Raw genomic sequence first — 71,173 nt, forward strand, 5'->3', positions numbered from 1 at the left:
GGTAGATACCTTGGATTCATGTTTTGATGATGACATAAATAATGATGTGAATTCACTCTATGTAGAAATAATCGACAAGAATCGAACAAGAATGCACGATTTGTGGCCGAAAGTTTTCGAGGAAAGAAAGACTCGAAACCCACTTGAGTTATGTTCACGGCGAAGGTGAGAAACAACACAAGCCAATAACATTAGTAAGTATAAGAGATACCTAGATGATCACAGTGTACCAGTACCCAAATCAACAAGGCTTGACCACAACAAGCGTTCAGCAACACGTTTCAACACAGTTAGCCATCTCGATTCCTCAGTCGGTCTTTCCAGTGAACTAGCAGTGGTGCCAACAGAGTCAAGTGCGTCTCATAACGGAGAAAACATTTGCACGAGAGACAGAAGCAACTACATGCGATTACAGAGGTGCATTGGAATTCTCGTCTGCAAATGGTTATGCACAGTCCGAAGCGTTACTGAGCTTGGAAAGGGGTGGAGAGAACGAAGATACAAGGTTGTCATTTTATACTACAAGTACAATTTTATACCAGACCTACAAGGTATAGAAAAATTTTGTTGATCTCTGACACAGAGAAGAACAACAAGTAAACTTTAGAGCTGTTATTATTGAACTGTGACTTGTACTTTTCATTTGTATGTAAAGAAGGAATTGTATTTTGCACCAAAAATATAAAGAAGTAATATTTTTTAGGAGGTCCAGTGATTGGGACATTTAAGAAATTAAGTTATGAAAAGAAACTCGGTTTGTACTTCTCACTACTAACAAGTCTTGTTTTAAAAATATTTTCAGATCAGAGTTTCAAATAAAGCAAATTGAAGAAGTCATTTAAAAGGTGTATTTTCTCAAAGGGAACAGTGACCACCTCTGTCTTGTCTGCATGCCAAATATTTGCGGAGTGTGTGGATGATCCATAAGTATTGGAACTCTCACAAAAACGTTTTGTAAGAATAAAAACAGCAAAACAATATTTTCGTAGCTGGGATAAAGAATCCCAGGTGGGATATGTAAATCCCGACCAGGATCCCGGGTAGAATGCATAAGTCCCACCTAGGATCCCGGGTGGGATGCAGGAATCCCGCATTAAATGCGGGATCCCAGGTGGGATCAAATTTTCATCCCAGGTGGGAAAGGTGGGATCCCACCACCTAAGGCGGGATCCTGCCATTCCCACCTGGGATCCTGGGTGGGATTGCTGGGATCCCGCCTATATCCCGCCTGACATTTTACCTGGGCAGCTAAGATTCAGCCATCTTGACCTCATGCTTGGTCAATAATGCATATGTATATAACCTGATTTAATACATATGCCTGATATAACCTCTAGAAATCTATGAACAGCATAAGGGTCCCACTCAAATGGTGTGACCATTTCTATGTTTTAGTATGATAATTTCATAATGCTTCTTCTCATCATTTTCTTTATCCAAGAACTGTATGCATAATGAATTATGGGGGTGTGTGGAAATTTTTTACCTTGATTATCATCAATATACACTTATTGTAGTTTACTTAGGATATTTAATATTGTTGTTTCTGTGTCTACAGAAAACGCTATTCGGCAATGGCACGTATCTGTCACGCGCATTTGTCACAGCATTTGCTCCTCTCTGATTATGTAATTTTTCTTTCATTCTCTAGTGAAAGGATCGAAAAAGAAGCCAGCAGTTTGACCATTTGAGCCGACATACAAAAGTCCAATCACTCTTCGGGATTCGATTTCTGGATTTCAATTGAGCTCTAGCTCTAGCTCTAAATTTATGGACAGATTTCAAATAAAATAACTTGTGACGAAAGCGGCCTTCAAGTTACCTGACGCATGGTCCGCAACCCCGCGAAAGTGATTTGTAGGGAAATGGAGCGCTCATGCTAAAAACAAGCTTTCGCCCCTTTTCCACGTTTTTCAAAGCTTTGTGGTGATCATCCTTTTCCTAACTCTTCAAATTTCCTTGGCAACAGCGACAACAGCTTTCGCTATTCTAGGTAAAGTTAGGTTTCTTTATGATAATCGCACACCGTTCCACGAGTTTGCGACGTTTCTTAATAGGAGCAACTTCAGAATACCCCGCAACTCATTTACATGTCAATGAATAAGAATAGCGTCTATTGTGTTATGCCTCGATCTTCAGAGCCTCCCGACACATGTAAGTGAGGCGGACCAAAGTTGCGGGGTATTCTGAAGTTTAGCCTTCTTAATATAACAAGATTCATCAACAACAGAAGTCAAGCTCGTGGTGTGGCACATACCTTACAAAGTGCTATTCGACAAGATCACCACTTAGATCACGTTCAGTAGATCATGTAGAGGGTCGTGAAAACCGTTGATAGCTTTTATCGTAAAAATCTTCATTGGGAGTTTACTTCAGGATATAAATGATTCCCTCGATATCAACGACCTTTTTATCTCAAATCTATGTTTAAAATGCTAAAGTAGGAGAAATAGTAACGTTTCCGTCGAATGAGATGGAATTCTAAAACCGCACGAGATACCAACACCAATAACAATCAAATGAGAGAAACTCCTAGAAGTCCCCAAGGTCCTAACGAAAAAGGAAGAGAATCTTAAACGCGCACGAGATATACACAAACCAATAACAATCAAATGCAGGAGAATCCTAAAAAGGCGTTGATATTGACACAACTATTCATTGAAGGAGAATCCTAAAAAGTGCACGAGATACCAGCGTAACGATCCAATGAAAGAGAATCCTAAAAGTGCGCGAAAGACTAACATAACAGTCCAATTTATGAGGATCCTAAAAGTGCACGAGCTACTAACGTAACAATCTAAAGAAAAAAAACATAAAAGTGGACGAGATACAAACCTAACAATCTACTGAAAGAGAATACTAAATGTGTGCGAGATACAAACGTAACCAGTCCGGGCCATAACCATTTCTGGATACTTGATGACGTCACCAACATGGATGTCGTAGTGGGACATCGAGGAAACTCACTCATTACTTTATTCGAGCCCTAGTGACTTGGTTCCCTACCCATATCCCATGAAACCTTGCAAAATTACAGAAGACAAGCAGTTACACACAACAAGCAAAGAACTGATGGTGATCGCGATGACGTGAAGGAAAAATTCAGATGAAAAGTCGGGTGGAGGTCCATGTTGCGAAGGGCTCGATCGAGGAATAACCTCTATTTAGTTGAGGTTTTCAGGTATGCAACATTTTTTTTGATTCCTAAAAAATATCTTTTAAAAAACTAGAATAAATTTGCTTCCAATTTGTCAAAATTCCAATCGAGTGCACGAGGTTTTTGCTCGAGTGCACAAATGTTGAAAGTCTGTTAGTGTGCAAACTACCAGACGGATTCCTTTGTCAGTTCAGACCATCGGAGTATCGTGTAAACCATAAATTTTAACCATACGTTGTGGCCGGCCAATTTAAAGTAAAAGGACAATTATTTATCGGACCTTTATAAGCCTACATTGTGAATTTCAGATCAAGCCAACAGCATGGATGAACACATTCAGTATCTCGAGACACTTTGTCGTCTTTGTGGCACAAATCTGCCACGGACCTGGGTCAGTGCTACAAACAAAGAATCTTTTCAATCGGAGCTCTGGATGAAATTTCGAATCAATGTCGATCTTGACATCAGAGAGATTCATTCAGCTAAGGCGAATGCACACTAAAAAATAATTTCAGGAAACCACGGATCTAACACATAAATGTGATTATCCAGCGAGTAAGTTCTCCTTCGGGCAAACATAAAACAAAGAGGTATTCGTTCACTGAGCTCTCACATCTTCAGGTATCGTATCCGGGAAATGTGCGATAAGAGCGGCATGAAGATGAAAGTAAAGAAATCACATTGGTGGAAAGCCTTGCCGAAGTGTCTCTATTACAGCATTCCGGAAACAAAGGTTGGAGTTTAACTACACGAACTGATGAGAGTGAAATTTTCGTCTAAAACCACAAGGGACTTGTCTGTAATTGTGAAACTCGTTTAGAAACACCGCTCGTGCTTTCACATTTTGCAGTGATTACCTAAACAAACTTTCTATACAGGGTGATCAAATCAAAGGGTAATTGTAAAGGACATATTATTGCTGACTAAAAGCTGTAGGACCGAATTTGTAGTGTTCTGAGACCTAGATTCTCCCGCGAATCGATCAATAGCGCGCAAAATACCTTGTATGATTCTCTTGCATTGAATTCGATCATGTGTATTCGTCTTAATATAGATTGTGACTACTTGATTTTATTTTATCCCACTCATGTATTTATTGGCGTTTATTTTCCAGGTATCATAATTTCAAGATCAAAGCTCCACGTGGAACACCGCTTGTTATTCAAAGTGAAGACGACAACACGTATGACTCGCATGTACTGGCTTGTCTTCTTCCACGAGAAATGGAACGCATTCCAGAGGCTCTACGAGAAGTCCAGATTTTCAGCAGATCGCAGAGAAAGACATACACTTTAGGAGATGTCAAAGGGCAGCAGATCGGCACGGTTCAGCACTTTCTAAACATACAGCTGCATGCTTTGCTTCGATGTGGCAAAATAACCAGGAATTGAAGGGTAAGTTACTGTTTTCTTGCTTTACTGTTACTTTTTCGTAAAGGTTTGATGGACTGAAATTGATAATGTCTATTTAAAATCGGAGAGAAGCAAGATATTGTCTTTCCTCGACCTATACTGGAGAGAAATGAAATTGTCCCGATTCCGCGATCTCACACCTCACTCGTCCCAATTGTTATCAGTGCGGGTTATTTGGTTCAACCTTATTTAATTGGTTGTGAAAATGAAATGAAATTGTCCCGATTCCGCGATCTCACACCTCACTCGTCCCAATTGTTATCAGTGCGCGTTATTTGGTTCAACCTTATTTAATTGGTTTTCTTGTAACCCAAAATAGGGAAATCAACGGACAGTAACATCGAGGCCAAGCTCTACCCAGAAGTTCTCCAGATACAAACAGGCTGGCGGAGGAGCTTTTATTCCTGTGACGCTCTTGGTGGAAGGACCACAGCCTTACAAAGAATTTGTGCTAGAAAGAATCCGCTTTACTCTTCCAGAATGCGAGAATGTCGGGGACATGCATGTTGAATGTTTGAAATAAACGAATATTTTTAATGGTATCTTACGTCCAGTCCTTATTGCCGAAATTTTTTCGGCTTACTACCGCATTACAACATGGCCGCCACAAAAAAAAAAAAAAAATCAGCTTCTTCTTGTTTCCAGCACCTCTCGGCCAAATTTGCTTTGTTTTGGTTTTGATCTCACCCAATCACAAAGCTCGAAACCGATATCCAGAAATGGTTATGGCCCGAACTGGTAACTATCCCATCGCCAGAAATCAGGGACATTTCGAGCCCGCTAACAATTATCAGCGGTATGTCGTATTACACTCCGGAACAATAGAATATCAAGAGAATTCAATATGCCGGCGATCACGGCTCGGTCTGCAAAGAAGGGTGTTTCGTACCAAGACTTATACAATTTTAGCACCGCAGATCCTCTATTTGATGAAAAGAAAAAGAAAAGAAGACCTGCAAGTAAATCTTTGGGATTTTTTGAGGCAGAGCGATGACATGATGTCAGAATTTTGATTTGCTTTAATTTAATTTTCGCGCTAAGACTACTGAATTTGCATTCAATGCCTGGTATATTTTTATTCCGAAAAAGAACCGAGAACTAATTTATTTCCCTGCAAGAACATAAACAAATATGGCCGACGATTCGAAGATCAGCGTTGCTCGTGTTTAACTATTTCAGTCATAGCTTTCAACATGGCGTCTCGTAACTTACCCAACATGGAAAATAAGGGATATTCTGGCGCGTTGGGAACTTTTTTGATGGGAGGAAATGGCAATTTTACAGGATATTTGGACGATTCGAACTCTGTAGCAGTCAATTCGATCGAGAGCAGTAGACTTTATTGATGCACTTTCCTGTAATAGGCGAGTGTTTGGGATGGAGAACGACGGATTTTGAAGAACTGTATGGCGACCTAGGTAAATAATCAATGACAAAAGAACTGGCTCGGGAAGTAGGTGGTTTTTATTTATCGAGTCTCTGTGAGGTTTGATGAATAGCAGAATCAGTACTGAATATGTCTCGATCGAGAGCAGACGGGACCATGAGCTCCTGATTGTTATATTTTAGAAATTTTACAAATTTCCATACAGTTTCTTATATTATTTGGACGCCATTATAGACGAAAGCGCGGCCGCCATCTTGTCCAGTATTTCTGCCGATGAATGAAAGAGAATCCTAAAAGTGCGAGAGATACAAACGTAACAATCCAATGAAAGTGAATCCTAAAAGTGCGCGAGGTAGAAACGTAACAATCCAATGAGAGAAAATCCTAAAAGTGCGCGAGATACAAACGTAACAATCTGATTGAAGAAAATCCTTAAAGTGCGCGAGATTCTAACGTAACAAACAAATCCTAAGTACACGAGATACTAACGTAACAAACAAATGAAAGGAAATCCTAAGTATACGAGATACTAACTTAACAATCGAATGAAAGAGAACCGCACGTGCGCGAGATAGAAACGTAATCGAACGAAAGAGAATTCTCAGAGTAGACGACATGCTAATGTAACAGTCCAATGAAAGAGAATCCTAAAAGCATGCGCCACATACTAAATCAGCAAACGAATAAAAGAGAATCTTAAAGGATTGCAAGATACTAAAGTGACAATCGAAATAAAAAGAGAATCCTAAAAAAGGGCGAGATGTTAAGAAAATAATCCAATAAAAGAGAATTTTTAACGTGTGCTAGGCACTAACGTAACAATCGGATGAAACAGAATCACATGAAAGAAAATCCTAAAAGTGTGCGAGGTACTAAATAATGTAACACTCGAATGACAGAGAATCCTGAAAGTGCGCGAGATACTTGCGTAACAATCGAATGAAAGAGGACCCCAAGTACACGAGATAGAAACGTAACAATCGAATGAAAGAGAATCCTAAATGCACGAAATAGAAACGTAACAATCGAATGAAAGAGAATTCTCAGATTAGACGACATACTAATGTAACAATCGAACAAGAAAATCCTAAAAGTGCGCGATATACTAACATAACAATCCAATAAATGAGGATCCTAAAAGTGCACGAGCTACTAACGTATAAATCTAAAGAAAAAGAATCCTAAAGGTGCACGAGATGCTAACGTAAAAATCCAATGACAGAGAAACTTACATTTTCGCGAGATAAAACGTAACAATCCATTCAAAGAAAATCGTAAACGTGAGCAAGGTACTAACGTAACAGTCGAATGAAAGGGAATCTTAAACGTACGTAAGATACAAACGTAACATTCTTTTGAGTTTTTGAGAGTTTTTAGAGAGGTAACTGTCTGCGGCAGTCTTACTTCAAGAGCATCCTGAGAAAAGAAATCAGGTCACATGGCAAGATCTCCGAAAATACATAATTAAGCCACCGCTTTCTCCAAATACTGCAAAGATGAACGAGAGCTCCCTCGTGAAAGGTCCTAGAGTTGGATACAACAAGCGCGGGTGAATTTCTGTTTATACCAAAGGAAGGAGAAGCTGACAACATTGTTAGCAGAGAGTCATCTGACAAAAAGTTCCTCCATGTGTGCATCACGAAGTCTCGCAACAAGGGCTTCATGGGAGGTACGGACCACACCTGGTTCTACTTGACGGTAGACACCTGGTTCTCTTTATGTTTCCTAAGCATCCATACTAATATCAGTTATGAAGTCGTGTCGGAAATGATATGTGAGAGTGAAGTTTTGAGTTTACAGCTGAGCTGAAGCTTTGAGTTTTATTAGGGTGATTACTCAGAAAAAAAAAAAAGTTATCGAACAATTTTTTTAAAATTTCCTTAAAGGTTCCCTACCAAAGTCTGTGGCGAAAAATACAATTAAGAAGATAGGTCACCGTGCTTGTTTAAAAGATGTGGTGGGCCAAACTTACCCTATTTATGCCTGTACTGGCGCTAATCACGCGCGTGCTTTCATCAGTTCAACGGTACATTTTTAGGTAGGTGGAAATTGATTTTTTAAATTTCTTCCGTTTAAAGGGGATTACTGGTACACAAGAAATATGCATATAAATATGTCATTGTGCTCCTTCAAGAGCATCGTACCTCTTTGCCTGGTCCATTTATTGAAAAACAATACCGAACAAGGTATTGTGCACGGCATGTGCGCGCTTATTCAGCCGATTATCTGATTTTATACGCAATACAGGATGTGCAGTGCAATACTGAGGAATCACCTCAAGGATTAGAACGATTGGTGGAATTCGTCATTCTTTATAGTAGATTATTCAAAGACAGATACGCTATTGAGAAATAATTTATACCTTTGTATACATTTAAGATTTCCACAGAAGTCAGGCTTGGAAAAGACGGATCCGTACCGATAAAAGTGAACTTGATTCCAAACAACAAGGAGTCATAATTGCCGTTATCCAACGCAAGGCTTACGTGCACGAAGCAAATGGTCATAAAACTTTGATGGTGGTGGTGCTTTTCGAAACGCGTCCCCTTTCAAGAACCACAAACGCGTGCCAAAGTATATATAAATATTTGGATATCCTGTGTAGAACATTGGGCTGAAGCATTTCGTGACGCGTGAATTTTTCTCAAATTCGTGCGTGAAATAGGATCAGGATCCCTCCCTTCCTTGGTACCCTCGTACCAGCATAACCTGGACACCAACTTCAAGCTAAGCAGTCGAAACTGGAAATTTAACGACAACGGACCATCGTATTTTCGAAACCGCTCACCCTATTTTATCAAAAAAAAATACATGAGCAGCAAGTTCCATACTGGTGAGTTTCTCAAAAGTGATATTGATTGTGTGGACATAGCGAAGGAAGGATGTGGGGTCAGAAGCGAGGGTGATGTGAAGATTGAGTACAAGTCCATCAATCTCTAATGCGCAGTACTCTCACAGAAAGAGGTATTCCAACATGCAGAAGTCCAGCAACGAAGCGCTTGAAAGTATAAATCATGAATTACTACAAAGTATTCTATACGAAAATAACCTTCCGTCGAAAAAGAAAAAAAAAACCAAAGAGGGTAGCCTGTTGCAGGCGTTCAGTTCGTAAAACGGAACGAAATTGTAGACGGTGAGAAAGCAGCGGAGAAGTGAAAAAGTGAGGAAGGTTGGGTCGAGTCGGCTCGGGTGAAGAACATTCAACATGATAACGATAATCGTTATTTCGGTCTCGAGATCATGTTGAGAACATTACGCGACTCGACCCAAACTTCTCTCGTTTTTTCACTCCTTTGCTACTATCACGCCGTTTACTATCGCGCTTCGTTTTAATAACTAAACGCCTGGAACAGGCCGGAATCAAGGCTAATAAAAAACATATGATAGACGTTATCTCCAGCTCCTTTGCCATCAGCGGGTCAGTTAGGAATCTAAGTTGACACTGATTCACGATTATTCTGTACTCACTGCAGCTTACTCAATTCCCACTTAACTTTTACCTCTCTCTCTCTCTCTCTCCCTCTTTCCCCCCCCCCCCCCCCCCCCCCCCCCCCCCCCCGCCCCCCCCCCTCTCTCTCTTCGGATATTGCTTTCTTTATTGAAGAGTGTATTTTATCTTACGGGTTTTATAGCTTAGTGACAAAGAAGAAGGACCCAGCGAAATGATTTCACAGGCCAGTTTAGCTCAAAAAGACCAAAAACAGGACCACAACTACTGTAGACAGGCGCATTATCCATCCGTACAGGTAGAAATGTAATGAAAACCTAAAACGTTTAATTTCGCGGGTCTAATTTGTAAAAAAGTCGAAAATTTGAGATTCCTGGCGAATTTAAATCCCTATATCAAATTCAAATCACAGCAAAAAATGATCAACATGTAATAAAAACATCACATACAGGATATGATTGACAAACACACAAATTATTAACTGGTCTCACTGTTAAGTTCTATTTTGAATCTTTTGTTGTCAAATGACGTAATTTTCGCACATGGAGACGTGAATCTAGCTATCACCTTCATCTGATGCGCACCAATTCTTTAGAATAACTTTCGTACACTCGTCACAAGTTGTCACTTTGAAAACTAAAATGAAATTGAGAACGCTCCAGTCGCGAAATTTAATTTTTTTTTTTTTCATATTTTCCTATTGCGATCGCGAAAATAAAACCCTCGGGATATACCGTCTCGCCATTTTCCCGAAAGTGGGTATCAATAAGGTACGCACATTGCTTGTGTGGTGGACATGCGTCTGGTTAGTTGAGAGAGTGGCGGGAATTTCTAGACCAATAGCAGACTGATGTAATCACAAAACTATAGTGGTACAATGTTGTATTACTTTCAACACTCAGTTGATCTAAAATGTCGGCATTGATTATAAAGCTACGTTCTGAATTCTCGGTATGTGACATCATCTTGACCTATCTTGTTCCCATTTGTCATAGACTTTGCTTAATTGACCTCGAACAAGTGCCAATAACCCTGTTACTCACCTCAAAGAATCCAACCAAAGGCCAAGACCTTAACCCTTAACTTAATTTTACTCTCTACATAATACGTAGTTTCCTTTTTAGCAGTAATTTTAGGATGTCTCCAACGCTCCGTGACATCCTAAGAATGGATGTGAAGCATACTGCATCAAACGGAATTCCTTAATTCGCGTGCTTTGCTATAGCGGTCAAAAGATAACTGTAGAAAAGCTGCATACCAACTTCAGGTGCATTCCTCTCCCCTTGTTTGTAGTGTTCGCGCAAGTTCAAGTCATCGTTAAGAATGCCCCTTGTTAAAATTGTCAAACTGTGTGATCTTGGTTTGAACATCCTACCCAGACTAGAACAGAAAGCGCCGCCATGGGTCCGTCTGGGGCCGGCAGATTACGTCGGCGACCCACTCAGCCAAAGTAAATCGGCTTGATTTAATGTGTTTTTCTTTTTGTTTATTTTCTGTTCGCGTTGGCAATTTTTGTATTGTACGTACAACCGAATAAGTTCATTTTCTACAAATGTGCAAATGTCATGAACTGCATGCGTGGTGGTGGAGGGTCACCTGTTACGATCGCGAATTGACTCATAACGGTGCGCGCGGGTACAGAATGAGTCACGAACATTAAACACGACAATCATTTCCCTAATCGCCTTGAGAGACTTTTGTTTTGGTTGAAAATCGATATGACTTGTACTAGGGCCATAAAAATCCCAGGTCATTGGGTCAAGCGTCATTTGGGTGTCAATTACGTAATATATTTCCTCTGAGAGCCCACGATGATCTTTAAATAGCAAGCTTGTGACTAGCGCCACACACATCTTTGTTGTTTATTAAAACCAATTGCACTGAGCAAGATGAAAACTGAAAATGACCCTTGGGAATGTCTTTCATCTTGAACTTGCATGAGTTTAATGGTTTATTGCCTCGGAAATGGCTTGGAGCTGTTTAAGAATGCAGCCCGCCGTACTAGAGCGATAAATACACTCGTGGTCAGATAAGCGGATCCAAGCGCGCCTGTGATAACATATTCAGAAACGACGAAATCCAAGACATGAGTCGCGTATTCTTACTAACCCAATACACGCCCCACGCAACAGAAATGTCATCCGCTTGCAACGAAGAAGATTCCTCATCCACGCTGGCCGAGAACAACGACAGTGAATACTATGAAGTAGAAGTATTTAAATCGCAGGTTGTAACCGTGGCCTCGTGTGGTTTAAAAGAAGACTTGGGAACTGTAGAGAATATACGATATAAAAGCTGTGGTGATCCGACTGTTGTTGTGGAAGCTAACAATGGCGCGACAAGTTCACCCTTACCTGAGGAAACTAATGGCAAAAAAACTGTTGCTATTACCAGCAGTACAGAACATAAAACGAGGCGATTTAAACGGATTTCTCTTCCTCAGTGGCTTCTCAAGCCCAGCAGAAAATCTTCGCATAACTCATCTCGAATACGAAGAATAACAGGCCCGAGTGGAAAACACAGAATTTTACGGATTAACTCGGCACCCAAAACTCTCGGTCCAAGCGGAAACGGTTTTGCCCATTATGGCGACGATGATAAATTCCACATTTTTCACAAGGGCTCATCGAAAGACAGAGGACATCAACACAGCTTATCGGAATTAAAACCCGTCAAAGAAACGCGAAAAATTAGAAGGATTTCACTGCCTGCTCATGTGTTGGAAGTGGGATCACCAGCTGTAGAAACTTCCACGCCTCGCACCCCAGAGCCAACTAGACGGAATATATTCGATGAATTAGACAAAAAATTTATTCATTCTTTGCGAATGGACGATCCACGAGTCGCAATTAAAACAAGTTCAAAACCAGGGGCCGCTGGCGAGGAAAAGGTTGATAGTCCATCCCATGAAAACAACAAAGTGGCCTCTGTAGATCACGAAGGGAAATTGCCATCGCCTCGTGGAACGCGCGAGGGATCCGCTCAATTTAAAAATGTGCGGAAAGAGAGTTCCGGATCAGTAATTTTTAAACCATCGCGCCCGGTACTTAAATTGCACAAGTTTCACAACCCGGACATATTTTACGTTCCTTTGCCAGAGGATGATTCGCAGAACTTGGACGCTTTGCCACAAAAATTGTGCCGCGCGCGGCTGATCAAGCCGAAGAACGAAAACTACATGATACAAGAATGTGTTCGGGAGGAATTACAAGCGTTTCTACACGACAAGCAGTTTTGTAGTCGATCTTGCCAACAATGGTGTCTGGAACTGAGCCAAAACATTAAAACCTGCGTTCACAAAATGAAGGATTGCGAAAGTAAGATCGCTTGTGTGGTTTACATTGGCGCGCTTCGTGAACACGGTATCCACGCGGCCACTCAGTGTATATGGGTACCGAATGAAGACAATTTTATAACAGTGAAATTCAAAAATAGTTCAATGATGGCTATAGCATCGGTTCTAGCGATCAAATATGAATAAATTCCTCTTTCAGCGATACCCAGTCGTTGACAAGACTGTCCGGCGCTTATTACTTAGCGTTAAGCTTCAAACAAGCGAAGTGCTAAATAAAGAAATCTGTTATTCCTATCATATGGTATTCGTGGAGTCCATTCAAATCAAATGATCGTTACCACAAACTCAGAAAGCCTTAATTAGAGTGCTAACGAGCTATTTAGAGTGCAGTTAAGTTGAAATGTTGCAACATTTACAGATCACAAGATGTTATCCTGACACGGGTTTCTTTTACAAATGTTTCAAGTGGTATTAGTTACCATAATTGTTTGACACGGATCGATTTCAAGACCTTTACCATTTCAGCAGACGACATTCTCAAAATACTTTCTAACCTGTGTCGAGATAAAATCAGTTTTCCGGAGCTGAAAAAGGTATGTTTCTCGGGCGTGATTAGAGAAGTATTTTCCACTGATAAGAGACCAATGACCTTAACATTTTTTAGCATAGATTCTCAATGAAAGTATCATATAAACTTTTGTTCCAAGGCCCTTGCAAATTGAAAATACGCAACCAGATTCGTTAACGCTGAATAATCCCACTCCGTGTTCCCCCTATCGCTTAACTGACTGGGCTGGCTATGAGCACGTAATCATCCAATAAAATTACGAGAAACTGAATTTCGGCTTGGTTAAATGCTTCAGAAAAAATGAATACATCAATAAATAAATGAATGAATAAACAAAACATGGATAATCACCGCCTTTGTTTTTGTTATCTTTCAAATGAGGTATAACCCTTGTGCATCTCAATTACTCTTCCAATAATTTGGGCCGGTTATTTAAACAAAGTTTAGTCGTCGTGTAACAAAACCGCGTTCTAAGCCATCTTCAATTTAGCCGAACCTTTTATCTAAGAATCAAATTTTTTTGAACAGTGTCAACAGGCCGAAACCTTAAAGTAGACGGACATCTGTTTAAATGAAATCAACCCTCTTATGGAGAATCACCAAGGCCCACTTCTTGCGTATAACCGCGGTTTGGGTTCGATCTCGTTTAAATAAGCGGCCCTTTAAGTTTCGGAACGTTATCATTTTCTGATAAGGTTACTCTACAGCGCGTGGGAAGCTGGGTTGAAGAGAACTTCCCTGTTGCTGATGTTAAGGAGTGGGGCTGAACAGGAGTAGTTTTCCACTATGGTATGTTTTCTTCGACACGACTCAATTAGAGCAGTTAGCGAAATAAAGGCAAATGGTAACTACTTAGAGAGAATAATTTTAGGGACGTTAGGCAGTCAGGAAGGCAACACTAGGGAAGAGGTGGAAAAATTGAATGTTCATTTTAGGGAGAATTTTACGCATGGCTGGATGTGTTCACGGTCTCTTAAGGCTCCTCTCCTAGACTTCGGCATGCGCATAACGTGTGGGAGCAGGTATGAGTTCTTAATGGGAATTTAACATCATTTTTTGGCTATTGTTCTGCCTATTAGATCTTAAGGCAAAGAAAGATATTAAGAATAAAAACCCTCATTCGAATTCCAAAGTACCTCCATATTGTTGGGTTATACCCTATACAACTATGTTAAAGAATCTCCTAAATTAATTATTCACAATAAAGATGAATAAACATCAGAATCATTCTAGATCGCTTATCATAACGAAAGATATGAACATAACCGTACAGTACCATTCTGAATTTGCTCGGTGTCCCTGCTGTAATTATAAGACCTGATATCAAACAATTATAGTCATATCACGATTTATGATTTTCTCAATGATATCTTTCGGCGGTATCAAAATGGCAGGCCTTTTGCATATTTTCAAACTTCGATTAAACATATTGCAAAAATTATGAATCGCTATCTACGCGTTTTCAAGAGGCTTGGATGTCACGTTTTTGCACTAGAGTTGCTTTTTGTCTATAAAATACGTGTGTCTATATAGCTCAATATATAAAACAAATTCTACTTTGAATCCCCTTTAATAAGAAAATATTAAACACTTGGAAAAATTTGCGTTTCCCCAGTGTACAACTAATGACCCGCCTTGTGCACTCGGTGTATGATTTGTATCATGAGGCGCTTTTCGATTGAGAGTCGTAAAAACAAAACCAACGTAGTCACAACAGCCAATCAGAATTAAGGAAATGAACCAAAGAGGATCATGACTGCCAAACTGCCTAAAGCGCAGGAAAACGTGAGCGACCGAGTCTTGACTTGTTTTAGGGTTGTATTTGATTGGTCGAGAGGGTGGTGCGAGGTTTTTTTGACAAATCACAGGGCGAAATAATGCAAACAAAAACAATCCGAGATTACTTTCTACACTCAGTTGAAAATTTGTTCTATCATCAAATGAGTGTTCATGGTAATCCGGGATTGCATTGGCATAAATTCACTTCACTCTGTGATTGGTCAATAAAACTCCTTCAAACCAAACCGTCCTTCAAACAAATTAATGCAACCAGACTTTCCCCCTCTTTCCATGGTTTTAATTTTAGTTCTTAGTGGCCACTCGAAATATTTTTCATTGTAAAAATTGACAACAAATTTTACAACTCTCAATCAAAATGTGCTCTTTTTATTTGTCTCAAACTTAAGTTCCTTTGACCATTGCTTTCATTCCACGTGCACAACGCATAATATTATAACAGTCTTTACCCCACATATATTTTGCAGACGGAGCTAAAGATTTGAATTTGAAGAAAATCTTTTCAATATGGAGCGTTTCTTGAGCGTAGTCGGGGCTACAGGTGCATCTGGAGTGTCTGAGTATGACATCATTACTTGAAGACGACCAACGGGCACCCCGTCTATGAGAAATAGAACTTCGAGTTAACAACACTTTCAGCGTACCGTGAGATGTCTGCACAATACATAACAAGAAACATCTGTTTGTAGTCATTTCCGTAGTGAAGGGTTCTCAGTTTGAGTTTTTCGGAAATTGCTGATTTTTAAGGAAGAATTTCAAAACACCGTTCCCAAGCTAAAAAAAACCTAACATGTTATTGGGTTATACGTAATTTAGTTTTTTTCAAATCCTACACAGGACGAAAGGTTGTTAAACTGAGAAATGTCCGTCCATCAACATGGTGGTTAAATAACGATTCTCAGCATGCTACGGCGATTGACAATAATCTTTCTCCACTTCTTGTGACAATAAAGCATCCGTCGATAATGGCATTCAGAATCACTCTTCACATTCTTTCCTTTACTTTCCGAGGAAAAGAGAGCACAAGAATGAAAAAGAGATCGAATTCAACTGATATTTGAGCCGCTACGAGATACCATGTCTGCAAATTTATCATTTTCGAGACAGCTTAACGCTAATAAATCCCTTAGTATTGAAGTGAGAACTTAGATATAGAATTACTGAAAGCTGCACGGAAACTTTAGACCAGTATTTAGACACATAAAGCTTATCAGTGTTATTTGTGTATCAGTTAAAAAAAAACTGCTATGACTATCTGTACATCATAAATCCTAAGAGTCTTGTAGAGGGTCAAAACAGATGACTATCTTCACTCTTGTAATAATTACGATCGAAATTTTTCACAACAGGTTGGAGACTGAAGGTATGCCATCGATGCCCCAAACAAAGTTGAATCACATCCGCTCAAGCGCTTAAAAAACAACCAGGCCAAACAAGTTAAGCCAATTACTCCAGTTATCTGCTTATTAGTAATACGCTTATCTTAATTTCCTTTCAATGATGACTTTACGCGACGCGCGTGGCAATAACATACACACGCGCGAACATCCAGGCCAGTAATTCCAAACAGACATTTGAGGTGAAGACATGTCGCCGGGTATTTATGGACGATATTGTCTTTAACGAAAAGAACGCAATAACCATGGAGCTCGAGAGACGAGAGGGGTGGGAAAGGGGGGGGGGGGGTGGAAATGAAAACTGTTATGGTATTTGCTAAAAGCCGCTTTAGTACCCTATACCAATGTTCGACCCAAAACATTCGCAGATAGATTATTACTTCGGTGCATCTGCGGGAAATTTTCAAATAGCGGAAAGCCTTTCATGCAGGTTGTATGCAGTTTCGCCTTCCCTCCCCCCTCCTTTCTTTGGTTAATGTACGTTTGCAGTTTCGCTTGATTAACTTTACATTTTTAGTGGTGACCCACAAGAAGTTATGTATTTAAGTAGGTAATGAAAACATGGTTCTGTTTTATCGACGACCGGTTAATTAGGGTTCCGAACTACAAAAATTCAACGTACCGTTTTCAAGATTGAGCCATTTGGTTTCTGAATATTTTCCTGGAAAGTAATTAGAAGCTATAAGTCAGGACTCTGCACAGTTATATGACAAGTCATTAAAATGATAAAAAAATTTCATGATTGCGTTTTCCGACCACTATAGAATTAATCTTCGCATTCTCAGCATGAGCCAAAACGATAACATATTACAAATGGCGTTAAAAGACGAGTCAGTCTTGAGTTTTCAACGGTCATTTTGAAGGAATGATAAGGTTGCTGGAGATCTTACAGAGAGGAATGAGTCACGGTATTAGACTTGCGGCCTACATCGAGACACCAGTTTTTATTGAAAATCTTTTTAAAGTATTTTTTTCTTTTTGAGGTCAAGCATGCGAAAACAGAACTCAAGCCGGAAGAAACATTTTATGAGTTTGTCTGTTCCGGGTTCTCGATTGTCTAAGACGAATAAACACCCCGGGGAGCAAGAGATGAAAATGACGGCCTCCAGCGTTTTTTTTCGCTTAAGCCAGTGCTCCGTTGGCAGAAGCGGTATTGGAAAACGCAGATTTTATAAATTCTTTCATTTCATTTGTGGTCGCTGAAACGCTTGTTCGTAATTGAGTTTTTGGAATGTTCACTGATCAATCACCTTCCTCTAAATTAAAAGAAATTAGTTTGAAATGTTGTTTAGAAACGATAGTCTTTCCGATAATTGCAGGCTACTCCAACAATTGATAACAATTGCCAATTGTGACTAAAAATACAAATGTACTATCTAACCCATCTCATAAATGGACCTGAAACGGGCATGGAAAGAAGGTGCTGAGGCGTCGATGGGTTGAAGAAGAAAGATACTGGCGGTGGTACCGCACTTTATTAGAGTGGCGTATATATCATCACCTTCAGATCCGCTGCCAGTGTTTGATCTTTCCCTCTTGACAAATACGTCTGGTGAAAGAGAACAATCATAAATGCAGCCGCACTTAATTAAAGCTTATTTCCTTCTAGTGAGGAGAAAATTACAGATAAGTTTCTTCTGGTTAGGTGTATGAAACATTGCCATATTGCTCTTGATTTTTTGAAAGTCTTCCGGCCACCAGAAGAAGCTAACATACTCCACAGCGAGAGAAGATAATGGTCCCATTATTTTTCTCTTGTCTATACACAGGCAGACCACATATGTGTCTGTGGTTGATAATTACTGACATGATACAAACAGAATCTCTGAGGGATATGAATAAAGCTCAGGGCCCAGTTGTTCAAAGGCCGATTAGCACTAACCCGGGGTTAAATTTTTAATTCATGTTTTTTTATTTCTTTACTCAAGAGCCTTTTATGCGATCATTTTCCTTGTTCTTTTTAGACCATCTAATCATCAAATTGTGGACAAAAAGAAAGAAAATGAATCAAATTTCACACTAACCCTGGGTTAACTTAACCCAGCTTTGAACAACCAGGCCCTGAAAATTGCATATCTGAATCACATCGCGGTCTGATTATCTTAAAAAAGTAAAATGAAATCTTAATCGAGTGGTATTTTTTTGCCTTCTTAGGCCTTTTAAAGCGTCTTTTCATGAAATTACTTTCAACAGATTGCCGTTAAGAGAAGAAAGGGAAACTATTTAGACTACATAATCATAGACCAGATAATTAATTACTTTTTAAAAAAGCATCTGGTTCAGTATCCCTGGATATTCATGGTGTATGCTGTCTTAAGCTCCCTTTAATTGAAAATACTCATACACGTAGTTCTTTAATCCTTTACACCCTAACATCAGTATACATTTTCTCCATACTGCTCTCTATACATTTCCTATGGTACTGACAAAGAGAGTTTGTTTAACAATCGAGAGCATCTTTATTTGGTGATCATTTCCTTTATTCTCATGACCTCAATGTTTATTTTAGGGGTGATACTGATAGGGGAAATAGTTAGTAATCACTCTTAGGGGTTAAAGGGCTAAACCTCTGTACATCAACAGATAACCGAATAACATATTGAGCATATTTTACAAACCAACAATTCAAGAAAACAAACAAATCATAAAAAGTAGAAGCTTGCCAACACAACGCAAAGCAAAAAAAGATTATTGGATTGAACATGTGATTACCTTTGAAGAAGTCCTGCATCGAGATCCTAGCTTTCCCCTCCACTTTTTTCTTGGCGTCTCTCAGTTCAAAAACCAATCCTGCTTCATTTGATATGGCTGTTCCTCCCGCTGTCTACATTAGAAAAATGTTATTTAAGGGAACTACCTTGATATGAAGCAAATCCAGACTGATCTGTACAAATTTTCCCAAGTGGATTGTTTAATCCGACAAGAAATTTTTCCGTTCCTTCCCTGATATGAATAAAAAACGTAGGACATGACGTGTTTCATTCTGTACGAAACTTCTTCTCCCGTCCGTGCGCTCCTAGGAAAAAATTCGACTGAAACTTTGAGCAGTTTAAAGGAGTCTTAAAAGTAAGGCGCATTAGTTGGCAAGGCACAATCTAGCTAATCAATACAGAAGGGAAATATTTTCTCTCAACAATAGCACTTTTGAAACGAGTGATTGCGGATAAGCCTTCTCAATCCTTTTTATTCTTTGAGTTTTTCCCCCAAATTTTGCGAGGCACCGCTTATTCCTTGTATTTCCCTTTGAAATTTTGCGCAAGTAATTGCTACCCGCCGACCAAAAGGAGCCATTTGCCCGAGCGCAAGGTTTGGCCGATGTGCCTCGATGTGTTGAGGGTTCCTCGAATTAAGAGACAATCTTAAGTTAGTCTTACTTGGAAGATATAATTCCATTTTGCCATTCCACTCTCAGGAGCAAGTTGGGGAGTGGTGCACATTGAAATGTATTCATACTTGACACTGCTTTTACGGCCATGACGAGGACTTGGAGAAGATAAAAAAATGCAATTTGTTTTAAAATAAGTTATGGGCTAGGTTGGCGTTGAACTGAAATCTGGGATGCAGATCTTGGATGTGTTTAAGGAGAGAAAGAACTTCCTGACGAAGCTGGAATTCATCTTGACTGCGCAGTTTTAATGAAGAGCGCTCATGGCTTACCACAGCTTACCTGCCCTTTACAACCAAGAATGGTAAGACTTTCCACTCAAGCTTGAAAGAAAAATTCTTCCAAATGATTTCTATACAATTTCTTTGATGCTAGTGTTGGGAATCCCAGAATTCATGTTGTTTGATCCCTCAGCGTGTATCAACCGGGCAATGTTTCCCTTTCTGAATCACTACTCCAGCTGAGTACAGTCTATTTGTCGGTTAATGTTTCGCCATTACACATCATAACACACTGGTGTCGCATACTCACATCTCAACCCGTGCTCTAATCTGGAATGTACCCCAACCTAGCAAAGGCACGCAAAATGTAAAAAAAAGTTGCAAACGGAGTCGCTCTCCCGTGGAAATGCAACAATTCTCTCGCTTACCACTAAAACTTTCTTTAACACTTGTTATCCACTCCAAAGAGGTAGGAATTTTCGAACAAAATGTAATTTCTGTGGAATCTTTTCTTTTTTATTGTTTGAAAGGTGCTAAAATAGCCTTGAAAGTGGCCCTAGAGACAGTGTCAAAATAAACCGGGATTGCGGATTGCTTTAATTGTTTGCTTTACTAGGCTATCTGAATATTCTATAAATCTCGTGATACTTTTTCAATCAGTCAGGATTAAAACTGAAACTTATCGTATCATAATCACTTTTGGTCTCCTTCGGTCAAGGCCAGTTCATTACGCTATACTCATTACCTGTTATTTCTGAAGCTTGAATGATTTCTCCTGACACGCTATAAAACAAAGGTGGAATCCGACTTTCTACGTACTCTGCAAGAAATAACACATAATTTGAAACAATTTGTGAATTTTTTGGCTGGTTTGATATTTTATCATGTACCTGGGTAATAGAGAAGTTGCTATTGAGTCAAGTCATAGCCTGAATTCGTGTTTGTCTAACGTTGAACATACTGCTTGAAAGAGCAATGTCGAAAACATCCTATGTTTTAGGAAACAAATCTTTTTTTCCATTTATCAAATATTATCTAAAGGCAACAAAAGTCAGAATCAACCCAGTACCGTCCATCTTGTTCAGTGTAAGATCAAATACGTCTTTCGGTGCCTCAGGCTGTTCCCCAGCATCACTGATGCCCGAGTCATTTCCGCTTTCTCCCGGTTGTGACGGCATTTCCCCCGCTTTCTCAGCCTCTTCCTAATAAGATCAAACACGTTCGTTGTGAATAAAAAAAAAAGGTAAAGAAAGCGTAAACTCTTCACATTTCTAGCAACAATTTGTTTTTAAAGAAGTATAAAAATTACCTGCTCGCCCGGCCTAGAAATTTTGAATTGAAGTTGAATTTCTCCTGAGTCAGCCTCTTGAAGCTTAAACCACTGAGGTTCTCTTTTCTATCAAATGATGAGAATTATAAATTACAAATATCATGGAACAGAGAGATGCTAGAAAAGAGAACAGCTGATTGGGTGAGAAGCATGGAAAATGTATAGCGAGAATTTTGAGACCAATCAAGGAAATAAGCCAAGGAAGTCTACTTTTTCGTTTCGGTTTAAATTGAATCAATTCCTGATTTTTTTTCTCTTTTTTAAAAGTATTTAGGAAAAAGGATGAATTGAAGAAAGAGATGAACCTTAGCAGCTTCTTTTACGTCATCGACGGTCAATGGAACTGATCCCATGAAGTCATTCTGAAAAACATCTTTGTCAAAGACATCCTGAAAAAAAATTCGAGGAGAAAGCTCTTGGAATCTCTCTATATCTTCACAATGTATAGCGAAACCCTCCAATGCCCTCTTTCCCTTGCTTGTTGCAATCTAATCCTACTGTTACCTGTCTTCTTTCCTATCAGTTGCAACTTTCCAAGCACCTTAAACAGAACCCTATGTCTAAACATTCCATCTTCCTTTGATAACAGAGACCTTGCAGAGGTCATATTGAAGAAACTTTGTAACCATGGTCAATGTAAAGAGATGAACTTACGAAAGAAATCTTATCTCCTTCTTGTGGCATGGCTATGGAGACGGATTCGTTCCACACCGGGGACAGAGTTTCATACGCCACGTTGGTTTTGAACTTCTTCGCACTGTTAACGCGCACCACACAGAATGGATCACTAAGGCCATTACTGTCCATGGCAACCATTTCTTTACCTTGGAGAAGTGTTATCACTAGAACACCAAGCTCTGAGAAACAGAAAGGAGAAAAATCTGTTTTAAAACTGCCAGGATTATGTAAATTCCTTTTTTTGTGCTTTTCGTGCTTTGGGTTAGTTTAGTTGCAGCGTTCTGGTAGCTTTTTGTCAATTAGTGTAATATTGAGTGCTTATTTTGTTTCATATGTTAGATTTTATTTTGCATGTTTTAGCATTTTTTACTTCGTTAGCAGCTTCTTTCAGTGACAATCGTCTTTTACTACTTCACTTCGTTTCGCTCAGTTATGTATCGATTCGTTCGCTTCTGATGGTTAAAATAAATTAGATATGTGGCTACAGTCCCCATCAATACAGGCTAGGTTTGGGATATCATACGTGTGCAGCATGGTTATTGAGGTGTGTTCATGGTGGCGACTAAGGAATTGTCTTTCTCTAGGGAATGCTTCTCCTTTAAATTCAATAATCTTTTTAAGCTACCTTTGATCAACATCATTTCCTCAACTTGTCTTTTGATCTTCATACTGCTCTTCATGGTGTGTTTTTTGGCGTGTTCCTGTGAAAAAAAGAAGTATTGATAACATGCATATCTACATTTAAAGCAAACGAGAACTGTTAAATTCACCTCTGACACATGGTCTCTAAGATTTCTAACTATTTATCTAAAAAATATAAATATCCTTTTACAAAGATTGTCTAAGAAGAAAGTCAGGGCTGCATGTCATTATTTTATGACTATCTCGTGAACTTAAAAGCCGCCAAACTTACATTTATATCATCGATATCTTCACCCTCCACTAAGCCACCAGCTTCAGGTTCTTTCTCTGGAGAACACGAAAAATAAAGTTAATGAAATTTGATGAAGTAGTTTTGAAGATGGAGCTTCTGTGGTCAGGATTTGTCTATGCCACTGAGGTGTTTTCTGTCGTTGTTGTTGTTGTTTATCACAAAAATAAAAGGAAAGTGTAACTGTGAAGCCCACATCTGAAATTCTTGGATTCACCTCAGTCTTTTGGGACCTTACAATCTCTTGTGATATTACGGGAAAGAAAAGGTAACGCCACATGATAGAAGTCACCAGGTTTAACCGAGCAAAAGTTTATTACGAACTAACTTCACACTCTTTTAGTACAAATTGTGTAATCATCACAAATGCAAGTGTAAATTTTAAGGAATGAACTCCAAACAAATTTAGTTGAAATATCGAAAGAGCAGTCAAACCATATAACTCGTTTACCTGATTTGGTGACCGACTCGATGGGTTGAAACACCGCTGAAACTGTAAGTGAGCCTGCCTTCATGATAGAGTCATCTGATCTCTTCTTTCCAAACACTTTATACTTTAACTCTAACTTTCGTTTGATGATTGCAGGCTCATCCTGCAACGTAAAAGGAGCATTTCCAGTGTTAGTTTATATTACTTTTAGTTAGCTCACCGGTTTAATTAGCCATTCATTTAAAAGTCAATTGGTGCATAATGAAGTATTCTTTTTTCTCCCCGTGGTCTAGTTAAAGGAGTAATTTTTTTTATTTACACTTTGTTAGAAAGACTCCTTAAACCAAGCACAGGCAAAATATAACATACCAAAGTCATTTGCAGGTTACAGGATCCCATAAAGTCATCGGATTGACCCTGCCAGTTTACGTCACGGTCATACACCAGAAAGGAAACATTGGTCTGGGGAAAAATAAAACACGGTCTATGTTTATAGCTGAACTTGTTTCACTTGATTCCCACTTGATTCTCACTTGTTTCTTTTTCGTTGCTTTAGAGTAGTCGGTAGCCCATTGTTACAGAGCAGAAAGTAGGATCGAGGTGACTGGAAACGAGCCTGACCGTGTGATGTGATTTAGGACACTCCCTCTCCCAGCGTCTCTCTCTGCTCAGGAGTATTGTGGGCACCAGCAAGCTGTTAAGGTGCTGTCAACGAACAACCCGGGCTCGATGCCATTGCATCCCATAGAGGTGGAATGAAAATACCTTTTGTAACCTTAATTATTCACTGTTAGATATCTAATGGCATTCTTCTCACCTTTGTAAAGTCTTTGACGGGGAACTCCACCACAGATTCCCACACAGGATTGACAGATCCCGAGACGTGAGGAGTGGTTCTTATCTAGAAAAATACAATGATATGTACTGTCATCATAAAACGTTTTTAAAACAGATAATCAGTGCACTCTGTGCTCGTAATGTAACGCACCTTTTCTCTATCAGCTGCTATAATGCAATAGGGATCACTAAACCCGTCATCATCCATTGACAATAGCTTCTCACCACCATGAACGACCACGAGAAGAAGACCGGACACTGGAACATGCAAACAAGCAAATTAAACTGTCGGTAAAATTATGTAAAGATTAACAATCCAAGGAAGCAAACCCACTGGACGTTTCATTGGGATGTGTGATACTGCTATACTGCAAGAGGTTAGATGAAGGCTCTTTTTGCAGAAAAAATTTCAGCCCGCATTTCTCCTTTCCAGCGAAGTCTAGAATACTCAAGTAATGATCGCCAGCAGCATGGTACGACGCATAAGAGTGTAAAGCTGATAAGGACTGATGTCAGTGACTATAACTACCAACACAACAGATTCGATGCCGACACCAGGAATGGCATTTGAACACGCATTTAATCTTTATTAAGTTGCGTTAGAGTGATACCTCAGCGTAACGTGTGGTTAAAACTGAAAGAAATATACATATGAACCAACGTTACGGTAGAGAAAAACCCAAGCCGAAAGCGACACAAAACCTAAATAGACAATCGCCAAAAAATGACACTTACATTTGACATGGCCCTGGAAATGGCTACATAAACTTTACTGTATACTGCTGTTGTGTTTGCAAGTAAACTAAAACGAATTGGTCCTGCCAAAACTACGAAACTTAAACTGCTGAAGCCACGAAAGCATTTTGAATAAATTGCACGTGTATAAGCGCATTCCACAAGCCAGGAAACAAAGGCTAACTAAATGTATAGGCGTTAACGATCTTACACCAGCCCCGAAGTGTTGAGCCACGGGCGAAACACTCATAATACAATAAAAGATCTAAGGACTGTATACAATTGAAAATACTGTCTTGATGACAAAAAAAGGGAAGAAGAAATAAGACGTAACAACGCGAACCGTTTCAGCTATGTGTTCATTCAAAAGCAGCGTCTCCTTAAGATAGTTAAAGTCTGTAATCTGGTGATGGCACGTTAAACTTGAATTAGGTCGCCTTAATGTTCCGTGCTTCTAGATTTGTTGCCTTTAACAAGAAGACAAAACTTGCCAATCGGTCTCGCAAGAACGGCTGACTTGACGTTTACTATTGCGCGACGAGCGAATCATTTCTTGTCAAGAAGAATGTCAATAACTCTTTCACGGGGCCACGAGTTGCAGTGCGAATTCTCCATAGAAACCAAGACGACGTCTCCAATGGCTAAGTTTCTTCTCGGTGGAAAGCCCCTCTGCTTGCTTAGAAGCAAAAGTAGATACTCCTTGGACCACCGTTTCCAGAAGATATCTGCAGGGCACTCTCCATCGGCGACGTGACAGTAAGTCGTCTTTTCGAAATAACCCGTGGGCATTGTAGGCACAGAGCGTAACAGCAACAAATGATTAGGCGTCAAGAGCTCCGGATCTCGCGGGTCGCTTGAAACTATTGTGATTGGACGGCCGTTCATAATGCTCTCTACCTCGTACATTAAGGTAACCACGCCTTCATCATCTACTCTTTGAGAATTGCGTGAAGCACCTTTCGAGTTAGGCGAATGCAACGTTCGCAAACGCCGCCGTAATGGGAACCGAAAGGCAGATTAAAGGATCACTTGATATTTCTTTGCATCAAATCTTCATGAATTTTTGCCTGATTCCAAGCATTGGTGGATTGGCGGAGCTCTTTCTCGTCGCTTGCAAAGTTGGTACCGTTATCTGAACAGATATCCTTAACCTGGCCCCTCCTTGCTATGAATCTTCTCAACGCCAACAGGAAGAAATCGGTGTCCAAACTGAACGCGACTTTGATGTGCATCACGCGAATAACCAGGCAAGTCAAGATAACTCCATATATCTTACGAGACTTCGACCAAGCCGCACTAGAAAAGGACCAAAGTAATCGATACCAACTGCTGTGAGACTGAGACAGGACTCTTCTCACTGCGGAGCTTGCTTTGACGATCAATAATCTTTCGCGTAGATGACTTAGCTCGAACTGTCGACCAGAATGACCGGTGATCGCGTGATGATCAGCTTAGGTACATGATCCGTTTTTCGCAGGATGATCTGATCCTTAGCATTAAATGGTACTGGCGCCAAGCTCAATCTCCCGCCCACACGCAACAGGCCATCGACCAGAATTGGGTCCAGACTTCGAAGCACAGCTACCTTTCTCGACACGCACCACGCTGACCGACTTGGTTATTGAGTTGAACTCCTCAGAAAATGATGCAACTAAACACACTTCAAGATTTCTAACTCTGCGGTCTCCATTTCTTTAACGGTACTACACTGTAAGTGGATTGCTGGGACTGTCTTTGCTGATTTTTTACCTTTGCTGGCCATTCGAAAATTCTCATAATACCGTAGGAGTCAAGCAACTGATTTCTTAAGACAATATCAGGAAGACGTACGTTTAAAGTACTCTATTAGTGGCCGAGGGGGCTCAGTCACCGATGCGATACAGGCACTCGCGTCCACCTTCACCTCTGGATCTGTGTCTGGAATGCTGCCTAAGGACGTGGGTCCCTAAGGCTACAGCGTTTTCGGCTTCCAGAAAAATTCCGGCCCTTTTGTCCATCGTTCGCTAGCAAGCAGAGCTTTTGCTAATAACCCCCATGAGAGGTCGCCATTCACATGTCTCCACTGGTCTGGATCAGCACCGTCTCGTGTTATTGCAATGCGATTGGCAGCAAACGTGCGGAATGGCTTGTTCTTGTTTTTTACGTAATGTAACACTGACGTGCTATCCGTGCAGAATAGTTCTCGGTCAATGGCAGCTCAAGCGCTCTCTTCAGAACTTTATCCAACCGGACCGAGACATTTGCGTCTGAAGCTCCAAACGAGGAACAGTGACTTGTTTAAGAGGAACGAGACGTGACTTCCCTTGGAGGATGGCACAATGAATTCTGTCGTTGTTATCAACCAGATGCAGTTACGAGACCGACGTATAACCGATTTCCGAGCCGTCCGAAACCAAATCCGTTGGTCTCTACCGGTCTCTACCATCCAGTGAACACCAAGTGCGCGTTCAATTAATTGATAACTCATCCTTCTGAAGGTCTAGCTTTTTGATTCCTTAAGCACGTTTTTTCTAAGGAATACTTTGTAAAACTTCACGGCTGCAACTGATCCATTTCGTCAATCGAAAACCACCTCGCTCCTATAGACTGCGTTACTCACGGACATGCGTGATAGCTTCATTGACTGATGGCAGCGATTTAAGACAGTCGTCAACGAATAAGTTTCGTTTGACCGTGCTTGCCACGTCAGAGGAGAAATGGCGAGCGTTATCTTCGGCTGTTTTCCGGAGGGCAAAATTTGAACAGGCAGGAGACGATACAGCGCCAAACAGATGAACTGTCATCTAATATTCTCCCGATGCGCATGATAAGTTGCCACTTGGCCACCACAGAAACCGGAGAAATGAAGACTGTCAGGGTCAGGCACTCTAACGAGGTGGAACATTGACTCGATGTCCGCCATAACTGCCACATGTTCCTAGCGAAATCTTGTAAGAGGACTTCCAAATGAAAATTGGTGATGTCTGGTCCTTTGAATACCAGATCTTTGACCGACTTTCCCCTATACCTCGCTGCACAGTCAAAGACCACACATATTTTACCTGGCCTGTGTGGATGATAAACCCCACGGTGGGGAATGTACCACGTCTTGACTTCGCAGACTGATTCCCTTTGATAAGGAGGGGGTCTTCGTATGTATCTCTTTACGACGATGTCCTCGACGAAGGCTTTGTAGTCCTCAAGTAACTTGGGGTTCTTTCCAATTTTTTCTTCAGCAAAAGTGCGCACTATTCGGCCGGTATACGGTTGTTTGGCACTGGATGCTGCCTTAAACTTAAACTGCCGAAGCCACGAAAGCGTTTTAAATAAATTACACGCGTAAAGGTGCATTCCACACGCCCCACATAGGAAACGATAGGCTGTGACTAATTTGACAGATTAGAATAACAAAAAGGCTGAAAGTTATCGGTATCTGCTAAGGGGTGTGCTTTGAGTCGGATTTCAAAGAAGTAACAAGTGGCGGGGGTGAGAAAATGTCGATCAAGAATCGTCCTGGGATTTTTGCTATCAGGATTGTTTGTAAAATAACTTACGAGAAATTCCATTCAGAATAAAAAGTTTTTTTCTTTTTCTTTTTTGAAGGGGGGGAGGGGAGTAGGAGAAGGGGCGAAGTCTCTGAAGTAGCACTCTTTCAATCAATTTTAAGCAAGAAAAGACATTATAAAACTTCGTTTTTACCAGGACTTTCTTCAGTAGGTTTGTGGTATTTCTCAAGGAATTCCTGTTCATCTGTGCGACTGCTGACTTCATAAGGCTTCAACTGAGTGTACTCCAGAGTGACTTCCAACTTGGATCCTTTTATTCCTTCCTTACTCAAAGTTGTGTCACTGTAAAGGGAAAAAAAGAGAGAGAGAGAGAGAGAGAGAGAGAGAGAGAGAGCAGCAGAATTTTAAAGATGCCGATAAGATGCATTATCTATCGATCTGTTTCCGTGTTGCCCTGTTTTTTCATCGTTTTGGATTCTCACGCCAGCCAGTCCCTCATTCTATTTTAGGTAATGACCTGTTTGACAACTTTTCTTAAATACACAGGTCTTAAATTTTACACAAAGAGATCAAATTCGTGAGGGCATGTTTAAAGAGGAAGGCTTTTTTTGTTTTTAACTTTATGAATAGCAGCCATTAAAAGCTTTTTGTTTTTTGTTTAAAATAGTGAATATTCAATTAAAGCTCATTTTAATACTAATTTTTTAAGAAAAACACTTACACTTTCTTCTTCTTTTCCAGTCCGAGGCTGCCTAGGTACATCTTGTATTTTGCAATCGAATATTTAGTTCCAAAAGTCCTCTTGCCGCGTACTTCAATATTAAGCTGTTGTTAACAGAAAACGAGGAACAATAATAAAAGTCTTATATCCATAGGAAAACGATTTGACGTCTATTTAAAGGAATTTATTGTTTAAAGTAGAGTGCTTTACGAGGATCATGCATCGGCGGCTACTCACGGAAAAAGTTATTGAAACCCCTGGTGCTGACGTTTGAGCGTGAGCAAAAAACAAAAACTTGCCATCCTTCAGAGATGAAAGTCTGAGAAGGTAAGACTTTAATCGAACTTAACTTCAGAAGATCTGACAAAAACCAATACTCTTGATATTTTTCTTCCAGGTAAAGGAAAAAAATCGCGTTTTGAAGCTCAACATTCCAAAAGCCAGTTTGTAGACGGGAATGAACTGTCTGCAGTTTATCAAATACCTTATCATTCGCAAGGTCATAGATAAGTAGGGATATTGACTCCTCGAATGTGGTTCCACCCTGAATCTTCTCAGTATTTTTCTCATCAAGGTTACCAACTTGAAGTGACGTCCAAATCTGATCGTCTGGAAAAATAATCAAGTTTTAGAGCAAAAGAGAAAAGAAAGGAAGAAAATAAAAGTGCTGGGGAAACCGAAGGGTGACAAATACAATTAAGACAAAACAAAACAAAAAAAACCAGGACTTTTTATCGTTATTCATAGTTATCTTATCCCATGAAAAGAAATAGAAACTTTGTAACTAGTGACTGGCAATGTGGATCGCAACTTTTCAGCCGTAAATGCGTTAAAACTGCTGTTTGTCTTCTTCAAGCGACGAGACGGACTGTTTACGTTTAAGTTTAGAAACTTTGTTGTATTATTGTTTGCTTGAGGTTCACATGATTATTTCTGATTTTTATTTCCTTCCACTTGTTCCGTGTCTTCCGAGCGTTCCAAAAAGGAAAACTAAAACTATGACAGTGTTTTCTCTGCAAGTTTTTAAATCCATTTTTTTTGTGTAATTGCATTTAAAATTAATTTGATCGATTGAATTCATTTCCATCGTCATGTTTTAGAAAGGGTCCATATTGGTAAATAGCTCCAAACTTCATTTTGTCACACTGTAACAAAAATAAATTAAGAGCTTCCATGATATTATTTACCTGTATATTTTTGAGGCATTCCACCCTTCAATGTGACTGTTAATAGTCCATCAGCTGAAAGATTATCACAAAAACAGCACTAATTTCCAACAGAAAATGGTGCTAAAACAAAGTGGCCTAATTGGTAACCAACTAACTACTGAACCGGTTTCTTCAAGTACAACAAACCGTTATTTCATGGGGAAAAAAGTCAGTTTGAAAATTACTTTACAGTTTTGTTTTTGTAATGTTTCCATTTCCGATGTTTGCAAAATTTGAATCATATGCATATCATAAATTGAAGTATTTCAAGTCACACCATGGTGGACCGTCTGCGGCGTTGCTTTCGCAAAATCAAAACTTTCGCTGGCAGCCATCTTATTGACTGCCGCGGGACCTCACCGTAAGTTGACTTCTTGGCTGCGCTGAGGAGTTCATCGGGATCAACACCATGAAGAGGAACTTCGATTCTTCCAGGATCAACCAGTGCTACAGAACAGTAAAAATGCCCGAGGAATTAAAAAAGGCTCGTTTGCATCTAAAACTTTTCAGCCACTTTCATATGCAGTAATTAACTTAGAGATAAATCCATTCCGTGGAAAATATTTAAATTATGCTTGAATGTTATCCCTCCATGCAAAGAAAGATGCTTTTTTCACGAGCTTAGAACAAACAAAAAAAATCTGAATGCCAAGAGAGGATTCAAAGTTCAGACCTTCTCGACTTTTTTTCTCGATAGACTAGCTTATTCAAATAGTGAGACCGCGATAATTGAATATTACCGTAAGTCAAACTGTCCATAACGAGGGCATTGATGAAATCTTTCAGCATGGGGATATCCATCACTTGTACTGCGCGCATCAATCGAACATCAAAGTCAACATCTGGTCTATGAAAAAAATTGAAACGCTTTTCAATACAAGTAAGCCTTTTAGTGTAAAAACGAATAGCTTCACGTAACCAGTTCATACATTTGAACTTCAATCCATCTTTGTCGTTAAAGAATGACAATTTCCAGAAACCATGTCATTTTTCATTCAACTTTTGAAGAGCATTTATGAGATAATGGCGGACAATGATCTTATTTTGAGAGTGCAAAGAGTTAACAATAGCTACCTTTTGGAAAGCTGTCTTCAAACGTGCAAAGAATTCGACTGTGGAGGCCGCCATTTTGGATCTAGTCACGCAGCCTGGCCGTCTACTTTTGATAATTTATTAGCAATAATCAGGCATCAGGCGATTACCGAATTGTTTTCCACAATGGTGGCTTCCACTGTCGAATTGTTAGCACATCGGAGATAATTTCTTAGATGTTGGGTACACAAATCGCAAAAAGAAGTACGTTTAGCCGTTTAGTGAGGAAGACGAAAATCACATGGTTTGTCGGCTTGTGCATGTACTTCTCCAATATAACGTAATATATTGCTCCTGTCATCAGGACCAATCTAATCGTTCGGTCTGGCAGATTCTTGTGCAGAAGACAAAGGCAAACAGATGAAGATCAGGAAATTAAATGTGCGAGACCGTATAGCAACCATAACACTTGTCAAAAGTTCACATCAAGCAGTTTAGATCAATTGGATACGGCCGTGAAGAATTTTCTTCTTACTTTTCAAGGAAAGTCACCGAGACAGCTTTCATGTGTGGAAATGGTACAAGGTGATCCATCTCAAACACAATCTGAACACGACCAGACAACGACAAGTCCTCGATACTGACATCAACATCTGCACCAACCCTAGGACAAAAAAAAAACATATATAGGGAAAAAATTTTATTGGAATGGAATTCATCTGGGAAATTCTTTACCACTGTCATTTGCTGAGGTCTTAAATTGGTTAATAAGCGCATAGCAATGTTTGCAAGGTCTATTTACTGTTGTTGCCTGTAGAGCCATCATTTCAATGAATGGACTTCTATCGTTTCAAATGTAGCCTACGCCACTTGGGCGAATGTCCCAGATTATTTTCTGGTACTGCTGTAGGAGTAGGAATATTCAAGATACGGACCCTCGTCCTCTCGTTATTTCGACCATAAAACAGCGTATCTTTAACTAAATGCAATTTCCCCTGCGACTCAGTATTACTTGGCTCACACATTTCAGCTTGGGACCCACCATCCTATAGGCTGTGATATTCTGATAAGTTTTTCTTTCTGAACAAAGTCTGTGTTATCAGTTTAGGATCCCTGAAGACGATTACCGCGAAGGTTCCCCCCTCGACCCCAACAAAAAATAAAAATTCCAATCTGACTAGGGGACAGCGGATGAAGATTTTTTGTGATTAGCTAGAGTCCATTTTGATTTCATTCTGGCGGGTTATACTCACATTTTTCCACCCAATCTCACTTTTATAGCGATTTTTGTGTCAGGTGCGTGTAAGCACAGATCCATAACAAGAACTAATAGATGTCTCTGCCTTGTTGCCAGGTCTTTCGGTGGGTTGAACGCTGTTGATTCTGAGGCAGGGATATCCGGAGAGTCGTTCTCGTCAATATTCTCAAACACTTTTACATATTTCAGACACGGCGTCTTCTTTCCAAAACTGAACTCTGTTAGTTCCATAGTCTCTGAAATGAGAAGGAACATTAAAATTGAACAAGGATGAAAAAAGTCAAGACACAGTTGTTGCAGGAAAACATTTACTCGAATAAGTCCTCTCCGTTCGTGCTTGAAACCACAGGACTCTGGAAATTCTAATGGTGAAATAAGCGAATTCTCAACTGCTAAAACAAGGATCAGGGAAACCTCACCCCATACAACAACAACGCAGACTATCATCTGCAATGCCAAGAAAGGTATATTTAGATTTCAAAACTCTCCTGAATGAAACCCACCACTTTCCCCCAAATCTGTTAAATACTTTGCTTCTACGCAGATTCTACTCGATCGTTCAATCTCATATAGCGCGTAGAATCATTTCCTTTCGTTGGATCTCGCCTCTACTCAAGTCCGATCACATACTTTACCATTCTGAGATAATTAAATAGAAAAAAAATGACCCTTGTTACCTTTTTGCCCACTGAAAACTATACTTAGGATATTTGCCGAAGCCTTGTAACTACGAGATATTGGCCTATGTGTAACTTCTATCACCCTCATCGAATTGAAATTAAGTCAAAACTTGTTGATAGATACCTGATTGTACTTGTGCCTCACCTATAAACGATGGTTTGCTATACTCCAAAACAGGATTCAAACTGGAGCGTACAAGGTTGCAAAGGGAGACTTCACTGAAATTCCACCTTGAAACAACACGAGAACATTTAATCTGGATAAGTACTTCATATGCATGATCTAAGATGACCTATTTGCGAACAAAGCTTTAAATTCACTGTTTGGAACTTTTTACAAGAATCTTCAGGCAATCAGTATGTGAAAGATTACTTTCTTTAATTGAGATATTACATTCAGTTCTTTTCTAATTTGTTCTTATTGGCTAAAAACGTCTGCAACTGTTTTCTTTAAGTCCGACTCTCTTTTAACCTTCTGTTGATTTTTTACCAACTTCCGCCAGTCTCTCAAGAATAATAGTGTGTAGAGTGTGGTGGCAAACCTTTTCAACAATTGTTTACCCACGAGAAGGTCGCATCAGCTTGTTGAATCAATCTCTATTTTTTTTCCCAGTGATTCGCATTCGATGTTTAAAATTACTTAAGATTTTGTAGATAAAAACTATCAATCGGAATATTATGCTTGAGCATTGTAACTTCATTATTTTCATTATTGACTAATGAAATTCCATCGTGAGTAAGAACCTGTTTACATCAGCCTAACTTGGCAAAAAGTCATTTGGTTTATTAATAATGCAGATGTATTACCTTTCGAATATTCTGCGTTGCGTATTTGAAAGCTTTAGTGTTGAAACGCAAAAACGCTTTAACTATATCTAACCTTGTACAAAAAGATATTAACTTTTGATTTTATCATTGTGCAGTGGAATAAAAACAAAAAATAATTCTGAATTTTGGGTGGTTTAGTAGCAAATGGCCAATTCTTTGTTCTAAAAAAAGCTATGTAAGCAAAACAATCGAGTTTTACTTTTGTAAGCATTGAATTTGCTTTGCTAGGATATGCGAGTGGTTTAAAGAGTAGATAAATAATTTACTTTTGAAAGTTGCCGGTTAACGGTTTTTCCGGCAATCGAGCGATTTCTCTTTGAAAGATATCTGTTTGACCCACCCAAATAACAAAGCGGCCTCCAAAATGCTGCGACGTAAACATTGTCATACGGTAGCTGATTTAAATCCCTTCTCTATTATTTTTGTCTGCAAACCTCAGTCTTTAAACTTCGGAAATTTAATTAGCAAACGTAATATCATACCATATCATCAGCTACAAAAACCTGCTAACAATCGTTTCATAGTTACCATCGGTTCAAAACAAAGTTTAGCCATTCGGCTGTCTCCTCGTCCCGTAAGGCCTTTCTTCGGTGTACTTTTATTTCTGCTTCTCTGACACGATCGTCTATAATGCGGCAATTTTTGCGATACCATACTGTAAATATCAATGGTATTATAAACCCTGCCCATACGAAGGAAAATCCATAAGCTCCCAGGAACCATGTAATTGCAACAACGGCACAGACGAACAGCGACAAACGCAATTGCGTTTCATCTCTTTCTTTCTTAGCCTGCGCTTCCAAAGCTTCCGGGCTGTTTTGCGACATGTTCTTATCGATTCGTTAACTGATCAAAAACGGAAAAAACTGAACGTGTTTCTGCATAGTGGAGTGGCTGTTTTGAGGATTTGCTTTCAACATCGAGCCTAGCCGATGAATTATTTACGAGGTACCTGCTAGTTTTGGAGCGTTTTTATGCGAAATAACAGAATGGCAAGTCAAATAACAGAAATTTGGCTTCGAGTACCGCAAAACAGTCTTGCGGCTAACTCATTTTTGTTAAGGTAGACTATCTAAAATTATCAATACTAAATGTTCACAGTTATGTACATCGTTTTAACTGAGGCTAAAAACATATCTTGTGCTGAAAGCCTTACAAATTTGTATGGTAAAGAAGGTATTTGTTAAACCCGTCTTTGACATCAGTATTTTCCTTAGTATGTCAAGTTGAAGAGCTAATGACCGCGGTTTCCGTAGGAGCGCAAATTTCTTGGAAAAGAAGTATTTTTCTGGATCTATTCAGTTATGTCAAAATTTACACAATTAAATGATATCGTTTGCCATATTTGGGCGGATGTCATAGTTACAAGATTGTATTACTGAAAGTAACTCTTGTAATCCTACGCTCAAAATCAAACCATATTTGTCAGAAAGGTTCAGCAATCTTGGGAGCAAGATCTGCAAATATTAAGCTAACTATAGCGGTCGGAAAATCGACTTCTTTCGATTTTAAATAGTCAACAAATAGTAAAAATTTCTGAATGTATTTTGTTTCTGTTTCAGACCTCACTTAGACGAGAGAGTGAGAAAGTTAAGTTTGAACCTTTACAGGCCAAAATGACCTAACTTACATGTAAAATCTGATACTCCCTGAAGTGGCCTCCATGTTCGCAAACGAAAGCTTACAGAAAAATTTGGTACATTCGGTCCACAGGCAAACCTGCTGCCTCTCACCAGGAAATAGTTTCAAGTTGGCTGCGCATTTTATCTGGTTTAAGATAAATCTGGGGAAAATGACAATTTTTGGGCGACTTAGGGGTCTTTGAAACTCAGAAAGATGTGGGCTGCACCACGTGCATAGAGAAAAGAATTAACGAAGCTTGCTTCGTTAGCCACGTGAAGTACAGTCTCGCGTGTTTACGTTAATTCCCGCAGCCTAGAAATTGAAAACCTACCGACTCATTAAGGCTGCTCTTACCTATTTGCCGGAATACGTATTGATTTTGCCAAGAGAACTTGGATCTTAAGCCGCATCTACGCATTGTGCAGACGAGGAAAACCTTTCAATTTTAAGTGGCAGATATATTTGCCGAGAAGCTTACGGGTTTGCTTCTTCAATGCCGAGAAACAAATAAACTTTCACACGGTACAGGGCAAATGAACATGCCAAAAAAAGATGACGCACATGTAAAAATATATTACAATGCATAGTCAAACAGGAATTTATAAAGCTGAGGGAAAAAAAAAACACTTCCAAAATATTTCATCTAAACTTTTCACTCCTAAATCGAGCGAGCTATGAACTAGGCAAAAACTCTAGACTACTAAATGTAAATCTCTCTTTTCCCTTCTTTAAGCTGTTCTGTTTGGAAACGAAATTATTTTGCCAAAATTGTATACCTTTACAACAAATTCAGCTCTTATTTAAACACAGTTAAGTACAGTCTGTACGTTATGTATTTATATATGCAGTAACTTTTGCATATGCTTCTGAGTGCAAATATTTTTAATGGAAAGATAAAAAAAGAGCTCAGCGCCTTTTCTATGCTAATAGCTTGTTGTGTTTCGGTAATTTTTGTAAAAAAAGTGATAGACAGTGACTATTCGCCTTTTAATGTACAGATTAAAAAATATTATTCCTCGTGAATGTGCTAACCAAGAACCGAAATCAGGTTTCAGTTGTCAAGTTATATATTTCAGTATGTTCCTCGAAACTTCGATCTCCGGCTGGTGCCGGAAAGCATTCATTCCTTTGGGATTAGTTTCGTTGTATTTTGTCTCCTTGTTTTGTCTTTTGTTTTGCTTGTTTTACGTCATCTGCGCTCCGGTACCTGGAGAGAGATGCCTAAACTCACTCAATCTAATACCCCATTCACACCAGCAAAACATGTTTTGTTAAACTGGTTTTCATTGAATGAAAATTATAAACAGAGAACTGAAAAACTTGATTTTCCATTGGATTCAAGTACTTGCTAACTTGCATTTCCAATGTGCTACATTCAAGTCAAAAATATTCGGTTAAATAGTTCCTATGAAGAAAAAAAAAATTAAACTGTGTTTAACAAAACAACTTTTAAACATGTTTAAGCTTTGGTGTGAATGGGGCATAAGATACATGCGTAGGTTACAACTTTCTGTAAAACACATTCACTCCAGACCTTGTCTAAGGAGATTTTCTGTATTATTTTCAGTTGAACGAAAGTTTTAAACTTTGGTTAGCGATATACAGTAACAACACATCGCAGACCATGACTTTTCTACCCCTTTATTGCCATTCCTTATCAAGCAATATGATCAAATTTTTACACCTCGCTAAAAGAAGCATGGTGATTAGCTGCCACAGGGGCGTTTTGGCTAGTAGTTATTGGTGCATTACGATCCTCGTTATCATTCTGGCTGCTTTATTGTTCCCCCATTGGTTCAATAAGTATATCCTACTAGACGTTTTAGTGGAAGTATCAATGAGTATTTTTACGAGTTGCGCCACACACTACTACGCACTACACGACAGAACATCTAACAAGTTATTTATTGTTCAACTGCTTTATTTTATGTCCATTTCTTATGCGAAGCAGATAGAGAAGCGTGGCACATACAGCGAACCGATCGAACAGGTTTTCTTTACAGAACAAAATAACCAACTGTCCTATATCGCGTGATAGTTACATCAAATTCGGGCGTTGTAAGTACTCTTGTGTGGGTAGGAGGAAAGCAGTATAGTTACAAAAGACTTTCACGGCCGGGTCACAAAAAATTACGGTGAAAGCAAGTGCTTTGAGTTAATCCCTATAAAACCACATATCAGTTTTTAAGCTTATAAAGTACAAAATTCGATAATTTAATCATTTCTTACTTTTCTGAAATGTGGAGATAATAATTTTGCAGAAAGGAAAAAACTACCCATGCGTCTTCAATCGCTTTATGCGCGCCTAAGTTTTTTTGTTTCGGTCGAAAGTCTTTGTGTAGTCAATCAGCAGATACTGCGCTGAGAAACTGTGTGGCCGATTATTGACTGACGTCTTTTTTCAAAGCTTTTCAATTTCGAGTATGTAATTTTTATTGCTGACCTTTGCACTCCTCATCAAATCTCAATTTACAATCGAAATTCGGCCACAAAATTTTTGTCTTTATTCATTGTTCTTATTCTGTGCCAATTTTCAAGGGAATCGCTTTGGTTTTGTACGTGAGGCCAGAATTCGAAAACGTTTGGCCCATTAAAATTGGTTCGAACATCAAAGCAGAGAAAAGCGCTTCCAAAGTTTCCTTAGACGATTTGCTCACTTAGATACAAAATTGATTTTGTCCTAAATTCTCGCCAGAAATAATTCTTTTTCTACTAAAGTGATGAATGTCGACAGATTACTCTTAATCACTTAAGGTTATGCAAAAAAAAAAAATCAATTTTAAAAAAATTTCGTCCCTGAAAGTATCTTGTATCCTTTTTTACATCATCAGGGTTCACAAAGAAAGGCAAGGAAAGGCAAAAAAAGGAAACGAACTGGAAACTATTCTAAAGAAATTAACCACTAACAGTTGATGCGGCTTTACAAAACATGATGACAATTCACGGTTACATGCACTAATTACAACTGCTCTCTAAGTATTCATCTCGAGAAGAAGTTACGGGATGATACATAATAGCTTTCTCAACCTAACGTTAAAGAAGAGCAAAAACGAAAATCAGAGTTAGAGAGATTCACATGACAATTTCCACACTCACCTTTAGAAATTTTTCTTCGCTTAGAAAATGTAAATGGTAACGAAGAGCTCTTTTGTGCGTCCTGTTTCTTAACTGTGTTGACTGTGGTTGACTACTTTCATTATGTGGAACCTTCGTTAATTAAATACTGCAAAACATTGTGAGCTTCTTTACAAAAATATCTTCGTCCTTCCTAGTAGTTCCGGTCCTCCACGTAGGACAGGTGCAGTGCGCGTCACGTGACGCTAATAAACCATCATGCCACGCGTCTCGTGTCAGCAAGTGCATTGAATAATAATAATCTGTTCCTGTTGTCGTTGGTGTTACATTACCTTGAGCAATTTTCCAACACCAATACGGTAGAGGAAAAATTACAGAGAATTAAAATGGCAAGTACTCTGACAGAACGAGAAATTGACGAGTCTCGTGATGCTTTTAATCTGTTCGATACTGTTGGAGATGGAAAAATCGAGTCGTCGGCCATTGGATTAGCTTTGAGATCTGTTAACCTAAATCCTACCCAAGCTGAAGTCGACAAGGTGTTGAGAGAAATTGATCCAAGTGGTAAGAAGCGGATTTCTTTCGAAGAATTTTTACCTATCATGCAATCGTTTCGCTCACGGACGCACAAAGTTGGTTATGATGCTTTTGTCGACAGTTTGAAAGTGTTCGACACGGATAATAATGGCTGGATCTCTTCTGGCGAACTTCGTCATGTACTAACCGGCTTAGGGGAGAGGCTAAGCGATGAAGACGTGGATATGTTACTTCAGGGCTTTGAAGACAACCAGGGTCTTATTAATTACGAGGATTTTGTCAAGAACGTTATGAACGGCTAGAAACAGAATTGTTAGAAATTGCCATTATAGACCGCGCATCGACCTGATGCAACACCACGTTTCAGTGCTACTTTGTTTTTCTTCGTTCTAGATCATTAATGATTAGTTTTTGGAGGAGTTTGTTATGATAGAAAAACTGAGAGAACTGCAAAGGTTTTTTCGGCTGTGGTTGGACTTTTCAATTTTTCCTTTAGTGGCACAATTGTACATCCTGTTTCGACGTAGCTTATCAGCGAGTGTCAAGTACGTATTCATATGAATTGTAGTCTACGAGCGAATGACAATACCAACGAAAGTTTCATCTGTTAGTGAAAATGTGCACTGCAAAAGTTATCTTTCAAATAAGGAACAAAAAACATACCAAGTTGTAGAAGAAATTAGATATTTAAGCTGTTTAGATCGCTCAGGTTTTTCTCTATTGTGCTGAAATGCGTGGCAGAATATTCCTTCTTGCTTTGTTCACGCTTCAGCGAATATCATTCAGTCGATTTTTGAACCAAGCATGATTTACATTTTTCTCAGTTATGGGCAACAATGAAAATAAAATCTCTGTTGACAAATGCCACTGAATGTTTACTTGCAGAAGTATGATTTTCCAAGGTTGACTTCAGTAATCGCTTTCCAGTTTCAAGGTTTGAATGCAAATGAGATTTAATGAAATTCAATTTCTCCCGGGAAAGCATTTGTTAAAAGCAGCATTGTTTTGACAGTTTATCTTACCTGTGTGTACAAATTTGCATAAACTACTTATTCCCAAAGTATGTTTTTAAATAAGTCTTTTTATTTGGGATGAAATGCGGAAAGTATTCAGTTAAAAGACGTCGCTGCTGATCGAACGTTCTGGGGTGAAATTAATGATAATAAAGATGGTAACAATGATAATATCTTTCGGGAGTACATCAGGAAAACTCCTTGGGCAGCAAGATCTACTTTTTACGACTTACAAAGATGGGGAAAAAATGACAATTTCATACGTACAGTCAATTGTTTTGTTGTTGTGAAAACTGATATCAACAACCATAAGAAACCAAACAGAAAATGAAACAAAAGGACAAAACAAGAAAAAAAGAAAGGAAAAAAATAAAAATAAGCAGCATTCAGGGAAAAGGGCCGCAGACATTGCTCAGTGGTGGGTATGCTTGCTTTTCCTTTGGCGCACCTACCAGTCGTTTCGCACCCACGGTCGTTTCGCACTCGGTCGATTTGTACCTAGATAGGACCATTCGTACCAAGTCAGTTTAGTGGTTTCGTACCTATACTAATAGGGTATGTTTCCTATGTCTAAAGCAATCGTTTCGTACCTGGGTTTTAATCGTTACTTGGTTTTGGTACGTGTACAAATCGCATCAAACTAGGCACGAACGTCTGAATTTTGGTAGTGGATACCTGTGGCGCGGGTGCGTTTCTAAGTTCTTGTTTACTTTTCTTCCTTTTTCTGTGTGTGTTCTACATAGAAGCAAAACTCCTAATTTGCATTTAACGTTAAAAAAGTCATGTAGAAATCCATTATCATAGATAATCTCTATAAACCCGATTCACTGTGACACAAGCGTTCGGAAGCAGGCACTGGTTTCATATTCGGAGTTGATCGTCTTCAGGTACGTCGCCGTCGTAGCTCTAACGCGCAATGATGATGTGCAGAACAGATTCGACGAACGTTTTCGGGAGAAGAACAAAAGTGCACGCGACAATCTTGAGAGGTAATTTGGGCGTCCGTTAATCAATAAATTTTCAAACAAGTAAAATGAATACATACATTCCTCGAATCCGCGATGACTCGTCTTTACAATGATGTTTTCTAAGGCTTCCTTGAAGTCCTAAGACCTGAAAACTACCCTCAATGACTTTCGGTGTTGTCGCGTGCACTTTTACGCTTTTGTACCACAACCTTTCTCCTTTCTTGGGAATTCAATTGAAGGAAAATGTTATTCGGCGAATGAAACTCGGAAAGAAAAAAAATTCCGAGTGCTGATAAGATTCGAGCCTACGATCTTTCAATTACTACTTCAGATGCTCTTCGACTGAGCTATAGGAGACTCGTGGCAAGTTAGGCCGTTTAACTTTAGGTCCATCATAACAAACTTTCTGCATACTTAGAGCACAGGAATGTCGATATGTGATGCTTATGTGCAATGCTGATATATATGAAGATGGTTAATTTTAAGTATGATCATTTAAGTGAAAGAAGATGCTATTCACTGAATAACACCGATATTCTCGAAGAAAAATAGGGTAATGTCCGCGTGCTTCAAATGAGATTCGAACCTACGTGTCGATATACTGGATGCTTATGCGCAATGATGCGAGGGTAGAAGTGTCGATACTTGATACTAATGAGCAGTGTTGATGTCAATCAATTTGACAAATTTGAAGTCTGGTGATTTAAGTAAAGGAAGATGTTATTCAATGAATGCCACAGGCATACTCCGAGAAAATAAGGTCTCCTTCTGCTCAATAGGAGTCGAACCTACGACGTTTCGAATGGTAATTCAGACGCTCTACCACTGACTTATAGGAGACTCGTGGTAAGCTAGGCCGTTTAATTAGGTCCATAGAGATTAATATTGCGAGGGTAGAAGTGTCGATACTTGATGCTTGTGCGCAATGATGATGTAAATCAATTTGATGAATTTTAAGCCTGGTAATTTAAGTGAAGGAAGATGTTATTCATTGAATGACACAGGCATGCTCGGAGATAAAAGGGAAATATTTCCGCACAGCCCCATACTACATTACGAATTCAGTTCTTGGATAGACAAAACAACCATAAAAACAATACATGGAAATGAGATGGTAGATAACCAACGAGGCGCGGAGCACCGAGTTGGCTATAACCAATCTCGTATCAAACAAGTGCGAATAGAATAATTGTCTTATTAGTTTACATTACATTCTGAGTGTTTGGATATTTGGAGCTTTTTTGAAGCTGCGCAATAGTTGGCGCAATACATTTCCATGTAAGGTGACTCGAAATATGAGCGAATAACGGGAGCTGAGTGAACCAATCAAAACACTAGAGATGCATTGTTCGGAGTTGAACATTTTATCATTCTTATACCATCTGATTACCTTTTGATATCATTGGTGAAAAATTGTGCTCGCATTCTGGTCGCATTTGAAAATAAAACAATCCCAAACCGGGTTCTAAACACTGATGAAGAAGTATTACTCAATTCATCTGTTAAATGGCGCCGAAGATTTCCATTAACAAAAAAAAAGGAAACAGATAGATGAATGAATTAAAAAATAGATAAAATTTAAAATGACCTCGATGACTATCAGTGACACAGTCGCCGGTTCTGATCATGCGCCATTTTAAAACCGACCAACAAAGAAGAATTCTATGACCAGGCAGGCAATACTATTATGTGAACCGATGAAAATACATTGCAAACCGTACAGCACATTTTTGTGGCTGCTGCCTCCTATATTTTTAAGAAGTCCGAAGTTACATAACAAAACGCAGGTCGTATCGGATGGGGGTGGGTGTGCAACCTCAGTACCCCTCCCCTAGATCCGCCTCGGCCCAAACACAACCCTTTACAACCAATGTTCGATTTTCGATTTCATTGTTATTGCAAATATTTTATTTCCACTTTCTATCTCCTTGTATTACACTTGAATAAATGAGCTATTTATTAAATCAAAACCCGTCCAATACCCGAACATGAAAACGGACAACTAGTTCGAACTTGAAACCAAACTTATTCATGCTCAGAAAAAAAGAAATTAAGGAAAGCTTAACGCAGTCTACAACTGGTTTAGAGAGGCGATTGAAATCAATGAACTAACGCGAAAAATTTTCCATGATTTTCGCCAAAATCATGTTAATTATGGTCGATTATTAACCGAAAGTTTTCGTGCTACCTTAAAAAAACTTAACGAAATAATTTTTTTTAAAGATAAAATAAGGTCGACCACATACAAGACTATCCAGACGTTCTACAAAAGAATTACGCCAAATGAAGTCAACAACTAGTGCTTCTTGGAGTCGAAATTGTTTTTGAGCTTATCTGCGTGTATTGTAGCCGTGCACTTGAATAAAATGCTTACATTATGGTAAGAGTCGCTTGCACCTTGTCTTCTGTTCAACGACAGAAATTTCTGAAGATTCCTAGATAACTATTTTTGGTGACGCAATTGGTTTCTTTGTGGCCAGCTGCTAGAATGAAACATTTCAGATCAAGAAACGAAATTCCACGAATCGGGAAAAAGACTCTAATTAAACTAATTGTTTTCGATCCTTGTAGAACGCCGATTAGCAAAAGAATTTCGAATCACGTTGTTAATGGTACAGTTTATAAGAAGATTACTTTACTTCGATAGAAAATTCGTTAAAAGCCAGTTGTGTTTGTGATCCTTATTGCTGTATGCATACAATGTTCTTCTAAAATGTGCTGTTCTGACACAATAAGCATACAGTAAGCAATTGTTGTAATTAATTATTAATTTCCTACATCGAGGACTGACTCTTTGTTATTGTCTCTGTATTTGGGTAAATGGATGCATTTGTTCCGAGATTGTAATTTTATTGTTAAATGAATACCCCCAGGGCATAAGCCAATGGTCATTCGTCGGCTAACAGTAATAATCATTCGAATTTACATTGTGGTACCAAACGAACAAAACTTCTACGCGATGAGTATTAGCCATAAGTACCTTGAAACCAAAACAAACTTCCCTCCTTATCAGGAATTTTTGGAACACCAATTGAAGAAGACTTAACTTTACATTTTAGTGAGGCTATCAAAATAACGTGGTTTCAAATGTCGCAAAGGAAGTGCAAAGTAACCAGTGTAGCCAACGATGACGAAAAATCGGAAGCAAAGCAAACTTCTGACGCTGAAGAAGGAAGACAAGCTATTCGCCGGGCAAACCAGCACCAAAAGCTCATAATATCAGTACTTATATTTACGATCATAGCGTGGCTGGTGGGTAAGACTGATATTAGCATATTTTGGATTTTTACACTGCTCGTATGGATCTTGTTTTGGTGGAATAACACCGCTACACATGTAATAGACAGTGCTGTCAAAGAAGCAGAAATTGATAGGAGGCGACAAAAAGCATTGTCGAATGGAGAAACGGCAGAATGGCTGAATTTTCTGATTAATCGATGGTAAGTGTGAGAGATCATTGTATCCTGTTATGAGCTGTAAACAAACCCGATAGGTTTCTTGTAAAGTACCGAAGTTAAGTTGTGTTTCGATGCTGAGCGAATGCACTTAACACTGTTCCCAGCGTAGACAAAAGTTCGGTGACTGTTCCTTATAAATTCTTAAGAGAACAAGTTTAAAATATTTTGGTATCTTTGTAACCTTTCGGGGAAAAAAAAAAAAGGATGAAGGGCTTTTACTGCCTTTTGGAAACGAATCTGTATGAATTCCTTGGTGCCCGCTGAGAGAATAAGATACCCCATGATTCTTACATAAAGTAATCGCCGAAATGGATGGGAAAAATTGTCCTAGTATTTGTCATAAACTTTAAATTTTCTGTTATCAGAGATGTCTATCCCGATAAAGTTCAATAAAATGAAAAGTATGCATCCAATTGAATTCAATTGAAATGTTTTGCATAAATAGCGTCCTCAAACTTAAATGAGGCGATTTCTCTTAAACTTTCTTCCAATTGTTCTCTCCTGTCGTCTGGTCGGTGGAATATAATCACCTCTCTTCGAGAAGGCAAAAACAATATTCTTCACATGATACATTCTATAGCGACATCACTTATAAATAAAAACATAGGGAAATCAAAATTATTTCTTGGCGGAATATGCGGGAACACTATCAGAAACAACACTTCATCATGGTAACACTTGACTTTCTATAAAAATTATTGATCGATTTAAGTTCAAGCTTAATTCACATCTTAGTTAGGAATTTTTCAAAATCCTATCCTAAACAGAGAAATTTACCTCAACATATACAGTTTGATCCATTTCAGACACTAATCACGCGCAAGCCTTTAATATTTTATAATATAGAATTTCGCTCAATCTCGACCGCACAATTTAGTCTTAGACTAATCACAAATTTTCGATCAGACTGATATTACATAGGGCTACCTTTGTTTCTTATGGCATAATTAAAACCATCAGATTCATAAAACTTTTCTCTGTTATTTCCTTGGTATTGAGTTATTCCAATTACTTCTTTTCGAAGAAAAATTAGACCATAATTCAAGAGGTGTTGAAGTGTTAAAAAAAAAATATCAATGTTTACATGGCAATTTTCATACAGGGGCTGAAACCATGAATAATTTTTTTTCCCTCATGACGAGTCTGCTTTCTTGTTCAAATACTGATGGATCATTTAGACTTTTAAAAATGAAGGAAGAGGACCAAAATACTTTCATGAGGACGTTGAAGACTTGAGGAAATACTTGTAGTTTACGGGGAAAAAAAGTATTTGCACCTCAGACAGGTAATTAAAACTTTTGACACTGCGAGTTAGTTCGAAATTATTGTCGTTTGAAATTCTAAACTTTAAATAAGAGTAAATTAATTAATCTGCATTTGAGTTTAATGGCCAAAGGCCGCTAAAACCTGATCCAAAAAGTCCACTTAATGAATCGGTACTGTTATGTTTTTACTCAAACAGTCGTATAGTTTTGTTTTTTATCTGTCATATTTTCCTCGGCGCACAAGGTTTGTTATAGATAGATTTTTTATAGATAGATTAGTTATAGCCAGTCAGAATCCAGCTGTAAACGCGTCGAAATTGATAGCTCTTAATCACGATGACGGTATTTACAGTACGTTCACCAGCAAACTTCGTTTGATCTAAATTTTCATGAATCTTTGCCACTTTCTAGTTGTTTTCACGTGGGTGTTCTCTTGATTTCAATGCTCATGGATCACGTTCCTTTTAAATTCACCATTCCGCACCTTGAGAGCGAGGCTTGCTATGAAATATGGTATTGCGACTTAATCATCCATGAGGCCTTTTAAAGCCATTTTGTAATGTTACACTAAGGTTCGTTACCAAGTATCACTCTAAGAATGAACGGTGCGCCCACACTAGCAAAGTGGAGGCTTTTTCTTTATGATCGTCAGTAGTAATTTTTTTTCTGAATACAGGTTGAATGATCTATTACTTTTCCCAGTTTCATTGGCTGCTAGATTCTCGCCGGTTTGGCTCATCGGTAAACCGAGTAGCTTTGCGCTGTTACTGTCCACTTGCTGACTTTGTACGCCAGCGAAATGCCGGCGAAATTCGGCACACCGGACTAAAGACTACTTTCAAAACACTGCTCATCGAAACATACCGATCGTGAGTGCAGCTGCCTTTTCAAAATATCCTTAAAATATATTCAAATCGGTAGTGTTTTCTTACAGGTTTGTTTTCAGCGACAGATCATTACTGAGCTCCATCAAAAGAAACCTGGAGCCGATCCTTAAGGCCCAGAAGCCATCCTACGTAGGTAAGAGTCCAATGCTCCTATGAAGCTACGCAGAGAGTATATGGTTGTAAGAACGCCCACCTCTTAACTTATCGCCGAGGCCTGGGTTCGATTCCCTCATATGACGTAATTTGCGGATTGAGATTATTGTTAATTCGTGTCTTTAATCCAAGTGCATTTCTTCCCGTTCTGCCGTTTTCATGCCTCCACAAAAACCTGGACCAGTAGGCAAAATATAAAGGAAAATATAAAAAATATAGACAACAGGGCAAAATATAAAATTAACATTCACGGGACTTATGAGGAATTTTTTACTTCAGATAACGCACAGTTTCATTTTGGTATCGTTGCGAGTCTCTTCAGGTTATTTTAAGTCCATTTTGCAATGCTTCATGAAACCTTTTAAGAGCATGGATCAACTGGTTCAAAAAGAATTGAAATCAGGGCACTTTCCAGTTAGAAAGGAAAAGGAAAACGGCCAAGTTTCGGAGTGGGAATTACGATGGAACGGCCTTTTCTTCTAAAAAGTTTTGAGTTAAAAAGAATACACTCACAGTAATTCTTCTCTTTTTTTTTTACTAGAATCGCTTGAGAATCATTGAAAATGTTACAAAGTATTCAGAGTCTTTCTAGCCAAGAGTTTTTTCGCATTTTTCGAGACCCAGACAGATTCAGGATAAACACAACTCTGCTTAAGGAGCACACTTTTCCTCTTTCATTTTGTTTTCGGGAAAAATTATACTTTCCCATTCCTTAGGAGAGTCTCTTCGATATTCTATCACAAATGGAAAGCAACCCAAGGTTTCTTATTTTTCGTCTTATGTTTGTTTTTCACAACCTCATATAACCTCCTCTACTCATTTTGATTTAGGTTCCATAGAGATTCTGGATTTCACCCTGGGCAATAGAACACCTTACTTCAAATACGTCACATCTTATGATAACTATGACGATCAACGGAATATAAAAGCTACCGAGTTAAACTTTAATCATCCACCTGATGATCTGATGACTAGAGGCAAATACCAGGCAGTCATTCAGCTGGAAGCCGGTCTGACCTCTCCAGAAGCAAGATTCGTCATAAGAATCAGACTTGGTAACAAGGGGTAGGAGCAATTGTGTTATTCATATAAGAAAAAGAAAAAACCGCTCACTTTTCTCTTTACAGTCCTCATAAAATTATCAAAATTTTTCCACCCACTTATCGGTTTTAAAAAATTGCATATTCCAACAACAATTTTTTATTTGAATGAATTTATCATGAAAAGAAGATAGTTTTAGGCGGCCAGGATTGACTCCATGATTTGGGATGCTGTAATGTGACTGTTAAAAATGAAATAGTCAAACCACAAGCCAAAAAAAAAAAAAGAAAGCGACCGAAAAAATTAAGTTACAATCAAATTCTGTGATTTATTGGTGCAGAAGCCTTCTTAGTATCGTTAACGTTACCCATAGAAAATCAAAAATAGAAAAAAAAACAAAAAAAAAACAGAGGTGTGGCACTTTTAATTTGGCGCGCCTTTGTCGTGCAGAAATTTTTGTTTCTTTTTTGTCTCATTCTGACAGGATGAATGGAGGGGAAGTTGATATGATCGGTTTGTTAAAGATGATTGGGATTCTATGAAACCTTTTGCTCGGTTGAATCTAAAAACCTTATTTTAACCTACAGTATAACAAAGAAGTTTGCAGGCTTTTGCATACAGTTATTGACACTAGCCACGGTACCCCCTAAATGCTAATACTTATGAGTAAGGATGAGGATAAATTGACTCGTGACAAATAGTGCCACACTTCAAAGTTTGTCGGAATACGCTCAAAGCCACTTAATTTACCATGCTCCGGTAAGACTGAGCTCAGATGAGCATACTAGAGATTGGAAGAATCGCTCGCGTCATCTAAACCTAGAGTGTTCTGGGCAAACAATTGAACCTGTTTGTCTTGCAGGTTTCTTGGCGCCTGTACTGATGTAGCAGTAGAAGATCTTCACATTCACGGAAAACTGCAGCTGGTGTTGCTGTTTAATCAAAATATTCCCTTTCCTCATCTGGCAGCTGTAACATTATTCTTCACCGAAGAGTAAGATGTGTTTAGTGTTTTAGATATACGCTAGAGTAGGCAGTAAACTCAAAACAATGCCCCCGTTCAAAATGATCACTAACCTCATTTTCCCTAAAATCCATATATCAATCAATTTACATTATAAGAATTTTTTTTTGTTTTGATTTGCCTGTTTCAGACCAGACGTATCGTTCAACATTCGTCTCCTGAAGGCTGTACAACTAATGGAGTTTCCCCTCCTCAGACAATGGATCACACAAATGGTCAACGATTACCTAAAACTAGGTGAAGATACTTTTCTTTTGTCATACCCACTCAAGAGAGAAGGGTCTTCTCTTGATCAAATTAAGTATTCCTTTTAGCCCAAACGTGGTTAAGATCAACAGCAATTTGCACAGGCTCAGGCTCTATATCTCAAGTCGACAAGAGACTCACATCGTCTCATCCTGTCTTTCCCAAAGGCCTCATTTCAAAGTAAAACCTTTCAGTTAATTTTTAGACTCAAGGCCTCTGGATGTTTTACTGGGAAACGTTAATCTTGAGAAAGAATACAGTGTAACTTGGCCCTTCACACTCTAACATCAGTCTGCATGTTCTTAATAGCGTGCTCCATACTTAATAGTGTACTCCAAGTTGGATCTTGTCCCAACAGGCAAATCAGCGATAATAGTGCAGGGGATCAAACAGGTTTGACCGTTTGCATATAATTCAAAAGGAAGAGTAAGACTGAAAGATTTACAATGACACGTGTTCCTACCTGCAGCTTTGGTAGATCCTGGCCATATAACAATTCCATTTTGCGACGATCCTGAGGTTGTCGGAAGAGGAGCAGCATATGGTGAGTGGATCCACCAAAAATTATTATTGTGACTACGACTCATGCTGTTGTCAAACAATGGTTTCTTTTCTCCCGGGTTTCTCAAGAGGAAAGCACGTGTAATATAAGAAAACAAGAAAAGAATCCAAAATGGCACTCAGAAAAGTTTCAAAATACCTTCAGTTCTCTATTAATTAAACTTAATCCTTACATTCCTTAATATCTGTTTAATCTGAAGCATGCGGTGTTCTTACTTTGACAATCAGCGGAGGATCTCATGGAAAACTAACAGGTAAAGCATGATTTATTTTGCTTATAACAGAGATTTGAGGGCTAATTTTAGGCGTTGATGTAGAGTCACCTGACGAGGCTTTTTTCACCAAAATATGAGGCTTTGTCAAATCTCATGATGACCTTGGTAAGCCTGAAGGTTTGAGCCTCAACCCAGAAGAACTTGTGCTTTGTGCTTTCTTTGTGATGCTATCTGTATATGGCTTTAAGTTCTAGTCTTGTCGGATGAGGAAAATAAATCGAGGCCTTGTCTCCTTTCCCTGACTCCACATCAGAGGTCATATCTTTTTCTTTCTCAAAAGAGTTTTCACATAGGATTCTAGCCATAACGAATTATGTCACATTTTCGCACCTTACCTATAAGTAATTCTTGTCTGTCGTAGATGATCCTTACTGGTGCTCTGTTAAGATTGATGGTCAAAAGCGATACACCAAGGAAGTGACGGGAGAAAATCAATGGAGTGCTAACGTATCACTGTTGGTGTATAATCTGCATGCTGACAAGGTAAATATCTACCGATATTCAACAAATCGTCTTAAGATTATGACTGACTATGAACTGACCTCTCATGTTCACTTAAATGAGCTGTGCATAAATTGTTGAAGAAAAAAAAATCTCATAGTTAGGGAACGATACATAACAAATTTTCTAGATATTGTCCGCTACTTGACTTATCCTGATTTAAGTGTGACTATGATATCTGAAGCTTGAACCTCTGTTGCGTGTGTTTATCTATTTTGCAAGTATCTTAGAGGCGCGGGTTGGAGTCCCGTGGAAACTTGAATTGTTTCAAGCTTCTTTTCTGCAATTGTGTAAATTTAAGTTCACCTGCGAGGATCATTTTTTTGCTTGATTTTCATTCTCAGATCAAATAAAGTTTATTTGACGAAAAAAATGTAATCTCTTTTCAGTTGGTAATCAAAGTGAAAGGACGAAGAAAGCTCGGCACCAAGTACACTGTGGTTGAATATGTCCTGTTCCTTTCAAAGTTTTGTTTGGAGAGCAATCCTCAGCAGTAAGCTATAACTGTATCATAATCCAATGAATTAATTTGAATAATTGTACTGAGAAACATATCTCCTCACACAAAAGTCCTATCCAACTTTCCTTGTGAATGACATCATGATAAAATTTGGTTGGTAACCTTTGAAATTTTCTTTTCATAAGATGGTTGTGAATTAAGAGTTGCTTAGTTGTCGCAGTAGTTGTCGACGATGTTTTAAATCTGAAACAGCGTGCAAAGGTATGCACACACCTTAAATGAGGTTTCTTAATGCTTTACAAACCTACAGTTTGGTGGTGCAACCAATAACTTGCGGCTGCCTCATTGTCGTAAACATTTTCTTAATTCTTAATCAGTCTGTGTTGTTTATATTAGTGATCAAGTGCTCGAAAAGTCGTCTTTAAAACCGGCTACCCTAACAGTGCAGATGGAGTACACACCTCTTCCAGTGATTGACGTGTGCCACTCATTAACCTCTGAGGACTTTGGCAGAATCTATTTGAGCAGACTACGAAATCTCCACCCGAATGAAGGTAAATATGTAACTCTTTTTAAATTTTAACATTCACACTGAGCCGAGTATTGCGATCACTTTGGTGCAGTTTCTAAGCGTTTTTTGAACCGCCTTGAAATATTTGGTAGTGACTACAGGGAAATTAAGAAGAGCGTTTGAAAAAAAGGCAGAAACGAGTTCTGATTTAGCCAACTTTTCCTACAACTCACCAATCTATCCCCCAGTAATAATTCACAAAAATTTCTCTTTTTTTTTTTTCAATTAATAACAATTCTTCATAAGCGCATAAAAAACTTAAAGTAAACAGTTTCAAGACCAATTTTTTCTGCCTCCCTTTTGCGAGAAGCATCATGCTTCAATTTTCCGACATCTAGTCTGTTTTTGTCCACTTCAGTTTCAGGAGTTCTACTCGTCTGTGTTCACAGCGGTCAAGGCCTGGTTCCCATGGACAAACATGGACGCAGTGATCCGTATTGTGTAATTTATGAAAACGGAAGACAGGTAACCCACCCAAGCATAAATAAATTTTTTCTTCAATTCCCTGCCCTCAAAGAAGTTGAACAATTATGAAATCAAATTTGTTATTCCTCAAAAATGTTCCCTCAAGATCTCTAGATGAATGTTTCGATCTCAACACTTTTTCGTATCGTACGAAGCCTAGCACCTGAAGCTGTGGTACTCTGAGATTCTGCTTTCTGCCAAAATTCCGTATGAATGAATTTTTTTTTGGTAGGGGTTGGGGAATGACAAAATGAACAGGAATACAGGAATGGCGGTGTTGTCACGCAACATGCAATAGTAGAGGGTTTTTTTAATTTCTTTATTTCAGGCCAAGCGCGGGGAGGCCGTGAAAGGAACCCTGAGTCCTGTTTGGGACACTATGGTTGAAATACTTGTTGCTGACTTTACACAGGTTTGTTATAGAAAATAACCGTTATTATAGATATAGCATCGTAGATAATGAAGCATATCCCGGCCATCTGAGTTGGCGGAGATGGCTTATCTTTTCTCGTTCGGGATTGCCTGCTATGTTCTCGCGAAAACGAAATGATCTGGCGCAATATTTTAACCATAAAATAAATCCGTTAACGACCTGATTTTTCAGTCAGACACGATGGCTGGACATTGGTGTCCTCTGTATTTTATGATAATTGACCTTGTTTAAATTTAAAAAAATAACTAAGCCAATTTTCATTAATTTTCCATAGGCGAGGGCCATACAATTAATTGTTGTAACGATCATATCCCACAGGTTTACCATAAGAGAGAAGCTAAAGCTAAAACTTTAAAATGCCATGCTAGCGAGACCTTACAAGGCCGAACCAGATGTACCCGGCTGCTAACTTTTAGCTCACTTTTCCCCTCTTCTATTAGCATGAAAGACCCAATATCGCTGTCATTGACGTCGTAATATGTGCTGTGTAGCATATCATACCATTGAACGCCATTTAAAGAGTATTTCCAGGGCTCTAATCTCCGTTCACTTGTGCATTACTACAGGCAAATTACAAACATATTTTAGAATAAGATTTCCGTGAGAAGATAACCTCAATGGGCCATTTCGTGTTTTATTATGATAATAATAGATGATAATAACAGTTCCATGTTCTTATACTAGACGACTTTATCGTTTGTTATCCTGGACAAAGACACAAATGCTATTAAAATGATCAAAGATGAAAGAGGTGACTTCATGGGATCGTGCAATCTTTCTCTCACTGAGGTGAGTATGAGGAAAATCTCGGACGAAATGGAAAACCGAAAAGAAAATCAATTTTTTAATTTAAATAGTAGTTCTGTTTCCATTCCTATCGATTCTATCGATTTTTTGAACAGACGCACGGCAACTTGGAATCTATTTGTTAATTTGATGCCGGGTTTTCATGAAATAAATGATATGAACAAGAAGTAGAACATTTGAAGAAGAACGAACTGAAACATCGATTATGAACGAGAGTTTACTTTGTTGAAAGACTTCAAGTTCGACGTAATATGTGGTGTCCACTATGACGGTGTGGCATAGGGATCGTATTCGAAACTTTATAAGTACATTTGCGTATTCATTAGCAGCCTCTGGATTGGCTCATTATTTCTCACGTCGTATCATCGTGTATTTTATCCACGACCACGTATAATAATAGTATGCAAGCATCCATTCGCTTTTCAGTTCGTCCGGTGATATCATATCACCTTTATGACTCTCTTCTCTTTTACAAAAAATGACAACTGTACAGTTTTCCCAACACTTGGGTCAGTAGTATTCTTAGCTGAGAGGATCTCTTAATTTCATTTCTCCACCGCAGTGCAAATATATGAATTTTCATATACCTGAAATCATCATTTATCTTTTGAATGGTTTATTTGGACCCAACACATTGACCAGCTCCCAGTTGGCTTGTTAGCTCAATTGGTAACGCGCTGCACCGGTATCGCAGAGGTCATGGGTTCAAATTCCGTACGGGCCTGAATTTTTTTCAGGTCCTATTTTCAACTACTCGTTTCAATAGTGTTCTTAGCTGCGAGGATCTCTTAATTTCACTTGGCCTTTTGGATCGGTTTCAACTCATCGCGTAACGACACTCTGTACTTTTATGATTTTTTAAAATTATTTTTGAAGAACTGATTGAATGAAGCGATGAACACTGGGAGCCCTATCTTACTCTTTTTACTCTTTCGTTTCCAGGTATCACCTGTGCTATTTAAGAAAAACCTGGACTTACTGTATAAAGTTAAAGGCTCTGGAATGATGAAGGCGGGCAAGCTGTGTGTGTCCGCCATTTTTAGACCTGCTCCATCGGTGGCCAAGTCTGGTAAGTACACTTACCTACACAGCGGGGCTCTTTGTACCTTGCAGTCTAAAACCGTAAAATCCGAGTTTTATAAAATTGGCAAAAAACAATTAAATTATAGTAATAATAATAATAATAGTAATAATAATAAGAGTAATAGTAATCATCCTAAAAATAAACATAACTCGAATTGTTATGCCACATATACATGCATTTTCACTTGTACTTGCACAGGAAGCACTCTGATGGTCCGGGTCCAAGCCTTCCAGCTGCTAATCGCTGGATTTGTTCTCATTTTTCCTGAGTTCAACTCCTAGACTGTGCTTTGCTTAAAGCCAACTGATCTGCCTCCTGCCAGTTGGCAGCTCATTCATTCATTCCTTCATTTATTCACTGAATTATATTTACCCTGAAATGCCCCATGAGGGTAGAGGTCGATTAAGTACATTTACAGACTGGGCATCGTGGATGATATGCAGAAGCCAGACCGAATAAGCTGAATACGTGATATTTCATGCGTAGAAAAGTTAAATCTCAATTCAGATATTTCCCCGGATTTTTTACTCACGTCGGTTGAGTTTGCATCATTCAACATTTTGTTTCTTCTCTCGTTAGAAATGAAAGAAAATGGCCAAGGTCTACCAGAAGGAGAACCTCCTGGTCAAGTAAGTTTCTTTCCTGAACTGACTTTCCCTTTACGTTTGGATGGTTTTACAATGAAAGAGAGTTGGATAAATTAAACTTTACTTCTTCCAAATATATAGAAGGATGCTAAGACTGAGATACAGACACTAGAGGCTTTGCTGCGTGCAGGTACGTCAAAGTGTTTCAAGGTGACATCTTAGCTGATGGATGTTGGTCTACAAAGAGAGCCACTAATGCTAAGTGGGACTATTGATATTGACTTGAAACGGTCTTCAAGGTTTATTCATATACATAAATTTATTTGCAGAACGAGGAAGCGTTGAAATCAACATTTACCAGGGACGTAATCTGGTAGTTAAAGATATTACTGGTAAGATAAAATTCACGGAGACCTTCAAAATACTATATTTTCTGCAAATGACATCGAAGAATTCTTGGAGAAACCAGCCTTTTAAGTATTTATACCACAATTCAGAATGAGAATTGAAAGGCTTAGGATTGACGGAACCTTGAACAGAATAAAATACAAAGACGATTGATTTTACCTCGTGGAAATTGACAAAGGATAATGCCAAGACAACTGTTTTGTAGATTTCCATAACTTTGCTTCTTGCTGAATTGAGTGACCAGTGAACAGCACATTGAAGGTCTTACAAAGTGACTGGAAGTAATTACCCTACTCTGTAAACAAAGGGAATAATTTAAGATGCCACCCGAACACGAAGTTAGCAAAAAGCAAGAAGGGGTGGTAATGAAAAGTAGGGGCGACCAACGCGAGTAGACTATGTGATGCAACATTTTGTAACTTGGAAGAGTGATTGGAAGCGTGGAAAAATGCAAAAATATTCCATGTCCCTAGAAAAGCTTCTCAGCTTCTCTGTCTACAGGTAAAAGTGATCCGTTTGTGACAGTAAAGGATGGAAGTGAAGGAAGAGAGAAATATAGATCACGGACCATCACCAACACGTTGGAACCCGTTTGGAGTGAGACAGCTGTTGTAGCGATGCCCGATGTGAATGGACTCCTGTTACTGGTGAGAAAGATTTGGCTTGAACTCGATTCAGCCGTTTTTTATTTTTTATTTTTTATTCAATTTCGATTTTTCATTGATTTAGAACTAGTGAAGTCCTCTGCAGACATGGGCATCAAACTTATTTCGTTGTTTTATTTTCACATTGATGCACATATAACTAAAATGAGAATGCAACTCAAGTTCAACGTTTGCCTTTTCCTTTGCTTCTCTCATTAAAAAGTAGATCAAAATATGTTTATAAACGTGGGCAATATTTTTCAAGGAGACAAGAGAAGCCTTCAAGTAATAACCCAGGAAAAATAAAAGAACCCTAAATAAATAAATAGTGTGTACTCAGGTACACACTATTCCGCTATAGGTTTATATCAATTAGATATACTAAGTTTGTGCTTGGGCAAATCAACCTGGATGAAAAAATATCAACTCACCAAGAAAAATCACATCATTCGCCAACATTTATCTCTTCTTTTTCAGGAAGTGTGGGATAAAGATCCATTGTCACAAGAGAGAATGGGACAGATAGGATTTACAACTGAGAAACTGAAAGATTTAGGAAAGGTGACTACATAGGCTGACTTGAACTTTCTCCTTATTTGCAGGTTATTGTTTCTTAAAATTTTTTTCAGAATATTAATGCAATATTCTTAAAAATTACCGGTAGAGAATAAAATGCATGGAAAGGAAATTTTCAAAACTGATCGATCCCCATTTCATTCCTTTAGTAAAAAGGAGAAATTTGATAAGTGGCGGAATCGTGATTTTGACTGAGCGTTTCCTGTCTTTTCAGTAACATGGTTCAGTTTGGTATCCCTGTACGGGAGCTTTGAATGCTCGAAACTGAAATGATAATAAACTGGAGAACACAAATCAGCCACCAGCATTCAGAGGGAATGACCTTTCGCTTTCCAGTTACACTGTTAGATTACAATTCAGTCTCTCTATTCGAATATACTTGTAGAGTAAATGAGAGCTCTCTGAGAACACTTAACATTTAATTATGTCATTTGATAGCCTCCTTATGAGAAGCGCTGGTACAGGCTGCGCGGGGTGAAAAGTGGAGAGCTACAACTGGCGTTCAAATACACTCCTCCGCAAGTAAGAAAGATCATGTTATGGAAATACAAAATGTAACATGATACCAAGTGTAGGCATAATCACTCATGCAATTTTCTAAAGTCGATGAAATGCAAATTATGTTTGATCTTTCCGGACATTGGGGGAACAATGGCGTCATCAGGCTTTTGTTTTTTCTATTTTCGAAAAATTGGAATTGGATAAAGCTTCGAAACAGAAAAATGTACTTTAGAGATCTATCGTTCATGAAATACCGATATTTGCCTATGATCACGGTATTCTTCTTTTTCTCCTAAAGTTTGAAAAAAAATCGAATTACTTACGTTAGAGCGGAGAGAGATTTAGAGCCACAGAACAGGAAAACTAAATTTATTAATTTTTTTGCTACCTTTCTTGTTCAACAGTAGGACGATAATTTTTAATTTTTTGGGGGGTGGGTTTATGGTTTGCGTTTCTTTCTATTTTGTCTCTGATTTATCTGGGAGTAGTATAAAGGAAGGTAAATCAAAGGTATGTTTTCCGTTTGCGTTATCAGTAAGCTTAGTTCTACATCGATCTAATAATGTTTTCTTCCTCTACTGAGAAAGCTACTTCTTGCTTCCAAGACTGAATCAATATTTGAATCTAAGAATAGACTCACAATTTATATACTCGTCAACGAAATAAAGAAGAGTGATGAAAATACGTTAATGTAATGTAAAAGTACTAACAAATCTATTTAACAACACAACAGGTAGATGATGACACCTCCAATACTAACATAGGCAGTAGTGAGCCCCGACAGCACAGAGGTTTGTTTCTCCACTAAATCCATTTAAAAATCACTTGCATAATATATTCGGAGGATAATTAATTCTAGAAATCTCAATTGTCATGTGCCAGTCGAAAATAGCCCTCTTCCCGCTTCGTCAAGATACGGAATCACCAAGTTGTCAAACTTCATAGTTCGCAGTCATTCAGTAACGAAGCTCTCGTTAAGAACATCTGGCAATAGCTTTATTTCTTCCTGTTTCATCTCACAGAGAAAAATTTGCTTTCTTCGCCAGGTCCGTTTTTACTGAGTGCCAACGGCACTTTGTCGACTCCAGTGAGAGTGCTTCATTCTTCACCTAACGAGGAAAAGGAACCACTCATTGGTAGAGGCCCGACATCCATTAGCGGTACCACTCAATCAATGGGAAGAGACAAAGGAGGTAACGATGAATTCCCAGAGGTTTTCACACAAAATACACCAGTTAATTTGCAAACAGGGCAGGATCGAGAAGAATACGAACTCAAAGCCTGGCCCAGGAAAACGCGACGCCTTCGATCAGTTGTTGACACCGTTAGATCTCTTCGGTTTAACACAGCTCCCAGTGTCTCAGCGGCTTCTTCTAGCACGGTGAACACTTCGGGGCCAGAAGAGGGCATTGGACAGAAGGTAGAAGGTAAAGACAAATCCAAGAGCTCTTCAGGCGCTCAAAAAGGCAATTCTATCCGCAAGAAGTTCTCTTTTCTGAAGGGCCGACAGCGCAGCATCAGCGAGAGTCATCTGAGTGTGCTTTACTCATCACATGACGATATAGACCCGTTACTAAAGCGAAAAAGTGAAAACGAATCGGACGGAGGCAAAAATCGCTTCAAGAAACGTCTCCGGCGAAGCAGTGAGAATATTACTGGGTCTACCACGCTAAGTCGTCAAAGGAGTGTCGAGAAAAACTTCCATTCTCTGCCAAATAGCCCTGTCACGGTTACTTCACGAAGAGATCTGTCTGAACAGTTGACTGACCATAGAGACTCACGAAGCACTGCGTCTATCAGCTTAAACTCGCGTGATTCGAGTACAAATCAAGAAAGTTGTCCAATGTGTGACTATAACGTTTTAATTCTTAGTGAATGTCCCGATTGCCAGAATTCGCAGAAGAAAAAAATCAATTCTTCATTCCCAGAAAGACTGATTCTTTAGAAAACATATTTGTGTTCTAAACAACCTGCAGAAATGATTAACACATTTTTAATATGTTAAAGCAGCTTTTACTGAAAGTGCAAAAACCATGAACGTATTATTTAAGAACTTTTCGATAATTACTTGTAAAATGTTAATTAAATGTGATATATTTGCTGTATTCAGCTTAACAAACTCCTGAAGCGATTAGTCTTGTGACGCTTTGAAGAACAAGGTATAAATAAATTTTTGCAAGACAGAAATGTTCAGGCGACTAATAAAACTCTAGCATCACCAATTAAAGACTATTAAATTGCTATAAAAGATCTATTTGGTCATCATAATTGTCACTGATTATTTACCAACAAATCGTTTTTCGTTTTAAATTAATCAAAGCCAACAAATTCTGGCTCGTGATTAGAAATCTACAGTCCGAATTCAGTACTAATTGGACCATGCACACATCATGCCTATGAAATGAAATAGTAGTATGTGTCACTGATCAAGTATGCGGCTTTATAATATCGACCAACAACTTAATTTTTTCCGCGTCAAAAAATATATTGTCTAATCCCAGTGTGATGAAACTGTTAAGCCATTGAATTGGGCCTGCAAAGATACGTCTATTCTCAAACAGGAGAATAAACATAAGTGTTGGGAAAATTCTGTATCGTTGTTTGTTCAGTTTTGAAATAAGCTAAAATGAAGTGCGCAAGACTACATGCATATGACATCATGAGTAAAATACCATACAGTAAAAATATACTTAGCATTAAAGCCTAAAGGAATTCTTTCCGCTGCTTCTTTTCTTAATTCGAAATGTCATCATTTGTGAAAAAAAAAAAATCATTTTCTCTCGAGATACTCTTATGCTTCCATTTTGAAAAACGAATCACATTGTCTGTCTTGGTTTCCAAAAGTACGTCCAACCTTTCTCTCTTCTTCCTTTAGTCTTGTAGCGTCAGTTTGCTTCCCTCGCTTTTCCACGCGCTTCCGCAATCACCTCCCAGCATCCTCAGCTTTTTCCTGCTGGCCAAAATACTTTCGTGCTTCCCTCAATGATAACTGCGTTTTTGTCTTTGAATCTTCTCTTTCCGTTCTTTGCTATCCATGTTGAGATTACAAAGAATAATAAAAAAATTGTTTTTGTTTGCCTACACGTGCTGAATACTTTTGTAACTTGTGATAACATTGAAGGCAGTTAGGCATTTTTCTGCAAACTCTCGATGCCCTAACTAATTCTTGGTGTCGTTCCGTTTCGTCACTACATGCCTTGAATACTTTGGGGGATAGCTCGATATTATTCAGCTGTCCGTCTTGGCACTTTCATTTTTCACTCTTTTCTGTCCATATTGATATCGCAAAGGTTAGGAAGTGCTTTGCCAAGTCAAGTTGATTTTCTCTGGAAGGCAGGTACGAATTTGATTACGCCGCAATATTTTCCCGGAAAATGTTTTGTTTTGGTTTTAATTAGTTCTTTCTGTCTCCGAAGACGAGTCTGGTGTGCGTCGCTATATGCGCTTAGTGCTTTACAATTTGCTCATGCACAAAAACTCGCATGTGTCCGGGATTTGATTTGCAAGGTACCAATCTCTTGCGACTGCTCCGAATCCTTAGAAGGAGTTTTTTCCCCATCCCATGGAGTTTAAAAATACTAAATTCCTCCTTTTATTCTCTTTTCTCCGCCGATTTGTGAAAACGCGCGAGTATTTGTTATTTAGAGATTGTGTATACCAGAAGAGTGAGAGTATCGAAAAAAAGCAAGATGTATCATTTTCTCAACATTTGTAATTGAACAGTAAATGGTTAAAATCGAAAGCTATCTGGAGATTTAAAATATCTGATGGAAGGTTATATATTTCTTATAGTTCCCATATTGTTGTGATAATGATGTGAGTTATGATAAAGCCTACTATTTGTAAAGTTATTTACTAGTAACTCAGCAGTTTGATCTCCACATCTTTTTCGTCATCCTCTTGTAGCCGTAAGAGAACGTTTTGAACGAGCTTTGGTTGTTCGATACCTTCGCTGATGAGACATATGCCACAAACCTCTGACAATAAAATGCAATACGCAACACGGTCTACAATTTTTTTATTTGTCATTCGCGGTAAACCGTGAAAAAGCAAACCTGCAGAAAAAAATTAGTTATCTGCATGTCTACGTCGGTCCTTTCAGGATTTAACTCGGCCGTCGAGGAATCGAGGCGAGTTGTAGCTAGTTCAAGACGGTGCTCAAACCAGCATCCAGAAATAATACAGCATACAGAAAGAGGCGACACAAAAAGTATGCGTTCTTCCAGCGTGAACCGCAAAAGAGCTATTATAGTAAGGAAGAGCTCTGCAGAAGATAAGACTATATCAACTCGAGAGATATTAACTATGGCGCCCCTTGGAACAAGATGTTACTTGCTTCGGAATACACAAGTCAGCTTAGATCAGAGTTGTACTTTCTATAACGAACAGTTACTTGGGCTGTCGTTGAATATCTTTACCATCCCCAGTTCTCTCGATCTGAATTACAGAATGTAATGTGATCAGATGATTTGTCACAGGATACTCACAATCTGCCAATAATTATATTCATGCTTTCACATGCAACGTTGATCTCAAGTTTAATCCTGTGATAATTGTAAACATATGCTGATACTCGCACATCATGCGCGCATGTCATACGCACAAAATAATTTTCCCACGTGACCGATCAAAGATTCAAAATTATATGAAGTGTTCTGAAGTGTGTTGGTTAATTCTGGTTCAGGGTTTTTTTTAAGGTTACCATCGCTCAACGGTTGTGATAGTGTTAGACGTTAGAATTCACACTGAGTTTCCTGATAGTTAACTATCTGGTTTGACTAGTTGTATGTTTATTAAAATGAACATTTCTCTCTCTATTGAACTACAAATTGTTGAGAATCCTATTACACCAAACTGACGCAAGTCCTTTAACAATCGATCGATGTTCTAACTATTTAAGACTTACTATGATCGATAATCATATCTCTGGCGGATCGTGATCGTTTAAACACGAATCCAGAGATAAATAGAGGGCTCAGGCATCCAATTTTACAGACATATTCGTCCTTACATTTTAACAGAGGTTTTACTATATGAATGATATGAACATATGATGAGGTTGTTATTTGCCATCAAAGTCCTTTGAGAAGCGTTTGATTTGATCTCAGTCATTCTTGTGAATGTCAGATAAGCCAAGAGTACCGTCTAGTTTGGTTTTTAAACATACCATGCGTACACATCAACACAGGTTTTGCCCTTGTTACCGTCATTTTCCGAGCAGTCTTTCCAATCCTGTCCATACCATATCCGCATCTCTTGACCGCGTGACACAGAGAATGGATTTGAAAGGTTGCGAAAAGTGAGCTGTGGTCAATTAAGGCTGGCGCCATCAAGACTGTAAAAGTGTTCTTTGATACCACATGGGTGAGAATTACCGGGCTTTAATCTTTCGATGTCCTCAACGGGAGGCAGAATGGCGTTATTGCTGTCATCTGTGACGATTATCATTAACTTATCTTTATAATGAAACGAATTTGTGCAGCCCCAATAAGATGCGCCAGTTGAAGGATTGCAGTGCACCGACCCTGACTTGTGAATAAGCTTCATTGTCTTCACTCGTCCACTCTTTGTTATGTTGAAGGCACCATAGTCGTTATCTTTGGCTCCAAAGCAGACAGGCTTTTCGCCATTAATTTTTTGCCAGCCATCTAAAATGGGATATATGGAAGTAACTGCTCTGTTACTTTTATCAATTTTTGTATAATTGTTCAATTTCACCAATCCGATTACAAGCAGCCTCAACTCAAACAGGTGATCTCTTCTCTTATGACTGGATTTCAAATGTATTTTGATTATTACCCTTTTTCTTGAGAACACTGCAGTGTCTAATTGACAATTGCAAGAGTTCGACTCGTCACAGAGGACTCAGACTTTGACATTGCATATCCTCGGAATATGCTGGGCCGTTTGTCACATAGGAACGCAAAGAATGGCCCAGGGTCTTACCCAGTCCCATGACCTGCCCTCCTATGAGTCCTCCGCAAGGAAGTTGCTAAAGAGCAAAAGTAAAAGAGGAAGAACTTCGGATTCTAATGTCATGAGGGATTCAACGTTTTCTTTATCCCTCGCCCGTGACAGATCTTCAACTTCTTGTTTTATTCTTTCTTGCAATAACTAAATTTGAAAAGGAAGCTTATTGCTACCAATTGAGTAGAAGAGGACGTTTCTGGAAATTTTTACATGAATTTAAAAATCATGATCAAGAAGGCAGTGGGATTAAACTAATTTTACCTTCACAGTGGGCCTCGATGACCCCACTATTCCCATCAGAGTATATCCAGTATTTCGTCTTAACCACCTCATTTCCTTCGCTGGCTGTGATCTCATAGCACGATTCTGCTGGAAGCTCTCTAATGGTTCCGAGAGGAACTGTGTCAAGAAAAAGACAAAATATGATTACTATCATAACCACGTATTCTGAACGTTGCCGCTTATGAATTAAGAGAACGGTTATGAGTATCAATTTCACATTCAGCGTTAAAAAAATCCACTTTGACTTTTTCCTACTACCCAGGCTACTGAAATGCTGAAATTTGAATCTATTTTCTTTGCTAAATGGACAACCTCTCCTTATTTATAAAGCCTGAAATGATAAGGGAAACAGAAATAATACTGAAGATACGAAACGATAACGACAAAGGTGAGAGTAACAAATACCTTGACGTTATCACTAACGATGACTGGGGCGCCACTGGGATTTTTTAAAGGGGAGGATACACAGTTACTAATTTCCACATGACTTATGCTAAGTGGCTTATACCACTGACTCGTGGTCATGAGGTGAGAAGGACCAACAAATGGGGCACCTAGCATTAGGACCTAGACTCTTGGGATTTGCGCGTTTTCTCAAACTAAATTATGAGATTTGCCTGCGATTAACGTCAAAACAAGCAAACAAACAACAAACTATCCCACAAAGGTCAGTCACAGGCACCTTAGGACCTCCCTCCGTCCACTTACTTTAGGAGTCTTCTTCCCTCCCACTTTAAGATCCCTTCCTCTCCCCACACCCCACCCAGCTACACCCTGTATATTATTATTACTAATAAAAAAGATTTAAAAAAGCCCACCGTTCTGAGACTCGCATATGAAATCGCATCAGTCATTGTAGAATGGAGGATCTCGTAAAGAATATTTAAAAAGTTTAATCTCAAAATGTACCTCTATGAGTGACGCGCCCTACGTAAAATCTCTTCCAGTCTGGCACAAAGTCTTCAGGTCTTGCTTCCTTGGTGCGCTTGTTCAATTCGCAAAGGTTTTGGCCGCGGACGTAGTTGTAGCTTTGACAAATGAGTTCTTCTAAGCACTTGAAGTAGCAGTCCTCAGGGAGTCCTACCCGATATGTTTTAATCGTGTGACCTCTCAGGAACATTCCACCAATGGAGTATTCCGCCAAATGACATTGGCCAATAGCGTCAAGTATACCAATCCGGGATGTGAGAAACATAACTGTCAGCCAGAACTTTGAATTCATTTTTGACTGTATGGGGATCTTTAATGCCGTCAAAAGAAAGAACTACCCGGTAAAAAAATGGAAATTATTGTATTATCAATATAAATTTGTTATCACACGTTTATTACCACACAAATTACCGAGATATTGTGTTAAAGAGGAAATTTCCACACGAGCGCGACAGCCCGGTAACCGCAACGAAAATTAAAAACCTCCTCCATATTCGCTGTATCAGGGATGAAATTTTCCTCAAAAATAGCCTAAGGCTTAGCCACGTCGAATTTAACATCAATTTTTTTTTCGCTGAATTATTTTGACTCGCCTGACGGACCTCGGACCTCTAACTATTATAAGCCTGCGTAATTTTTAGGGCGACAAAATCAAATTAAAGTAGGTGTCGAAATTTTAATTAAAATGGATTCATGGAAGAAGCAAGGCAAATATCAAACCTCAGATGCGATTCAAAAAATTTGTTGATGTGAAGAGGAGCTTTCCAAACTGATTTTGATACGATTATTGGTTCACCAAAATAAAGCTTAAGATTTAACCTTCATCCCAAAAACCCTTCAACGCAAGTGGTTTGCACGGTTATGGCTAAATCAAGGTTAATTGTTTTTCAAGACAAAGCTGAGTGGATGGTATCCAATGCTGAAGAATGGCGCAGATAAAAGGGGTAACATGACTGCAGCCTGAATTTTTTTTCGTTTCACCTTACATTTGCTGCAACTGAAATAAACCCATCGAAATCTTTGCTGTTATAAATAAAGTTGTTCAATTCCGAAAACAGTTTCCGGTACGTAACTTACGGCCGAACTTTGATAAAGCTAGATTTCTCTTAGTTCTAGATGATACTTATCTAATCAGGAGAATTTTGAACAATTCTTTGAAGACATATTTTTTCCATCACGTTACGGATAGTTAGGTCAGTTACTTTAGCATGCGGTGTCTTATAATGGAACGCTTCTTGTGAGCAAGACAGACAGCTACTAGAGTGGAAAATAAAAAAAAATAAAAAATGCTTACCGTCCTTGTTAACAGCAGAAAGCGAAACAATACAGTCCTGTTTTTACTTTCCTTTGCAACTTCGCAATACATAATTGACGAATATCACGTACCAGTGTAAATCTTACAAAAATAGATTGTCAAGGCAACATAATACTGACAAATTTTCATTTTTATAAATGATTTATTTTATTTATTTTTAAGAGGCGCTGGAAGGAACAGTCTCTGACGAGCAGCAGGTGTTTCCTTAACAGAGTGATTTAGTATTATCAACTGAATTCGCTCTGACAAAGGGTTAACGCTCGAAACGTCAGCTTTGAACTCTTTACGGTGGCCAATTTACGTTATCAACTCAGTTGATACTACTAAATTACCCTGCTAAACTCTCCCACCGAAGCCGCACCACGGCTTCTTTAAAAACTTACTCGCTTTGCTCACTTATCATATTGGCCAATCTCAGGGAAAATTTTAATTAGCGGCAATCTTTTAATTTCTGTCCAATGTTTATTTTGAATATGAGAGTTAATATACAAACGGCTGAGAAGAAAAATACTGATCGCATTTCACACACTCACATATTTTACCCTCACAACCACGCAGTTAACTCTATCGTTCTTGAAAACTTTAAATTACTTCAAAACGATTCTGAGACTGGTACTATCTTTTCGCTACCTCCTCTAATTTCACTCAAACGTGACAAAAACATAGGCAACTTTTTGGTCACAGATTCATTTCAAACTAATGACTAACCCAGAACTTTGAAATGCGCTCGCTCACGATGCAAAGCTTGTCCTTTCATTCATAACGTACAGAAAATATAGGGAACTTAAAGATCCATTAAGATCACCGATCAATTCGCGTGCACCCTTGCCAATGTCATCTACTGCATAAGTTGCACTTATTGCAAAACGTTATACATTGGCGGAACAAGAAGACGATTAGGTGACCGATTCCGAGAACACCTTCACGACGTAGAAAGAAATGACAAGGACGCACCCAAACCGGTTGCTAGACACTTTAATCTCCCTAATCATTCTAAGCAGCATATGGCAGTTTTACGACCTTTCCTTACATCTAGGCATTTCGGAAAGCCGCAAAACTTTAGATCAAAAATTCATCTTTCATATCGGCACTCTTAATCCGCATGGTATCAACCGAGCACTTGTCACTCAACTAATTTTTTCATGTTTTCTCATCGCCATATTCCCACCGATAGCATGGCTCCATTTTCTGCATATAAACCAACACACAACCCACAATTCCTCTAATCTCTGACGAAAGGGCTAACGCTCAAAACGTCAGCTTTTAAACTCTTTACGGTGGCCAATTTATGTTATCAACTCAATTGATAATATTAAATTCATCCACGAATTCTAGTGGATTTTAGCCGCCAGGTTTCAAACCTGTCAAGCTTTTATATTTCCCATTCCATCGCAATTGAGATGGAACTTTTGGAGCTCCAAATGAAAAGTAATAGTACTTAATGATACTCGTTTAGTAAAAAAATGAGGCTAACTCTTTCAAGCAACGGTATTAGTTTTTTAGATAACGATGCATGCTTCATTCCCAAGTGCTTCTACTTCTACTTTATTATTATAGATAAAGCGTATCAACGAGTCACATCAATACAAATACAACAAAATAATAAATAAATACTAAATAAACACTAATAATAAACATATATATGTGATCAGAGAAATTTTTTAAAACCACTTCCCAGTTTCGATAAGATGGTCGCGCAGTGCGGCCTTAAATTTTAAATTATCATCTATATTTACAATGTCGACTGGAAGTCTTTTCCATCGGTTGACTGACTACGGATAAAAGCTGTATGCATATTGATTGCAATTTGAATGTGATCTTATGAAGGTTTTTGAGTTACCACTTCTTAAAGTGCGAGGTAAAGGAGTAAGAAACGAATCTCTTTCGATATCAACAGTGCAATAAAAAATCCGATGAAACATCAATAATCGAGAGAGAATTCGTCTTCCTTCGAGAGATGGTCACTCCAATTTATTTAGCATATCTGTTACTACTCCTGGTTCCTAGGAATAATTACTGAACCAAAGCCTAGCAGCTGAACGTTGGATCATATCAAGACGATGTATGTCTTCTTGTGAATATGGATACCAGGCACAATTTGCATATTTAATCTTAGGCCTAACTAAACTATTACAAAACTTGGATTTGCAGTCTACAGAGACATTTCTAAAGTTCCTCCTAATGATACCAAGAGTTTGTTTGGCACTTGATGTCATATGTGCAATATGCTCTGACCATTTAGGGTCTTCAGAAAGTATCACACTTAAGTAGGAATGGTGGTGGACTTTAGTTAGAACATGATTATCAAGAACATGTGCTGTACCTAAATTAGATTTGTTAGAGGAGAAGCAGTTGGTATGGCATTTATCAACATTGAATGACATTTGCCAATCTTTTTCCCATTTAGTTAAGGCATCTAAATCTTTCTGTCTGTTTTGGCAGTCAACTGGACTATTTATACTATGATATAGGGAAAAGTCATCTGCAAACAATCTCATTGTTGATGAAATATGTAAGTGCAAGTCATTGATGTAAATCAGAAACAGTAATGGCCCTAAACCGTGCCTTGAGAGACTCCTGATGTCACAAAACAATGATTTGATAAAACGCCCTCAAAGGTTATCCTCTGTGTTCTCTTATTAAGAAACATTTGGATCCAGGACAATAAGCTGTCCTGAATTTCATGATGACTTAGCTTATAGAGCAGCCTCTGATGAGGTACTCCATCAAAAGCTTTAGAGAAATCAAATATAAAGGCATCAACCTGTTCCTTGGAGTTCCTTGCGCTAACTAGGTCATGTATTGCCTTTATAAGTTGGGTTTCACAAATCCTTTGCTTGTGGAAACCATGTTGAAAGTTACTAAGCACATCAAGATCTTCCAGGTGCTTTCAATTTCTCACAGGCAGTAGAGTATTGACTGTCTATTGCAATAGTATTGCTTCCCCAGCACATGTCTCCTCCAAGGTTAGAATCAGCACCAAGAAGCATTAAGGAGTTCCCTGACTTCTTCTGTAATTTGGAGAAGGAGGAGTCAAGTCCATTAAATGCCTCAAGTAAGCTATTAGGATTGCAAAAGGCACCAACGTATACATGTTTCTTATTCGCGAGTGATGTCTTAGCCCAGATTAGCTCACTATAAGAGGAAAGGTCGCCAAGTTCTTGACATGTCAGATCTTTGACTGCAGCTAACACCCCTCCATACCCATCTGGTCTATCCTTTTGGAGTTGTTGGAATGTGAGAATTAAGCCAGGTCTCTGTTCCCATAATAACATCTGGGTTTTCATTTTCCAAAAAAGCCTGAAGTTTACTGTGTTTGTTCCTAATGCTCTGAAAATTGATGTTATAAATACGCAAATTCTGGTGATGTTGAGGTCTCTTGACAGTACGAGAAGTGGTTGCAAGCCTATTCATGGGCGTATATTGCTTTATCGGTGAAGTCAGGTTCGATAGCATTCCAAAGGAATTTGATGCCTCTAATGAAGAAATAGGTGTTTCCAACAATACAATGCACTCCGCGTTGATTAGATTTGATTGGTTTAAAACACAAGCCACATGGTTATTTCCGATTGGGTCCTGGGTTAGTGCTAACGTCGCCACAAAGTAAAAAAGAAGGCTACATAGGTACCCATATTTTGAGTTGGGAGAATTTAAGATGGCCTGCAAAATGTTCTATTAAACCCTAAAGCCAAGAGCTGACTTTTCTAGGAGTTCATCGTCGTAGATGAATGTGCCAGTTAAATAAACCAATTCACTGTTAATGTAAAGAGCCAAAATTAAGAGAAATAGCGGAGCTTGGAATGAACCAGCCATCCTACCTGACAGACACGTGACTGGTGCTTTTATGTTTTGTTTACGCTAATTATCGAGCCCAGTCAAACGTGAAATCTTTCCTGAAGCTAACCGTGAGGAAACTGGATTCTAACCGCCTTGAACCAGAATATTGAAGAGAACACCCTGATGCCTGGCCTAGCATTTTTACATCTCTCTGAGGTAAGTTACAGTTATACACTCAAATCAGTTACGCGAGAGTTACTCAAGCTTAAATAATTGAGACTGACTTCTGTTTACTCACCATCGACTCGTGCGATGATGAACTATTCGAACCCTGAAGTTCAGTCCTGGAAAATCGCGAGGTGATCGAGTTGTTATCTACATCTACATCTACAAGTGGGGAGTCCTGTAAAGGGGGATACCCATCACAGGAAGACTTTAACAAAAAATAAAAAGGGGGATGGGAGAGATAAATAAATAATAGTAAAAATATAACAAATATAAAAATATGCATAATTAATTATTTAAATGATTATTAAAATGCTAATTAAAATTAGATCATTAGATCAATTAGATCACATGTAAGTGCTTGTTTAAATGGTGGAGTTTTGACTATGTCTATAATATTGCTAGGCAATGAGTTCTATTCTTTAATAGTTCTGCAAGAACGCGTCATGTGTGCGCGCTGTTGTCTCACATTTCGCCGAGTTAACGGTTTTTTTTTCATGATGATGTATAACCGATGTCTAGTTTCTCTCTCAAATTTTATCTTTGTCTTGATTAATTGGCAAGAGGAATTCTTATCGTCCAACTCTGTCTGCAATCATACTCGTGATAAGCAAACCAGACTCCCACTTCGTGCTCGTCTGTCCCACAAGATTCCTTGAGAGCCATCTGCCAACAAAAGAATTGAACAACGCGCCAAAAAGAAAAAAAATCGCTTAAGCCACTCTGCTGTCGCGTCAGCTATTGCAATATGCTGGATGCCATTCAATGTAAGGCGAGGTGGAAAAAAATTTTCGGAGAGACTCATTGACCCTTTTAAAAGAGGCTTCAAGGGAAAAATACTGTTACTAGGTCTGTAAAGCTTCACCTCCCATCATCCTTTGCTCTCCAGTCAATTTTGCAGAAAATCGTGTTCGTCTCTGTCAACTGATTACTGATTGACGACCTAATCAATTTATACTTTATTCTACATTCCAAAATTCCATTTTATACATCATTCTGTTCTTTGCTTTCAGAATGGAATATCCATTTAACTTTACAGCGACAGGTAAGAATTTAACCTCCTGATAAGCCTTCAAGCCAACAGGACTACTTTATCTTAGGTTGTAGGAACCATCACATATTCCTCAAATGTTATTGGTGCATTCCATACCCTCAACTGTTCTCTTACCTTCCATCAATTTTAAACTATGGTAGTGAGCTTAAGCTTTTAAGAGCACTTGTCTGTAAAAATCAGACAAATTCTAAATTTCGCGGCAAGGGTGAAAAATTCGATTTCTTCTTATTTTAATAT

At 38.7% G+C, this 71,173-nt stretch overlaps 5 protein-coding genes and 1 long non-coding RNA gene across 9 annotated transcripts; 4 read left to right on the forward strand and 2 right to left on the reverse strand.

Annotated features, from left to right (window-relative positions):
• Window positions 1–3,360: 3,360 nt before the first annotated feature.
• LOC136277764 (uncharacterized) lies at window positions 3,361–5,088 on the forward strand. The gene is made up of 3 exons (XR_010716038.1): window positions 3,361–3,890; window positions 4,272–4,551; window positions 4,889–5,088. It is a non-coding gene; the product is annotated as an uncharacterized lncRNA (long non-coding RNA).
• A 5,505-nt stretch (window positions 5,089–10,593) lies between these two features.
• LOC131784170 (uncharacterized) lies at window positions 10,594–13,514 on the forward strand. The gene has a single exon (XM_059100970.2). The coding sequence runs from the start codon at window positions 11,491–11,493 to the stop codon at window positions 12,883–12,885; it is 1,395 nt and encodes a 464-aa protein (XP_058956953.2). The 5' UTR covers window positions 10,594–11,490; the 3' UTR covers window positions 12,886–13,514.
• A 34-nt stretch (window positions 13,515–13,548) lies between these two features.
• Window positions 13,549–35,136, reverse strand: LOC131784168 (uncharacterized). The gene is made up of 27 exons (XM_059100969.2): window positions 34,749–35,136; window positions 33,538–33,623; window positions 32,708–32,948; window positions 31,990–32,118; window positions 31,163–31,269; window positions 30,783–30,869; window positions 30,402–30,455; window positions 29,699–29,823; window positions 29,215–29,318; window positions 28,687–28,835; window positions 24,425–24,531; window positions 24,254–24,337; window positions 23,806–23,898; window positions 23,458–23,599; window positions 22,989–23,044; window positions 22,701–22,776; window positions 22,052–22,254; window positions 21,703–21,786; window positions 21,377–21,463; window positions 21,137–21,269; window positions 20,813–20,887; window positions 20,378–20,414; window positions 19,836–19,944; window positions 19,174–19,285; window positions 17,963–18,010; window positions 17,084–17,122; window positions 13,549–15,665 (listed from the first exon to the last, which is right to left on the reverse strand). The coding sequence occupies exons 1-27, from the start codon at window positions 35,045–35,047 to the stop codon at window positions 15,538–15,540; spliced, it is 2,994 nt and encodes a 997-aa protein (XP_058956952.2). The 5' UTR covers window positions 35,048–35,136; the 3' UTR covers window positions 13,549–15,537.
• A 4,069-nt stretch (window positions 35,137–39,205) lies between these two features.
• On the forward strand, window positions 39,206–40,337 carry LOC131784178 (myosin-2 essential light chain). Its single transcript, XM_059100979.2, has one exon. The coding sequence runs from the start codon at window positions 39,305–39,307 to the stop codon at window positions 39,755–39,757; it is 453 nt and encodes a 150-aa protein (XP_058956962.1). The 5' UTR covers window positions 39,206–39,304; the 3' UTR covers window positions 39,758–40,337.
• An 831-nt stretch (window positions 40,338–41,168) lies between these two features.
• LOC131784179 (uncharacterized) lies at window positions 41,169–59,595 on the forward strand. Of its 4 annotated transcripts, none has more exons than XM_059100980.2 (23): window positions 41,169–41,355; window positions 44,496–44,876; window positions 47,094–47,179; window positions 48,030–48,264; window positions 49,103–49,234; window positions 49,395–49,501; window positions 49,980–50,054; window positions 50,272–50,325; window positions 50,708–50,829; window positions 51,237–51,340; window positions 51,704–51,861; window positions 52,237–52,343; window positions 52,672–52,755; window positions 53,461–53,565; window positions 54,526–54,652; window positions 55,247–55,296; window positions 55,396–55,444; window positions 55,584–55,646; window positions 56,164–56,309; window positions 56,784–56,867; window positions 57,321–57,404; window positions 58,117–58,174; window positions 58,430–59,595. In XM_059100980.2, the coding sequence occupies exons 2-23, from the start codon at window positions 44,524–44,526 to the stop codon at window positions 59,326–59,328; spliced, it is 3,282 nt and encodes a 1,093-aa protein (XP_058956963.2). In that variant the 5' UTR covers window positions 41,169–41,355; window positions 44,496–44,523; the 3' UTR covers window positions 59,329–59,595. The 4 variants fall into 4 exon arrangements, with proteins under 4 accessions (XP_058956963.2, XP_058956965.1, XP_066016383.1 ...); XM_066160285.1 differs by lacking the exon at window positions 41,169–41,355 and adding an exon at window positions 42,198–42,282; XM_059100982.2 differs by lacking the exon at window positions 58,117–58,174 and having other exon boundaries at window positions 58,430–58,588.
• Window positions 59,596–62,173: 2,578 nt separating this feature from the next.
• On the reverse strand, window positions 62,174–65,904 carry LOC131784208 (uncharacterized). The gene is made up of 4 exons (XM_059101007.2): window positions 65,860–65,904; window positions 64,545–64,899; window positions 63,615–63,752; window positions 62,174–63,031 (listed from the first exon to the last, which is right to left on the reverse strand). Exons 2-4 carry the CDS (start codon window positions 64,855–64,857, stop codon window positions 62,694–62,696), a joined length of 789 nt encoding a protein of 262 aa, XP_058956990.2. The 5' UTR covers window positions 64,858–64,899; window positions 65,860–65,904; the 3' UTR covers window positions 62,174–62,693.
• Between the last annotated feature and the right edge of the window lie 5,269 nt (window positions 65,905–71,173).

This window comes from Pocillopora verrucosa, chromosome 13, assembly GCF_036669915.1.
Source record: "Pocillopora verrucosa isolate sample1 chromosome 13, ASM3666991v2, whole genome shotgun sequence".
Lineage (NCBI taxonomy): Eukaryota > Metazoa > Cnidaria > Anthozoa > Scleractinia > Pocilloporidae > Pocillopora > Pocillopora verrucosa.

Excerpts from the sequence above, each read along its gene's own strand:
- LOC131784179 (XM_059100980.2), top strand. The coding sequence starts at position 44,524 with ATGTCGCAAAGGAAGTGCAAAGTAACCAGTGTAGCCAACGATGACGAA. Across the intron at positions 51,341-51,703 it reads TTGGAGAGCAATCCTCAGCA|TGATCAAGTGCTCGAAAAGT; the intron begins GTAAGCTATAAC and ends TGTTTATATTAG. Across the intron at positions 56,310-56,783 it reads TGAATGGACTCCTGTTACTG|GAAGTGTGGGATAAAGATCC; the intron begins GTGAGAAAGATT and ends CTTCTTTTTCAG.
- LOC131784208 (XM_059101007.2), bottom strand. The coding sequence starts at position 64,857 with ATGAATTCAAAGTTCTGGCTGACAGTTATGTTTCTCACATCCCGGATT. Across the intron at positions 63,753-64,544 it reads AGGGCGCGTCACTCATAGAG|TTCCTCTCGGAACCATTAGA; the intron begins GTACATTTTGAG and ends TTCTTGACACAG. Across the intron at positions 63,032-63,614 it reads CATCGAGGCCCACTGTGAAG|ATGGCTGGCAAAAAATTAAT; the intron begins GTAAAATTAGTT and ends ATCCCATTTTAG.
- LOC131784178 (XM_059100979.2), top strand. The coding sequence starts at position 39,305 with ATGGCAAGTACTCTGACAGAACGAGAAATTGACGAGTCTCGTGATGCT.
- LOC131784168 (XM_059100969.2), bottom strand. The coding sequence starts at position 35,047 with ATGTCGCAAAACAGCCCGGAAGCTTTGGAAGCGCAGGCTAAGAAAGAA. Across the intron at positions 22,777-22,988 it reads AAGATATCGATGATATAAAT|GAACACGCCAAAAAACACAC; the intron begins GTAAGTTTGGCG and ends TTTTTTTCACAG. Across the intron at positions 21,464-21,702 it reads ACGTAAAAGAAGCTGCTAAG|AAAAGAGAACCTCAGTGGTT; the intron begins GTTCATCTCTTT and ends ATCATTTGATAG.
- LOC131784170 (XM_059100970.2), top strand. The coding sequence starts at position 11,491 with ATGAGTCGCGTATTCTTACTAACCCAATACACGCCCCACGCAACAGAA.